General features: G+C 36.3%; 1 pseudogene; it reads left to right on the top strand.

Moving 5' to 3' along the window:
• The first annotated feature begins 34,204 nt into the window (after nt 1-34,204).
• Nucleotides 34,205-52,237, top strand: LOC105035713 (zinc finger CCCH domain-containing protein 18-like; annotated as a pseudogene).
• The last annotated feature ends 19,852 nt before the right edge of the window (nt 52,238-72,089 follow it).

The raw sequence follows: 72,089 nt of genomic DNA, 5'->3' as shown, positions 1-72,089 counted from the left end.
CAATTCACCCCCCCCTCTTGGGTTGCATAGCTGGGCAACAAGTGGTATCAGAGCAGGTGCTCTAGCCCTTCTTTGATCTAACAATCAAAGAGTCAAAGATCTATGGCAACCCATGTTGGAACTTCTCTAGCCGAGGGGTAATCAACAAACCGACCTCCACTTTTCAATGGGTCTAATTACACCTATTGGAAAGCTCGGATGAAGATTTTCATACAAGCACTCGACTATGATATGTGGAGTATCATAGTGAATGGTCCTCACACACCCACCAAGATTATAGATGGTGAGGAGTCAACCAAACCCGAGAAAGAATGGGATGAGGTTGACAAGAAATTGGCACAATTAAATGCCAAAGCCATGAATGTTCTTCATTGTGCACTAGATGCTAGTGAATTTAATCGCATTTCTACTTGTGCATCTGCTAAAGAAATATGGAATAGGTTAGAAGTAACCCATGAGGGAACAAATCAAGTAAAAGAGTCTAAAATAAACATGCTTGTACATAAATATGAATTGTTCAAAATAGAGCATGATGAATCCATAACTGTTATGTTTACTCATTTTACTGATATAATCAATGGTTTAAAGAGTCTTGGCAAATCTTATACTAACAGTGAACTTGTAAGGAAGATTCTCAGGTCACTGCCAAGAACTTGGGAAGCCAAGGTGACTGCCATCCAAGAAGCAAAGGACTTGAACACTCTACCTCTAGAAGAGCTTCTTGGATCCTTGATGACTCATGAACTTAGCATGAAGCAACATCAAGAGGATGAAGTCAAAAAGAAAAGAACCATTGCCCTCAAATCCACAACTTCACCTGATTATGAAACGGATGACTCTGAAGATGAAGATCAGGATGAGGAGATGGCTCTCATCACCCGAAAATTTAAGAAGTTTCTAAGAAAAAGGAAACAGGGGATGAGAAAGAAATTCACAAAAGGGGATCAAAGCAAAGAAAAGGAGAAAGATCAATCCCCTATATGCTACGAGTGCAAGAAGCCAGGACATTTCAGATCCGAATGTCCACAATTGAAGAAAGGTCCAAAGAAGTTCAAAAAGAAGGCAATGATGGCGACCTGGAGTGCGAGTGATGACTCAAGCTCCGACGAGGAAACCTCAACAGAACAAGCCAACCTGTGCCTGATGGCACACGAAAATGAGGTAACTTCTGAATCCACTAGTGAATTTACTTTTGAAGAATTGCATGAAGCTCTCTATGATTCAATTGATGAATTAAAGAAACTAGGGAAGAAAAACAAAGAGCTGAAATTGGAAAATCAGTCCTTAGTGAAACAAGCTGAAAATCTTTCAATTGAAAAATTCACCTTGATTCAAGAAAATCAAAACTTAAAGGATGAAATGAACAAGCTGAAATCTATAGTAGATAAGTTCACCTTAAGTTCAAACAAACTAAATATGATCCTTGAAAATCAGAAAGCTATATATGATAAGGCTGGACTTGGTTATAAACCCTTGAAGAAACAAAAATTTCTGAAGGATATTTATGTAAGTTATTCAAGTAACAAGTCTACAAATATTACTTGTTTTAAATGTGGAAGAATAGGACATAAATCATACACATGTCTTATTAACAAATATGCAAACACAAAGAAAATATGGGTTCCAAAAGGAACCATTCTGACTAACCTGAAAGGACCCAAGAAAGCTTGGGTACCTAAGACAGAAACGTGACCTTTGCTTGCAGGTGTGTCTAGCATCCCAAGAAGGAAACAGGAAATGGTATCTTGACAGCGGATGCTCGAGACACATGACTGGTGATGAATCACAATTCATCACGCTTGATGCTAAGGATAGAGGGATGGTCACCTTTGGAGATAATGGCAAAGGAAAGATCATCGGGATAGGTAACATTGGTATCACTCCCTCCAAATACATTGAGAATGTTTTATTAGTTAAAGGTTTAAAGCATAACTTACTTAGCATTAGTCAATTCTGTGATAAAGGGTATAAAGTAAGTTTTGAATCATCTGTTTGCATTGTGACAAGTCCTATTAACGATGGCATTAAATTTATAGGACATAGGCATGGCAATGTTTATATGGTAGACTTGAATGATTTAACTAAATTAGACATGCAATGCCTAGTTTCTTTAAATGCTAAAATAAATGAGACTAGTTGGCTGTGGCATCGTAGACTTGCACATATTAGCATGCATTCTCTTTCAAAATTAATTAAAAAGGATTTAGTTCTCAGTTTGCCAAAACTGAATTTTGAAAAAGATAGAATTTGTGATGCATGCCAATTAGGTAAACAAACTAGAGTATCATTTAAATCCAAAAACACTGTTTCAACTTCTAGACCTTTAGAGCTCTTACATATGGATTTATTTGGACCAACTAGAACCACTAGTCTAGGAGGAAAACGATATGGATTTGTAATAATTGATGATTACTCTCGTTTTACTTGAGTTTTCTTTTTAGCTCACAAAAATGAAACTTTTCAAATTTTCACGAAATTTCATCGAAAAGTCACAAATGAAAAAGGGTTTTCAATTCAAAATATTAGAAGTGATCATGGAACAGAATTTGAAAATCATGACTTTGAAAATTTTTGTGATGAAAATGGAATTGGCCATAACTTCTCTGCTCCTAGGACACCCCAACAGAATGGGGTAGTAGAAAGGAAAAATAGAACCTTAGAAGAAATGGCCCGTACCATGCTTTGTGAAAGCAACCTTCCAAGATATTTTTGGGCGGAAGCTATTAACACAGCATATTACATTTTAAATCATGCTTTAATTAGATAATTTTTAAAGAAAACCCCCTATGAACTTTGGAAAGGAAGAAAACCAAATATTGCATATTTTCATATTTTTGGTTGCCGATATTTTGTATTAAATAATGGCAAAGAAAAACTTGATAAATTTGATGCAAAATCAGATGAAGCAATCTTTCTAGGTTACTCCTCCACTAGTAAAGCATTTAGAGTTTTCAACAAAAGAACTTTAGTAGTTGAGGAGTCCATACATGTTGTCTTTGATGAATCTAACGATCTTCCTTCAAGGAAGAATGAGGGTGTTGATGATGCAGATCCACTAATAGAAGGTATGAAGGAGATCACTCTGAAAAATTCAGCAACTCCAGAAGACAAGGATCAAGAAGACAAACAAAATGAGAAAAGTGAAGAAATTCAAGAACAACCTCAAGGTACAAATGACTTACCCAAGGAATGGAGGTATGTTCACAACCACCCTAAGGAGTTAATAATTGGTGATCCTATGCATGGGGTAAAAACACGTTCTTCACTTAGAGATGTACTTAATCATTGTGCATTTGTATCTCAACTTGAACCTAAAACTTTTGAAGAAGCTGAGAATGATCATAACTGGATTAATGCTATGCAAGAAGAACTTAATCAATTTGAAAGAAATAATGTTTGGACCTTAGTATCAAGACATAAAGATTATTCAATAATTGGCACAAAATGGGTCTTTAGAAACAAATTAGATGAGCATGGAAATGTAATTAGAAATAAAGCAAGACTGGTTGCTAAGGGATATAATCAAGAAGAAGGAATTGATTTTGATGAAACCTTTGCACCTGTTGCTAGATTAGAAGCCATTAGACTTCTACTTGCTTATGCTTGCTTTATGAAATTCAAACTATTTCAAATGGATGTTAAAAGTGCATTTTTAAATGGATATATTTCTGAAGAAGTATATGTAGAACAACCCCCTGAATTTGAAAATCATGCTTTTCCCAATCATGTCTTTAGATTAAATAAAGCTTTATATGGTCTAAAACAAGCACCTAGAGCATGGTATGAAAGGCTAAGCAAATTTCTACTAAATAATGGTTTCTCAAGAGGCAATGTAGACACAACCCTATTTATTAAAAGAAACCAAAATGATATGCTAATTATACAAATTTATGTTGATGACATAATTTTTGGGTCTACTAATGAATCCCTTTGTCAAGACTTTGCTAAGCTTATGCAGGGAGAGTTCGAGATGAGCATGATGGGAGAACTCACCTTCTTCCTCGGACTCCAAATCAAACAATCAAAAGAGGGAATCTCCATCACCCAAAGCAAGTACACCAAGGAACTACTCAAAAGATTTGGAATGGAGAACTGCAAACCAATTGGCACACCAATGAGTCCCTCATGTAAGCTTGACAAGGATGAAGAAGGTAAAAGCGTAGACTTAAAATACTACAGAGGTATAATTGGTTCATTATTGTATTTAACAGCAAGTAGGCCTGATATCATGTTTAGTGTTTGCTTATGTGCAAGATATCAATCTAATCCTAAGGAATCTCATTTGAATGCTGTTAAAAGAATCCTTAGATACTTAAATGGTACACAAACTATAGGGTTATGGTACTCTAAGGACTCACAAATTAATTTGTTAGGATATTCTGATGCTGATTTTGCTGGATGTAAATTAGATAGAAAAAGCACAAGTGGAACTTGCCAATTTCTTGGAGTTAACCTAATCTCATGGTTTAGCAAGAAACAAAATTCGGTGGCACTGTCTACGGTTGAGGCCGAATACATTGCAGCCGAAAATTGTTGTGCTCAAATCTTGTAGATTAAGCAACAACTCGAAGATTTTGGAATCAAACTTAATGAAACACCAATAAAATGTGATAATACAAGTGCCATAAATCTATCTAAAAATCCAATTCAACACTCAAGATCTAAACATATTGAAATAAGATATCATTTTATAAGAGAACATGTTCAAAACAAAAATGTAATTCTTGAATATGTTTACACTGAAAATCAATTAGCTGATATCTTTACAAAGGCCCTTAGTGAGGATAGATTCTGTGAAATTAGGAGAAATCTAGGAATTCTAGATCCATTTGCCTAAAATTTCTCAATTTCCAAAGAATTGATTAGAGAGCTCAATTTTCAACATCTATCCTGATCCCAAAAGCTCAGATTTATCACTCTAAAAACTTATCATTGAGCAAAATTCTTTCTCCCAAAATTTTAAATTTTTCTGGAATTTATTTGTATTTTTTTCTGAATTTCTGAACTTCATGAGTCGACCCTCATGAGTCGACTCAATGGCAAACTTGTAAATCCCACAAACTTCCCACGGGCTCATTGTTTTTAAACGGGAACCCTGTTTGTGAGACGACTCATCTTCCCATCGTTCTTCTTCCAAAAGCCGTCTTCTCCAACTCTTCTTGCTCCAAATCCAAGGATCAATTCTGAGGCAATTCTCCCTCCTACTCTCCACCAAAAATCGCCTCCTTCAAAAAGGATTTTCTGTGCCTTCTCGCAGTGATTGGCTCGGGTGGAACGTGCCCTAGAACTTCACCGATCATCCAAAATACACTTCCTTTCTCCACTAAAATTCCTCTTTACTCTCTTGTGATCCCTCCTCCTCTCAATTCAAGTCTTCTTGTCTGCTATTTTATTGGATATGGCTCCAAAGATGAAACTTCCCCAAAGAAGGAAATCAATCCGTGAGCCTGAGGAAATTGTCCGAAAGAAAAGGCATGCTCAGTCTTCCAATGTTCCCGATCCAGTTTCAGTACCTGCTCAAGGTCTCTCTCAATCCTCCATAAGCCCCAGTGTAAATCCTCTTTCTGATAGAAAAGTAGAAACCGGGAAAAATATAGATTTTCGGTTCTTTGAGAAAGAAGGCTTTACTTTTGCTACCAAGATCAAAAATCAAGGATGGGAACTTTATTGCTCTCTTAAGGAAGTCACCTATGTTGATCTAGTTAGAGAATTCTACCAGAACCTAAATTATGGAAATGGGTCAGTGACTTCAACTGTAAAGGGAATTGATATCTGCCTGGATTCTAGGATATTGGGAGAAATACTTCAGTTGCCTAGTGAAGGATACTCATATATGGAACTCCCAATTAAAGAAGAAGGGATCAGAATTATCTTAGGAGAAGCTTTTTTAGGAAATTTAAACAAATTGGAAGCAAAGCTATTATCCATTGAGATGAGGGTCCTGCATCAGATTGTAACAAAACTCTTCTTTCCTAGGAGTGGTAGACATGACTTACTTTCCGGCAGAGATGTATGTGTCATGTTTCATATCATCACTCAGACCCCCCTGAACCTCCCTGCACTTATGATAGAGGCCATGAGAGAAACTTTGAATAGATCCAAGGCACACTTGCCTTATGGTATGGCCCTTACTAGAGTATTTAGGAGGTTTGGAGTTAGCTGTGAGGGGGAGACACCTACCAAGCTCTCACATGTGGACACTTTCAACCAACACAGCCTGCACCGAATGAGAATTACAAAGACTGTTGGTGGTTGGATCAAGGGCTCTGAAGAAAGAACTGAGGAGAGAGCTGAGGAAAGAGCTGAAGATAGAACTGAAGGCAGAATAGAAGAAGAAGGTCCATCTTCTCCTGTACATGACTTCAGGGCAGCTTCACCAGATACCCAGTTCATTCCTGATACTGAGGCTGGCCCTTCTGAGTTTACTAGGATACCCACACCAGTGTATCAGCCAGAGAGCAGAGCACATCCATCAGAGTTCAGACTGGCTGACGATCAGATCGAGCATATATCTCAGCGTGTGGCTTCTTTGCTGTCTAGCCAGTGGAGTAGTACTTCTTTTGCACCTGGTGCCACTTCTTCTGATCAGACCATTACTCCCCACATCTCCACTGTATTTCAGATGATTTCGGATCAGTCCGTCAGGATACAGCAGCTTGAGGACACAGTCTGGAGACTGACTGGCAGAGTTCTTGACTTGCAGGGGCAAGTCCTTGCATTGGCCCATCCCCAGCCACAGGAGTCTACCATTGAGGTCACAGACCTCACTGCAGAGGCTGGCAGGCTCAGAGGAGCATTAGAAGGTGGATATGAATTACTGAGGAAAGAGATCCGAGGATCGAGTGAGCATGCTACCACCCAGTTCACTGCTCTACTTCAATCTGTTTCCAGAGCACTGAACGTACTTGATTCTATCAGACTCATGGTATCAGCCCTAGCATCTCAGCGTTCTCAGCCACCCAGTTCTTCTCGTTCTCCTACTCGTGGCAGAGGCAGACGGGGTAGAGGACGCACTTCTGATCCATCATCTCCTCACCCTATATCGATGACTCCGATCATTGACTTATCTTGATCTTTACTAGGTTCTAGGAGTTAGTATCTTGTTCTAGGATCTGTACCTTGGGGCCATGTATTGACATTTAGCTGGTTGAATTTTATGTATTGAAATAATTATGATATTAATGGAATCATCTTTTACCTATATTTCTACCTCTTTGTAATGATCATATTTTGGTTATATATTTTCTTCTTGTTGAAATATTATCTTCTCCTTGTTGTTGTTTGCTGTTGATAATTGCTATATTAAGGGGGAGCAAACATCTGTGAAAAACTCTAAAAAAAAAGAAGAAATTAAAGAATATTTCAGAAAAAGAAAGAATTAACTATATTTGATGATGTCAAAAAGGGGGAGAAATTAAACAAAAACAAAAATTGAAATTAGACAAAAAGCAAAACCCTAAATTATGAGAAAAAGGGGGAGAAATTAAACAAAAACAAAGATTGGAAGATTAAAACAAATATTGAAGATATTAAACAAATATTGGAGAAATTAAACAAATATTGGAGAAATTAAAGAAAAAAAACAAGGATTGAAAGATTAAAACTTTGTGAAATTTGGTATCAAAATTTGGTATCAAACAGAACTTAAACAAAAAGTCATCCATCAAAAGCAAAATCATAAGTACAATGCAAATAAGTATTTTTTTATATGCTCTGATATATTTCAAAATTCAAACTTGCTTTTAAAATTTTACTCACCTTGATACATCTTAAGAAATTTGTTTTACTCTGATACATCCTACAATTTCTTTTAACTTGCTCTAATACATGATAAAATTTAATCCGATACAGTGTGAAGGTTTCTCTGATAAATTATAACATTTGATCCGATACAGTGTGAAGGTTTCTCTGATAAATTATAACATTTGATCTGATACTGTGAGAAAGTTTCTCTGATATATTATAACATTTGCTCTGATATAGTGTGAAATTTTCTCTGACATTTGCTCTAATACAATGTGAAATTTTCTCTGATACATTATAAAATTTTCTTGCTCTGATACATTGTAAAATCTTTTCTGATATAATTGTAAAAATTATTTTTTCTTGCTCTGATACATTGCAAAATTTATTTATCTTCTCTTGCTCTGATATATCTTGAATTCAAAATGATCTAATACCCTTTTCAAATCTTTAAGAAAATGGATAAACTATTTTTGCATTTATATTACATGCCAAAAGAATCATACTCTTTTCAAGCATATACACCTATAATGGATTCTTTTGAAATTAATGCATTAACATAAATATTTTTGTTCAAATGTTTTGTCATCATCAAAAAGGGGGAGATTATTGCTCCTAGATTGATTTTGATGATTACAAAGCAGATTGAAGGGATACAAATAATTTTAAAATGAAAAAGTCCTTATGCTCTTCAAGGGAAAAATCGTAATTTCATTAAAATCCTGATTTGATAGTACCATTTGGTAGAACAAATGAATTGAAATCTATTGGTAAAAATTTCATTGTGTTTGGACTTATATTTTTGAAGTTATGAAGGTTTGAAGTGCATGAGTCGACTCATGAGTCAACTCATGGCACTGTGAGCTGATTGGCACGCAAAAATTCTCTTTGGCACGCTAGTTTTCTGGCTTGGCACGACCTGTGAGTCGACTCATGAGTCGATCCACAAGGCATGAGTCGACTCATGAGTCGACCCTTGCTAATTTGAGCCAAGAATTTCCAGAAACGCATTCTCTGGTTTTTGCAACAGAGGTCGACTCATGAGTCGACCCCTGAAGCATGAGTCGACTCATGAGTCGACCCCTGCGACGGAAAATGTCAGCAACGGCTATTTTTTTGACCATTTTAATTACCATTTATGCTTCCTAAAAATCCTCTAACGGCTCTTTATTTACCTAAATTGTTTTCTCTTGCTTCTAATGCTACAAAATGCTTTAAATGATGAAAGAAATTACAGATTAAATAGTGGATCAAACGTGAAATCAAATGAGAGAGAAAACGAGAAGAATAGAAGAAAGGATCCGAAATTTGCAAGAAAAAGCCTGAGATCAACGAAAAATCCAAAAAGAAAAAGAGAGAGGATCCACAATATACCAGAGAGATTGTGAAAGAGAAAAGCAAGATCTTTCAAGGAGAGAATTCTTCACGCCTATTGTTTCAACCTTGATCTAGAGATTGTTCAAAGCTTTCAAGAGATCTTCAATCAACAATCAACCTCTTCTCAAGCATTCAAGCGTTCATCCACTTTGAGAAAATCTGAAAAAGGGGTTCTTCATTTGAGTAAAGCTTTTATTGTTATATTTGCTCATTTAAGGAGCTGTTATTGTATTAATCTGTGCTCTAAATACTCTTACTCTTTGTGAGTTTTTGTTCTTGTTTTTGGAGGATTTCCAAAACAAGGAAAGGTTGATCCGAACCTGAAATCGGAGTGTTTTGGGTTTACTTGTACCCGGAAAACAAGTGATCTAGCTTGGGATAGCTAGTGTCGGAGTTTCCGACGTTTTGTATTCGGGTTGAATACAAAGGATAGTGGATTGAAATTCCCAAGTGGGATCTTGGGGAGTGGATGTAGGTGCAAGGTTAGCACCGAACCACTATAAATCCTTGTGTTTGTGGTGTGCTTTATCTCTTCACTTTATTTCTTTATTATATTCTTGCATTCCTGCTTTAGGTAATTAATATTGAATTAAAGTCTTTGTTTTGATCTTCATAAGTAATCAGTTGGGCTTAAAATTTTTAGAAACCCAATTCACCCCCCCCTCTTGGGTTGCATAGCTGGGCAACAGAATTTTACCATTGCTTGGAACAGACCTTTGACCTTCAGAGCACTTCTCCAAAACTCTAATAACTTCTGACTGGTTGGTAAATTTAGTAAGATCAGTTGGTCACTGTAGTAACATATTTTGATCAATTCTCTCCAAGATTTTCCAATATCTGAAAATGCATTCCACCACCATTTACAGAAAATTACGTGGTTTAGGATTTTCAGATTGGTGATTCCCATTCCTCCAACTTCCTTTGGGTCACAAACCATATCCCAGTTCAATAGATTTTTCGGTCTTATTCTCTTCCTTTCCACTCCATAGAAAAGCTCTGCACAGTCTGTCAATTTTTTTGATGATGCCTGCTGGTAGAATGAGATTTGTCATCCAAAATAGTACCATTAGTGAGATGACAGCATTCAGTAGTTGTGCTCTTCCCGCTGTCGAGAGTAGGTTTGCTTTCCATCCCACGAGCTTCTTCACAATCTTCTCTATAAGTGGTGTCCAATCATTCGATCTAAGTTTCCCACAATGCAAAGGGATTCCCAAGTAAATGAGTGGGAAGTCTGCTGTCTTACTTCCTAAGATAATTGCTAATTGATCCCAAGAGATTGGGTAAAGCCGATGCTTAGGAACATGGATTTTTCAAAATTGATTTTGAGTCCTGACAACAACTCAAAGGAATAGAGGATAAATTTTAATGACGTAATGTTTTTTCCTTGACCACTGCAGAAGATGAGTGTGTTGTCTGCAAATTGAAGATTTTGAAAGTGGTTAATGGGTTTAACTGAGCCAATGCCTTCAATGATCTGGTGTTTTGATGCTATTTTGAGTATTCGGTCTAGAATATCTACCACCAGAATAAAGAGTTGGGGCGATAATGGATCCCCTTGCCTCAGCCCTCGATGGAGCTTGAATGGTTTTCCCATTGATCCATTAATTAAGATTGATGATTTTGCAGTAGATATAATGTTGTATACACACCTACTCCATCTACTTCCGAATCCTCTAGCACTGAGAAGGCCCAAGAGAAAAGGCCACTTCACATTGTCAAATGCCTTCTCGAAATCCAGTTTATACACAATCCCCTTTTGTTTGGTTGTGATTGCATGAGATATAATCTCCTTAGCAGCTGCAAAATTATCTGCAAGTGTTCTTCCACGGATGAATGCTGATTGAGTGGGCAAGATCAAACTGTCTAGCTTCTTTGCAAGCCTTGTTGATAACACCTTTGATATGATCTTCACTATACCATTCATAAGGCTGATCGGATGGTAATCTCTTACAGTGCAATTGGACTCCTCGAGAATAAAAGTTATGTAGGAGTAATTGATTCTGTCTAGTGTTACCTGGTGGCTGTAATAGTTGTGGATCACCCTTAGCAGATCAGATTTGAACGTGTTCCAATAGAGCTTATAGAAAACAAACAAGAATCTGCCAGGTCCAGGTGACTTTTCTGATGCTAGATGAAAGACTGCATCTTTGATTTCATCTTCTGTGAAAGGGATCTCCACTTCCTGCAGATCAAGTGGTCCTTCACGGAATAATATCCTCCAATCTGCTCGAATACAAGGTGCTTCGAACTTTCCAAGCAGACACATAAAGTGCTCTCGAAAATAGCTGTGTATCAAATGCTGGTCGGTTACGACCTTGTTCAAATGCTGAATTTCATTAATTGTGTTTTTCCTCCTTCTATTGCAGGCCTAAGCATGGAAAAATTTTGTGATTTAATCCTTATTTTTGAGCCATTGTACTCTTGCTCTTTGTCTCCACAGTGTTTCTTCCTGTTGCCGCACCTTGTCCAGTTCAATTTTCAGTTGGGTTCATTCTTCTATTTCAGTTGTGAATAGATTTCTTGCTTCTTCTTGGGTGTCTAGCTGATCTATCCTTCTGAGTAACGTTCCCTTTTGCTGAATGATATTTCCAACTTCCTTACGATTCCAGGTTTTTAGTTTTGAGCGCAATGAATGAAGTTTCAAAGTTATCTTTGTGACAGCATCATCTGAAGTCGGCCCTCTTTCCCATCATAATCTGATCTTATCCTTGCATCCTGAAATCGTGAATTAAAGATTTTTGAATCGGAAAGGTCTGTTTGCAGAGGTCGCTGCAGATCTGATTCAATGTGCAATAGGAGTGGAATATGATCAGATGTAGGTCTGACCATAGTCCAGAGATTCACCAGCGAGAATTGGTGTTGCCGATCAATGCTAACAAAGCAACAGTCTAATGTTGCTAGAGAGGGCTCTTCCCTAAAATTAGACCATGTGAACTTTTTATTAGAGAGTCCAATTTCAGTCAACGCTTGAGAATTGATAAAGTTGTTGAAAATAATGGATGGTTTGAGTGAGCTGACAGCACCCTTCCAGTCTGAAGAGAACCATGTGACATTGAAGTCCCCAATTAAGACCCATGGGAGAGTGTACTTACTTCTTAAAGTACTGAGCTCTGAAAAGAACAGCCGACAATCATGTTGGTTGTGAGGGCCATAAACATTTGAGAGCATCCATGTGAAGCCTGTTGACTTGGAGGCTAAGTTTTGATAGTTAGTGAGTAATTTCCTTTGTTGAGTAAACAGCTATCATGTGTCGCGAGATCCCAACAGGAAAGCAGGCCTCCTGCTGTGCCCGATGCATCTTTGGACACCCAACTTTCTAGACCTATACCACAAATTGACTTCTATAATCTCGCTTCCATTTGGTCTTGTTTGGTTTCTTGAAGATGCACTATTGAGCAGTTCAAACATTTGATAGTATCCCTGATAGCTCATTTCTCTTTTGGCCTACCAGTTCCCCTTGTGTTCCAACTTTGAATCATTTATATACAATGTTAAGAACAGCAGTGTGGATGTACATAGTTGGAATAGCAGAGACATTGGAATTCAACATTATTACCATTACACCAAAACAACTTAGTGCATCCCAGAGGCTCCAAGAAAGATAGATGCAAAAAACCCACTCAATCCCTGAAGTGGGAATATGATCAGGTTACACACCGATCTTCTGAACAACTAGATGATAATGCAGCCTGCCAAAACATATCAGGCTGCGCAACCGAGTTACAACTTAAACCTCATCTTAATCTAGAGAGTTAGGAACTTGTTGAGCCATATTGCCACAATGCTTATGTTCCAATGCCTTCAGTTTCTCTGTTGAGGCAATTAGTCCACCTGCATCAAATAGAAGGCCACAGTTCTTTCCCAGCTCAGCAATCTGAGATGCAGTTAGAGTATTTATGAAGAGTATATCTGCCACAGTGAGAGAATTTTCCACTAATCCGAGTGATTTAATCTATTTTGTTTGCAACCGGGCACTGCGCTTGCGAGGAGAAATCTCTGAGTTTTTGCTTTTCTTGCTAACTTCAGGGGTTTGATGAAGCTGTGTTTTGTTTTGTGATTCCAGGTCAGAATGTTGTGCCTCCTTACATGCAGTCAGAATCCTTTCAAAAACCTTGTGTACAGAGATCACCTGATCTGTTGTCTTCTTGTTGCAACTTTTTCTCCCAGTATTTGGGGTTGTAGGTTGTGTGTTCTGGAAGCCACCCTTGTTGCTATCTATTGTTGCTAGGTTCTGAACTTGAAAGTTGCTTCAGTGCAATATGATAGGGTGATAGAATTCGAATTTAAATTTGCCCTGCCTAACGTCCAGCAACTAGGGATGAGAAATAGAAGCATACCAGGATTGGCCCACGGATCTGGCCACCTGAACTAGCCCCACAAGATGCCTTCTACCCAACGGTCATTTTTGATGTAGCATCTAGAATCAGATGTCTGGATAGGTTGTGGTGACCTTTGAATAGGCTCCAAACTGGGTTTTGGACTATGCTCCGTTCGTGGTCCGGAAACCTGCCTTCTGGAGGATGAACCTTTTGGCTGGTTTGCTGGCCTCTTCCTGTTTTCTGGCCAGAGGGAAATCGGTCACCAGAACCAAACCAGTAATCCCAGTCCTCCACCTCTCCATCCAAGCTCTCCTCTGTTGACTGTGTCTGAAGGAGTCCGCTCTGAGATGAAATTAACTAATTCTTACCTGAATATTAAAGACATGAGGCGTCATGGTTTCATTAACTGATTCGGGAATTTCATCTATGTCATCATAGAAGAAATCGAGATCGAAGGACGTTAGATCTTCCCATTTGAGGCAGCTTTTGCTTGCTCTATGTTGACAGGATGAAGCCTATGTTCAGCCGGCCCAAACCCAAGAGAGAGCGGCCCAAACCCAAGAGAGAGCGGCCCAGGGCCCACACGTGCGGGCGTGCGCATGCGAAAGCACTGGCCCAAGCCCAAATGGTGTGAGGGCGGATCGGTGCACATGATTTTCTATGGACCAGGCATGGTCCACCAGCGGTTCACCAGATCCGAGTGCCATCCAACAGTCGAGAACTCGCTTTACACACGATCGGACGGTTGATATCCTTCCTTACCATGTAAAGCCATGGTGGCCCACTCCATTGGTGCAATCGGATGGCTCTGCTTCTTTCTGATTTTGATCGAATGGCTGATGGCATTTTGTGTTTGATTTTGGGCTGATTTTGGGACCGTTGCAGTTATTTTTTGGACCATGCGATGCAGTTCCGATAGCAGACTTCGGAGTTTCAATTTAATAGTGAATCGGAGTCCTTTTTTGATGCAGTTTGGACCAATTTACTCTAGGTTACGAGCTCTATTTAAAGGGGGGCCTCAAGAAAGGTTGGAAGAAGCCTGAGAGCAGTGAGCATAGAGAAATCCGAGAGCAAAGAAAAAATAAGAGAGACCTTTCTAGAGAGGTGTGAAACTCCTTTGAGAGAACAAAAGGATATTTTTCTTTTGTAAAGAGAGTCTGTGTGAGCTTTTTATTCTCTTATCCAATTTTGTACTTCTGTATGCTGTGGATTATTTATAGAAGAATGTTGAAGAGGTCTTGCCTGTGGATCTAAGCTAACAATCAGGCCAAACCATATAAATCTGGTGTGCTTTCTTTTCTCTTATTTTTTTATTGCTTGATTATCTTTTTTATTTTATATTCTACGTTTGTTCTAGTTATCTTTCCTCTATAAAACGATCTTATTTCCACCGTGCTTGTATGCTGTGTGGATCAAGATATGCTCAATTATCCCACAGTCGGTACTTTTAATTTGGTATCAAAGCAAGGAGATACTTTTAGTAGCTGGTTTGATTTGAAACAATGGCAGACAAGGTGATGATAATAAAATATGAGATATCGAAGTTTGATGGATCAAACTTTGCACTTTGGAAGATGAAAATGCAGGCGGTATTGATCAAGGATGGTTATAAAATTATTTTACAAGAAAAAGAATACAAACCACAAGAGATGACGGATAGGCAATATGAGGAAAAAGACAAGCTGACAATGGTGAACCTCTATTTGGCATTGGATGATTCGGTATTGTTCAATATCGAGGCTAAGATTACTGCAAAAGAGGTTTAGAAAAAATTAAAGAATCTCTATGAAAGGAAGTCTTTAGTAAATAAAATCTATTTAAGATGGTAATTATATAATCTAAAGATAAAAGATGGGGGATCAGTTTAAGAGCACTTGGGTGTATTCAATTCTATTATAAGCAAGCTTGCGGCCCTAGATGTCAGAATTGATGATGAAGAGAAGGCTAGCATTCTACTTTGTTCTATGTCGGAGTCTTGGGATAACCTTATCATGAACTTGAGTCATGTTGAAATCCTTAAGATAGAGTCAGTTGTTACATCATTGCTTACAGAAGAGATGAGGTGAAAATCTAGTCAAGAAAGCTCTTCAGAGGAGGCCATGCTAGCATGGGACAGACCTTTCGAAAGGGAACATGGTGATTGAGAAAAGACAAGATCTAAATCTAAGGGCAAGAAGAAGGTGAAATGCTGGAATTGTAGAAAAATAGGGCATATAAAGAAAGATTGTTGAGCTAAAGGAGTTGATACAAAATCTAAATCGAAAAACTTCCAACGCAATGTAGTAGAAAGTGAAACTAGTTCAGCTACTTTAGATGATGGGGATGCATTAACGGCATTGGAGAGATCCAAGCTCGCACATCATTAGATTTTGGATTCGAAGACATCCTTTCACATGACTCTTTTTAGGGAGTGGTTTCATACATACAAATCATGGGATGAAGGAGTTATCTATTTGGAAAACAATACAACTTATCTTATGATTGGAGTGGAAGATGTTTAGATCAAGATGTTTGATGGTATAGTTCAGATAGTTTTCAATATATGGCATGTTCCTGCACTGCACAAGAGTCTACTGTCATTTAGAAAACTTTGTAAGCAAGGCTTAAAATTTATCGGAGAGAAAGATCAATTGAAGGTGTCCAAAGGGTGTTTGGTGGTGATAAAAAGAGTACAAATAGGTGGTCTTTATAAACTGATGGGTGAGACTCAGGTGGGAGAGGCAGCAGTAGCAAGTTCAAAGATAGTGTCTCTGATGGTTTGGCATCGATGTTTGGGATATATGAGTGAATGTGGGCTATAATTATTATCAAATAAGGAGCTTCTTCTAAGGTGCAAGTCAGCACCATTGGAATTTTGTACAGCACACCAGATTTATGTGGTTCGACCTAATTGCTGGCCTATGTCCACAGACAAAACCTCCTCAATATTCTTCTATTAATAATCCATGGTATAAAGAAGTATAAAATTGGAGAAGAAAATAAAATGCTCACATAGACTTTCTTTACAAAAAAAAATACCCTTTTGTTTTCTCAAAGGAGTCTCACGCTTCTTTAGAAAAATCTCTCTTATTTATTCTCTGCTCTCGGATTTCTCTGTGCTCACTGCTCTCAGGCTTCTTCCAACCTTTTTTGAGGCCTCCCCTTTAAATAGAGCTCGTAACTTGGAGTAAATTGGTCTAAACCACATCAAAAAAGGACTCTGATTCGCTATTGAATTGAAACTCCGAAGTCTATCATTGGATCTACATCACACAATCCAAAAAATGCCTAAAATGATCCTGAAATCAGCCCAAAATCAAATGCAAAATGTCATCAACCTTTTGATCAAAATTGGGAAGAAGCGAAGCCATCCGATCGTGCCAATGGAGTGGGCCACCACCACTTTACATGGTAAAGAAGGATATCAACCATCCAATCGTGTGTAAGGCGAGTTCTCGACCGTTGGATGGCGCTCGGATCTGGTGAACTGCCAGTGGACCATGCCTGATCCACAAAAAATCACGTGCATCGATCAGCCCTCGCACCGCTTGGGCTTGGGCCGGTGCTTTCGCGCACGCGCCTGTGCACACGGTTCTGGGCTGCTCTTTCTTGGGTCTGGGTCGACTGAACATGGGCTTCATCTTACCAATTCTTCTTCTTGAAGACATGTGCCAAACTCACAAGAATATCATCCTTGGAGGCCTTGCCAACCTCCTCACGTAGCTCCAAGACTGAGAGAAGCTTTACTCCAATTGAACTTCTCCCTAGTCACCAGCTTTGTCAACACATTTGCTGGATTTACATTAGTATGAATTTTCAATAATGAGACTAGACCATCATTAACCACATCTCTCACAAAGTGATAGCGAATATCAATATGCTTTGTTCGAGAGTGAAATGCTAGATTTTTCATCAAGTGCAACGTGCTTGACTATCACAATTTATCCTCATCACATCCTGCTTCACCTTGAAGTCTCTAAGAAGTCTCTTAAGCTAGACAACTTCTTTACATGCATGTGTCACTGTAATATATTCTACCTCTGTTGTTGATAATGCCACCACTGACTGAAGCTTAGACTCCCAGCTAATAGCACCGCTGTCCATGGAGAATATATAGCCTGTGGTAGATCTCCTTTTGTCCCGATCATCTGCAAAATCAGAATCAGCATATCCAATGCACTCCAAACCTGCTGAACCATAATAGAGTGAATGATCAGTCATCCCTCTAAAATATCGAAGAATCTACTTTACTGCTGTTCAATGGTCGCTACTTGGATTCACCATATACCTGCTCACAACTCCCACTGCTTGTGCTATGTTTGGTCTTGTGTATACTATGGCAAACGTAAAGCTTTCTATTGCTGATGAATATAGTACCCGAGCCATGTCAGTCTTTTCTACTTTCATGTTGGGTGATTGCTCTACTGACAGTTTCAACTGAATAGAAAATGGGATAGACACTGGCTTTGCATTCTGCATATTGAAGCACCGTAGAACTTTCTCCACAAATCTTTTTTGTGAAAGCCAGACCTTCCTATCCTTCCTCTTCCGTAGTACCTTTATCTCGAGTATTTGGTTCATAGCTCCTAAGTCCTTCATCTCAAACTCTCCAGTCAATTGAGTTTTTAGATATGATATTTGACTGCTGCTATTCCCTGCGATTATCATATTGTTGACATATAACAATAAGATACAGAAGCTCCCATTATCATAACCACAAAAATATGCATAATGATCTACCTCAAGTCGATCAAATCCCAAACTCACAATAAAGGAATTAAATCACTTGTACTAATACCTTGACATCTATTTGAGACCATACAATGATTTGTTCAGCCGACAAACCAACTCCTCCTTATCTTTGTAAATAAAACCTTCATGTTGTACTATATAAATCTTCTCATCTAAGTCATCATGCAAGAAAACCGTCTTTACATTCATCTGCTCGAGCTCTAAATTCATGACTGTCGTGATTATCAAAACAACCTGAATAGTAGTAAGACGAACCACCGATGAGAAGATCTAATCAAAATTAATTTCTGACTTCTGAGCATAACCCTTCACCATCAAACATGCTTTGAACCTCTTCACATTTTTATCTGTATCCTTCTTCACTTTATAAACCCACTGATATCTGATCGGACTCCTCTCGTCTGGCAGAACTACAAGCTCCCATGTCTTGCTCTTCCGAAGTAACTTCATCTCCTCCATAATACAATGCCACTTTTTAGCATTGGTAGACTCACATGTCTCCCTGTATGAAGTTGGCTCGTCTTCCTCTGCCAAAGCAACATAAGCACAAACATGATTAGCAGAAAGAATGAGAGAAGTGACATAGTCATCATACCTGGTAGGAGATCTAATGACCCTCCTAGGCCGCTTAGGCTCCATTGGTGGCTCTTCCAGTGAGATAGCATCATCCAGAGATTGCAGAGACTCTGCATCTGGTCCATCATGTTCTTTTCTCTTGTTTTTTTATTACTTGATTATCTCTCCTATTTTGCATTCTACGCTTGTTTTAGTTATTTTTCCTCTACAAAATGATCTTGTTTCCACTGTGCTTGTATGCTTTGTAGATCAAAGTGTGCTTGATTACCCATGGCTGACACTTTCATATGTGGTTGTCAAAAGCTTGACACAACCGTCACCACTGAATATGAGTTCCAACAGGCAAGTGGAAGATTAAGCAGACTTGCACTTATTGTGTACCTCAGATGATTTGGTACTCCTCCCTTCAATAGATCCCAGTGGTTAACTCGAAGCAAAAATTCATTGCCTCTGATTCTGCTCCCAATCATGAGCTCATGAACAACATCTCTCGAGGGACAGACCACAAAAAAAGAGCTAGGTTCTACAAGTTTTCTTGTGATCCAGGAGCTGGTAATATTAGCTTTCCATGCTAGGGCAGCTTGGACGTCATCTTCTTTTACTGTCCTTCCAAAAGCCTCAACATGTGCCACTCGCTACAAGTAGAACTCAGTTTCCTCCATCTTAGGGGAAATAGAGACAAAAGCTTTGCACACTCCAGATCTGTAGGATGGTGAAGTTGGTGGATCTGGGTGACGATAGACAGATGCCTTAGTGGAGGTTTGTTGCCTTCTCTATAGTGAATGCCTGGCCAGCATCGAGTTTGATATCAGTCTCCACTTCCCATTAGTTGGCCGTGGGGCTTTGCAGGAACTAGCTCGATGACCAAACTTTCTGCAACTAAAACATTTTATAGGGTTGTGACATGTTCTCTAGAATGGTCTTTGTCCCCATATCTGGAAACATGATCCAATGGGGAACGGCTCTGGATGGCGGTTGGTGATCGGTGAGCCACGTGTGGCCTACTTTGACTGATGAGGGGCTGTTGGCTGTGTTGGGAAAAGACAAAAGACAAGGAAGAGGAGGGTAGAACTAGTTCTCTACAATGAGAACTTTACAAAAAATAAAAGTTAACACGGCTTTTTGTTGAAAGGAAACTTTATTAAAAAAAATGCCCAGTCAAACTTGAATACAGTACCTCTTTTATAAGCATTCAGGTACCGACTTTCCCATCCATTACTGACTAACATTCCACTACAAGTCATGGCCTTCACACTCGGCAACATGACAGCCACTAACTCCACTAAATAACTAAATAACTAAATATATCATGAGAGATATGTACAAAGGCCACGTTCCTATTTTCTAATGCACTTTGAATCATCAGTGACCAATGTTCAACACTCCCCCTCGATTCAAAGTTGCATACACCAAGGAGTGATCTGAAGTAGAAATGCTTGTTATAAGGAAGTGACTTAGTAAAAATATCTGCAACCTATTCGTGTGTATTGCAGTACTTTAGCTCCACCAGTCCTTTAGCTACCAAATCACAAATAAAATGATGTCGAATGTCGATGTGCTTTGTTCTTCCATAAAAAGTTGGGTTCTTTGTCATTGCTATTGCTGCTTGATTGTCACACATTATATTAGTAGCTTCTTTTTGAGGTTGACAAAGATCTTCAAGTAGCCTTCTCAGCCATAAAGCTTGACAAGTTGAAGATGCTGCAGCCACGTATTCTACTTCAGAAGATGATAGAACTCCACGAAATAGCTTCCGATCTAAGAGTGAACACATTGCCAGAAGTGCTCCTTCTATCATCTACAAAACCTGCCCAATCACTTTCTGAAAATCCAAACAAGTTAAAATTAGTTATATGTGAATACCAAATTCCATAATTCATTGTCCCGGCGATGTAGCGTAATATTCGCTTAGCGGCTCCCAAATGATGCTTGGTTGGATTATGCATATATCTGGAAACAACACCAACAGAAAAGATGATATCTGGTCTAGTATGTGTCAAATAAATCAGGCCACCAATGAAACTTCTAAACAATTTTGCATGCCATTTTTGTACCATCTTCAAACCTCAACTTCTCATTTATGTTCATAGGAGTGGCTCCTTTTTGCAATCTAACATTTCAAACCTTTTCAGCAAATCTTTAGCATATTTCTCTTGTGATGCAAAAATTCTTTCTTCACTTTGCTTAATCTCAAAACCAAGAAAATAATGCAATAAGTCCAAATCTATCATCTCAAATTATCTCATCATGCTTCTTTTAAATTCTTGCACAAGAAAATTTGAAGAACCCATGTAAATCATATCATCAACATAAAGTCAAATTAAAAAAAAATCATTACTTTTTTTAAATAAAGTGCGGGTTCATTCTTACTTCTTGTAAATTTATTTTGATAAAAATATGAGTCAATCTTGATGTACCATGCTCTCGATGCCTGCTTCAATTCATAAAGAGCTTTCTTTAACTTGTATACCTTATCCTCCTTGCCATTAACTATGAATCCATTAGGCTGACAAACATAGACTTCCTCTTTTAATTCACCATTTAGAAAAGCAGACTTGACATCAAATTGATAAAGAGATAATTTTAATTGAGTAGCTAATGCCAGAATAGTTCTTACAGTTTCAAAACGAGCAACTGGGGAGAAAGTTTCTTGAAAATCAATACTTTGCTGTTGTACATACCCTTTTACTACCAACCAGATTTTGTATTTTTGGATGCTTCCATCTACATGATATTTAGTCTTAAAAATCCATTTCAAACCAATTGCATTTTTACCTTGAGGCAAGTCCACTAACTCCCATGTTTCATTTTTTTCAATAGCTGCTATCTCCTCTTTCATAGCACTGCACCATTTCTCCTCCTTTATTGCTTCATCAAAGCTTATTGGATCTAAAAGAAACAAGGCAAAATTACTAGTTTCATAAATTTCTGCTAATGATCTGAATTTTCGAGGGAGACTTTCATTAGAAGATTCTGAAGAAGTCGAGCAACTGCTACTTGATGAGATTGAAGGAGATGAATTTGTCAAAGGAGTGCTTGTACTTGCTGTAGTCGAGGAAGAAGTTGGATCTCTTAGTTTTTCATTAAGAACTTGAATTTCTGACTCTTCTGACTTGTCATTCCATTTCCAACTTGCATTCTCATCAAATATCACATTTTTGCTAATAACAACTTTACCACTAATTGGGTTGTATAATCGATATGCTTTGGATTGTGAACAATAACCAATAAAAATGCACTTTTCAGACTTCTCATCAAGCTTATGATGATTTTTAGAATTAATCAAAGTATATGCAATCGATCCAAAAATTTTCAAGTGGCTTACCCTTGGCTTTTTACCTTTCCAAGCTTCATATGGAGTCATATTGAGGACAACCTTGGTAGGAGAGATGTTTAGCAAGTATACTGCTGTTGCAACAGCTTCTGCCCAAAAAATATTTGGAAGATCCTTTCCTTTCAATAAACTTCTAGCCATTTCCATCACTGTGTGGTTCTTTCATTCTGCTACACCATTTTGCTCAGGTGTGTATGGTGTTGTAAGTTCCCTATAGATGCCATTTTCATCACAAAAATGATTAAATTCATTAGATAAAAACTCACCACCTCGGTCTGTACGAAGGGCCTTTAAAGAATAACCACTTTGCTTTTCAACCAATGCTTTAAACTTTCTAAAAGTTTCAAATGTTTCTGACTTGCATTTTAGAAAATAAACCCAACTCATGCGGCTATAGTCATCTGTGAACAATAAAAAATATCAACTCCCACTCAAGGTCTGAGTCCTCATAGGCCCACAAAGATTAGCATGTATAAGCTCAAGAGAACATCTTGCTCTCCATGCCTTTCCAATAGGAAATGGCTTTTTACATTGCTTTCCATATATGCACCCTGCACATACATTATCAAAAGAGTCAATCTTAGGCAATCTATTCACCATATCTTTTTGATTCAACAATTTCAAACCATTTATATTGAGATGTCCATATCTTAAATGCCACAAAAGTGATTCACTCTTCACATAAGCAGTCAATGCATGCCTATCAATACTTGAAATTTCAAGTGGGAACATTTTATTTTGTGTCATTTGAATATTAGCTATAATTTGATCTGAACTTTTCTATTTAATAACACATGAGGCATTATCAAATAAAATAGAGTACCCATTGGTAATTAACTGCCCAACACTTAGCAAGTTGTGTGCCAAACTAGGAACATAGAAAATATTATGAAGATACTTTACTTTACTATGGCTTGTTTTAACTGTAATTGTACCTTTTCTTTTGACTTGAACTTCCTTATCATCTCCAAGTCTAACCTGTATCTTCTATGATTCATCGAGATCTTGAAACATAAATCTTGCTCCAGACATATGGTTAGAACATCCGCTATCCAAAAACCAAATCTCATTTAATTCATCTTTAATATGATAACAAGCCATGAATAACTTTCTTCTTCTTTTTCTTCTGCATAACTGATATGCTTTTTTTTGTTCCAACAATTTGCCTCTATGTGCCCAAATTTCTTGCAATGATGGCATTGGATTCCATTCCGGTTGCCTTGATACTCATTGGATGATTGTCGGTGATCATCAAATCGCCCACGGCCTCGACCTCGACCTCGGCCACGAAATCCACCTTGGCCATGACCTCTTCCTGTGGCTCTATCGGACTTATCTTTGAGTGTAGAAGTCTCCCCCTTCACCTAAAATGCCTTCTCTTCGACTTTCTCAGTCGATCTATTCATTCTAGCATCATGAGCTTGCAAAGAACCCACTAATTCATCAAATGAAAAAACAGATAAGTCCTTAGATTCCTCAGTAGCAGCAGCAATATGATCATATTTTGGAGTTAAGCTTCTTGAAACTTTTGCAACTATTAATTCTTCATAAATCTTTTCACCATATGATTTTATTTGGCTAACAATAGATGTAACTCTGGATGAAAATTCTTGCAGCGATTCATTATTTCTCATGAATAAAGTTTCAAAATCCCGACGAAGAGACTGAAGTTTCATAGTAATTACCTTCGACGACCCCTGAAACTCTTTTTGCAATATTGTCCAAGCTTCTTTTGCAGTAGTTGCAGCAGCAATTCTTGAGAAGATGGACTTGTGAACTGCTTGTTGAATGAAAAACAGTGCCTTGGAATCCTTCTTTCTATTTTCTCTCAACTTTACTTCTTCATCTGTATCTGCATATCCATTCTCAACCAAATCCCAAAGGTCTTGTGACATAAATAAAGTCTTCATTTTAATGCTCCAAAATTCATAACATTCACCTTTAAAGATAGGAATTGAAGGTTGAGAAATGCTTACGGAGCTTCCAAAGGTTGCCATATTTCTACCCACCAACTTACCTCTTTACAACAATATTAGCCACAAATTTGACTTACAAGTCTTCAAGCTGCAACAGCACCAATCACTTGTCTTTTGTTTGCCCACAAGTAATTGCAACCTGGCTGCTTTGATACCAAAAATATTGGGAAAAGACAGAAGACAAGGAAGAGGAGGGTAGAATTAGTTCTCTACAATGAGAACTTTACAAAAAATAAAAGTTAACACGACTTTTTATTGAAAGGAGACTTCATTAAAAAAATGCCCAGTCAAACTTGAATACAGTACCTCTTTTATAGGCATTCATGGTACCAGACTTTCCCATCCATTACTAACTAACATTCCACTACAAGTCATGGCCTTCACACTCGGCAACATGACAGCCACTAACTCCACTAAATAACTAAATATATCATGAGAGATATGTACGAAGGCCACGTTCCAATTTTCTAGTGCACTTTGAATCACCAGTTACCCACGTTCAACAGGCTGTACTTTGGCTCCATATCGAAGTGCGTCTGCATAGGTTTGAAATTTATCCTCACTCCCTCCTCCTTGTGTTGCTTCTTTCAGTCGGCATTGTTGGTCTGCGCCATGCAGCGAGCCACTGTTGCCGACGGCGTTAATGTCAGGGAAGTTCCAGCCCGGTTGTGAAAAGGCTTGATGTACCCAGCGGCGCCCCTCGGCACTATTAATCACTTCAGTAGTCCTTTGATACTGTGCGGTGGTCGTTGGAAATAGTATAGATGGAACAGGTTTTCTAATCTGTGGGGATGGAGGAGCCGAGAGAGCGGGAAAACCTACTGGATTCGAAGGTTGGTTGGTCCTTTGGGTCGATGCACGAAGGAGTACCTCTTTGGCGGGTGCAAGTTCTGTGGTATTATTATCTGGAGAGATCCACCTTGGTGGTCCCGCGCTCTTTGCGACACTACGAACCGCTTGCTTTTGGTAAGAGGAATCTCTATTTTTCAGTAGGATTTCATTAGCTCCTGTGGCGATGGAGCATCCCCGCTGCCTCAAGAGGGTGGCCTGCAGTCTTGCTGATATGTGGGGAACCCCGTGTTTGGAAGCGCCCCTTTGCAGGTCTCCATGAACTCTTTGTAGTCGGAAGTGCTTCTATTCTTGTGCTAGATGCCTCGGGGGTAAGTCCCATCCTGTCAGTTAAGAAAGGACCGCCGAGGTTGCGAGTGATAGGAATATGGCGAGTGTGCAAATGGATTTTGGAACAGAAGTCTCCTATTCCTCCCATCGGAATCGCCAATGTTTCTCACTCTAGAAAACATCACTCTAGCCCTCTTCGAATCGCAAAACCCAACTCGAGAGCCTCTTATAAAGTTATGCAAGTTTGGACCTGACATCTTTCTTAGAAAGTTATATAAAGGCGAATATCTATTGTAAGAAAAAAAATTATCTTTATTTACTGGGAGGGAAATTAATGTCTAAATATAAGAATGGTTGGGTATTGAATCTTTCGTAATGATTTTGAATATAAAATAAGCACGAGAACAACCTCTTACGCTAGGGTTGCATTTGGTGCATCGCCAGGTAATTTTGGAAGGTAATCTGGATTACCTTCAAGATAAATTGCCACCATTAAATTATTGAAAAATATGTCCTAAAGTCAATCATCTAGGTTGTAGATGATTGTACTCTATACAAGTATATGAATTATAAAATGATAAATATTATCTGACAGATTCATCATAAGAAATATATCTTCCAAAATAGAACTCATCCTACAAAAATGATAAAGGAGGATTTATCATATGGTTCTTAAATTCTGCTCGTGACCAAATGATATAATTATTACAAAGATAATAATTGTATCAAGTGTAGGTCGTTGTATGTCATGCTGGTTGGTTGTCCCCTTAAGCAAGGTGTGTGGTGACACAGGTATGGCATATGGATGCTTTGTAGGAGTACATTTCACTGAGCGTGACCACTTTCGAAGCACTCTACTATTAAGGGTTGCTCTGATGGGATATGAGTATATATGTCCCTAGGATCTGAGGCTACCTCGGTGACTTGCAAGTAACTTACTGTGCTTTGGTGCCAGACTATCCAAATTTTTAATTCAGTGACAGAAGATTTCTGAATACAGTCAAGTACTTGTAAAGTCTGAGTATAAATCAAGATGGGATTGACCGCTCCAAGTAAAATTGGAGATGATGTATCATTGTATTTCAATTTAGCAAAATTTTAGCCAAAATAATCCTAGTGAGGAGTCACAAAATTTTTAAAGTTGAGACACAATGTGGACCACTCTTCCTGGGTTAACAGTTTAACCCTTAGTCGTCCTTGAGCAACAAGTGTCAAAGGGATGAATTATACGGTAACTATATCCACATGGGTTCTAGAGTATTGCTGGGCATATATTCGGCCTATCTGGACATCGGATCATTGCTAGATGGTTACATCGATTAGTACAATAATTATTTTTGTGCTACCGGCTTAGGATCGAACCTATGGGGTCACACACATAGAAGTACCTGTCTGGCTGATCGATGATTATGAATCATTGAATGATTTAATTATTAATTTGATTGATGATTAGTCCTATGTAAAGGTTGCAATAAATTATTTACTAATGATTGATAAATTAAAAAAATAATTAATTAACAATATGATTGTTAATTGGCTCAATTTGATTGAGTAATGGGGATTGAATTAGATTTAATTGAATTGAATTTAATTAGATTAGTTTTGGATTGATTGGATGCATCCCTATTGAATAATAGGATTTGTTTCAATTGATCTCAAGGATACAAATCAAATTCTAAGTTGAATAAGATTTAATTATTTTATATATATTTTGATTGGATCAAACTCTATTGGATAATAAGCTTGATTGGATCAAGCTAATTGCTTCAAAAATTGATTTTGATGATCATAAACTATTTGAGAGGACTACTAATGAGTTCTTATCCTTGAAGAATGTTTTAGTGATATTTTAGGTAATCCAAAATATTGAATTTGAAAAGCTCTATCAAGTGTGCCAAAATTGATGTTTCTGCAAGTTGAAGCTTTTTTTGAAGTCTTTTGGAAGTATCAAATTGATTTAAATTCATTTAAGAGCATTTGACAGTGTTCTGGTAAGTTTCAAACCTTAGATGTATGAAAAATCGGGTTAGAACAAAATGGGGTGACCCAACTGAGTCATCCTCTTCCATTAGGTAGCCGGCACGCTATGTTTTTGACTTGTGGCACGTAGTGGGATGACCCATGGGATAACCCCTGAGACTCTGAGAATAAAACAGAGAATCTATTTTTCAGACTGATCAAATGAGACGATCCATGGAACTTCCCAGTCACAGTGGGACGACCCATGGGATGTTCCATTCTGGGCGAACCTTGTAACAACTAGTTTTCAGCTCATTTTTGGTGCATTTAATGCATATTAAACACACTCCAATGGCTCTTAACCGACACTAAGACAATCTCAAGTCTAAATGAAAGCTATAAATACTCTCTAGAGGTGGAAAATCAATCAAGATTTATGCATTCAAGCTCACATTCGTGAAAGTGATAGAAATCCCTAAAAAGAGAGGAAAAAAGCAATCAATCAGCTCACCAACCACTCTCTAGCTACATTTAAGTGTGCCAATCATTTGAGAGCAAAAGTTTTTTTTCTTAAGTATTATATTTTTATTGCATTTATTGTACTCATTTAAGGGACTATTGTGCTGAAATTTCGGTACACTATTTACTTGCTATTGTATTTTGGGTTTTGAGTTTTGGAGGTTCTAAAACTCAGATAGGTTGATCTGAATCTGAAATCAGAGTGTGTGTGGGTTGGCTTATACCCAAAAAATAAGTATTCTAGCTTGGATAGTAAGGGTCAGTGTTATCTGACATTTTGTGTCTTGTAATCTTTTTAGTTGATTGAATTCTCAAATAGGAACTTAGGGAGTGGATATAGGTGCAAAGTTAGCACCGAACCACTATAAATCTCTTGTGTTTGTTATGCTTGTATCTCTTTATTCATTCATTATACTTTATACTTGCTTGCTTATCATTTGTGGTTGATTTCATTTTCTTAACTAATCAATTCACTCCACTCAGCAAATATAGCACATTACTTGAGTGTACTAATTACAAAATTTTAAAAAAGATCCAATTCACCCTCCCTCTTGGGCTCCATATTTAGAAAACAAGTGGTATCAGAGTCCGATGCTCTAGCTCTTGTTTGATTTAACCATCAAGAGTCAAAGATCTATGACAGCCTAATTTAGCACATCTTTAGCCGAGGAGCAATCCACAAATCGATCTTCACTTTTCAATGGGTCCAACTACACCTATTGAAAAGCTTGGATAAGAATTTTTATCTAAGCATTTGACTATGATATCTAGAATATCATAGTAAATGAACCGCACACACCCACTAAATTGATTGATGATGTGTCTCTCCCTAAGTCGGAAGGTGAATGGGATGAATTTGATAAGAAAATGGCTCAGCTCAATGCTAAAGCCATGAATGTCATATATTGCACCTTAGATGCAAATGAATTTAACCATATTTCTACTTGCAATTCAGCTTAAGAAATTTGGGATAGATTAGAAGTTACATATGAAGGCACAAACCAAGTAAAAGAGTCTAAAATTAATATGCTTGTGCATAACTATGAATTATTTAAAATGAAACCTGAAGAGTCTATAACACAAATGTTTACTCATTTTACTGACATCATAAACGGTCTAAAAAGTCTTGATAAGTGTTATTCTAATAGTAATCTTGTGAAAAAAGTGCTTAGGTCTCTATCAAGATCGTGGGAGGCAAAGGTCACTACAATTCAAGAAACCAAAAACTTAAACACTCTATCTTTGGAGGAGCTACTTGGATCCCTCATGACCCACGAGCTGACCATGAAGCAACATTCTGAAGAAGAAACTAGAAGAAAGAAGATAATTGCCCTCAAAATAATAGTGCAAGAAGAAGAAGATTCAGAAAAATTAAAAAACAGTGAAGAAGACGAGGACCTAGCATTAATCATCAGAAAATTCAGACATTTCATAAAGAAAAAAAGATAAGGGATCAAGAGAAAACCACCAGCTAAGGGGGAGCCAAGTAAAGAAAAAGAGTAGCTCATCATTAGCATTAATCACCAGAAAATTCAGACATTTCATAAAGAAAAGAAGATAAGGGATCAAGAGAAGACCACCAGCTAAGGGGGAGCCAAGTAAAGAAAAAAAGTAGCCCGTCATCTGTTATGAATGCAAGAAATCGGGCTACTTTAGATCGGACTATCCTTAGCTCAAGAAAGATCAGAAGAAGTTTAAAAAGAAAAAGACAATGATGGCTACAGGGAGTGATAGTAATGACTCCACCATAGATGAAGAATCCCATGAAGGAGCCAACCTATGCCTTATAGCACATGAAAATGCGATAACCCCTGAAACTCAAAATGAATTTTCTTATGATGAACTGCAAAAAGCTTTTCATGAACTTTTAAATGATCTAAAAAAATTAGGATTGAAAAATAAAAATCTGAATTTGAAAAACCAAAATATTAGCTAAAGAAAAAAAAGAAATAGACAGCAAAAACAAAGAATTAGAAATAAAGTATCAAACTCTATTGAAAGAAAAAGATGAAATTTCAAACTTAAACAAAACTCTTGTAAAGGAAAATTAGGATCTAAAGAAAGAAGTAATCAAATTAAAACCAATAGTTGATAGATTTACTCTAAGTTTAAATAAACTTTAAATAATTATTGATAGTCAAAGAGCTGTGTATGATAAAGCCGGACTTGACTATAATACTCTTAGAAAATAAAAATTTTTAAAAAATATTTTTGTTAATGCATCCATGAGCAAATTACCAAATATTACTTGTTTTAAATGTAGCAAAGTAGGACATAAAGCTTATACATGCTCATCAAATAATTTGCTGATACAAATGTTAAGAAAATATAGGTTCCAAAAGGAACCATTATAAATAACCCCAAAGGAACCAAGTTAGCTTGGGTACCTAAAGTTAAAACTTGACTTTATGTGTGCAGGTTGTCTTGCATCCCAAGCAACAAAATGAAAGTGGTATCTTGATAGTGGATGCCAAGACACATGATCGGTGATGAATTTTAATTCATCACATTGGAAGCTAAAAATAGAGGGATGGTCATCTTTGGAGATAATGGCAAAGAAAAAATCATCGACATTGGTAACATTAGTATCACTCCCTCTATTTGTATTGAAAATATGTTACTTATAGATGGTCTCAAGCATAACCTTTTAAGCATTAGTCAATTATGTGATAAAGGTTACAAAGTAGTTTTTGAATCATCTATGTGCATTATAACTAGTCCTTTTGATGATAGCACTAGATTCATTGGGTATAGGCATGGCAATATTTATATGGTTGATTTGGATAATCTTTTCATGCAAAACATGTAATGTCTTGTGGCCATGAATGCTAAAATCAATGAGACTAGTTGGCTTTGGCACTATAGGCTTGCACATATTAGTATGCACACACTATTTAAAATTATTAAAAAAGATTTGATTTTTGGTTTGCCAAAAATAAGTTTTGACAAAGATAAAATTTATGATGTATATCAATTAGGTAAACAAACAAGAGTTTTTTTTAAATCTAAGAATATTGTTTCAACTTCTAAATCTTTAAAATTTTTACATATGGATTTGTTTGGTCCTACAAGGATAACTAGTCTAGGAGGTAAAAGATATGATTTTATAATTATTGATGACTTTTTGCATTTTATTTGGGTCTTATTTTTAGCATCTAAAGATGAAGTATTTTTAATATTTTTTAAGTTTGTCGAAAAGTTTCAAATGAAAAAAGTTTACCAATTATTTCAATTCATAATGATCATGGCACTGAATTTGAAAACAAAGATCTTGAAAAATTTTATGATGAAAAAGGTATAGATCATAATTTTTTAGCACCTAGAATACCACAATAAAATAGAGTCGTAGAGAAAAAAAATAGAATCCTTAAAGAAATGGTCCGTACCATACTATGTGAGAGCAAGCTTCTAAAATATTTTTGGACAGAAGCAATCAACACAACATATTACATCTTAAACCATACTTTAATAAGACCAATTTTAAAGAAAACACCATATGAATTATAGAAAGGTAGAAAACCTAACATAGGATATTTTCATATTTTTGGTTGTCGTTGTTTTGTTTTAAATAAAGGCAAAGATAGCTTAGGTAAATTTGATGCTAAATCTGATGAAGGTATCTTTCTTGACTATTCCAGTTATAGCAAAGCTTTTAGAATTTTTAATAAAAGGACACTAGTAGTGGAAGAGTCAATTTATGTAGTTTTTGATGAAACTAGTGATCTTTCATTAAGAAAGAGAGAGGGTGTTGATGATACAGGTATCATAGAAGAAGGAATGAAAGAGCTCACCATCAATAACTCAAACGAGTGAAACAAAGAATAGTTGGAAGAAAAATATGAGGATGAGAGCATCAATGATCAAAACATTCAAGAACAACCTCAAGATACAAGTAATCTTTCAAGAGAATGGAGGTATTTCTATAATCACCTCAAAGAATTAATCATTGGTGATCCGACACAAGGGATAAGAACTAGATCCTCTCTTAGAGATATATATAATTATATAGCTTTAATTTCACACCTAGAATCTAAAATAATAGAAGAAGCTGAACAGGACCATAACTGGATAATTACTATGCAAGAAAAGCTAAATTAGTTTGAAAGAAACAATGTATGGACTCTTGTTGCTAGATCTAAAAATCATCCAATAATCAGAACAAAATGGGTATATAGGAATAAATTAGATAAAGATGATAATGTAATCAGAAATAAAGCAAGATTAGTTGCTAAAGGATATAATCAACAAGAAAGAATTGATTTTGATGAAATATTTGCACCTGTTGCTAGATTAGAAGCCATAAGAATGCTGCTTGCTTATGTATGTTTCATGAACTTTAAATTATTTCAAATGGATGTTAAAAGTACTTTTCTAAATAATTATATTGATGAAGAAGTATATGTAAAGCAACCTCTAGGTTTTGAAAATCATAAATATCCAGATCATGTATTTAAGTTAAACAAAGTATTGTATGGTTTAAAACAAACCTCTAGGGCTTGGTATGAAAGATTAAGTAAGTTCTCATTAGAAAATAGTTTTTCAAGAAGAAAAATAGATACAACTCTTTTTATAAAAAAGAAGATGAAGAAATTCTAGTTATACAAATATATGTTGATGATATTATATTTGGGTCTACTAATGAAGCTTTGTGCCAAGAATTTGCTAAGCTCATGTAGAGGAAGTTTGATATGAACATGATGGGAGAACTCACCTTCTTCCTCGGACTCCAGATCAAGCAAATGAAAGAAGAGATTTTCATTATCCAAAGTAAGTACATAAGAGAACTATTAAAAAAATTTAGAGTGGAGAGCTCCAAAAGTGTAAGTACTCCTATGACCTCTTCCTGTAAATTAGATAAAGATGAACATGATAAGAATGTTGATTCAAAGCTTTATAGAGGCATGATAGGCTCTTTGATATATCTTACTACCAGTAGACCTGATATAATGTTCAGTGTATGTATGTATGCTAGATTTCAATCAAATCCTATGGAATCTCACTTAAATGCTGTTAAAAGAAGTTTCAAATACTTAAAAGAAATATAAAATCTAAGACATTGGTTCTCTAAGCAATCTTCTATGGATTTAATAGGTTACTCAGATGCAGATTTTGCTGGATATATGTTAGATAGAAAAAGTACTAGTGAAACTTATCAATTTCTAGGAGTGAACTTAATCTCTTGATTTAGCAAAAAGTAAAATTCGGTGGCATTGTCTACGGTCGAGACCGAGTATATTACAGTTGGAAGTTACTATGCTCAAATCTTGTGGATTAAGAAATAGCTCATAGATTTTGAAATTGAACTTAAAAATATTTTCATAAGATGTGATAATACTAGTGCCATTAATTTAATCAAAAATCTAATCCAACACTCTAGGTCAAAACATACTAAAATTATACATCATTTTATAAGAGAACATGTTCAAAATAATGATGTAGCACTTGAATACATAAATACTAAAAAGCAATTAGCTAATATTTTCATTGAAGCATTAAATAAAAATAAATTTTATAAAATTAAAAGGAAATTGGGCATCTTAGATCCTTCTGCTTGATCTCCAATCATATTTTTACTCTCAAAATATATTCAAAATCTCTTGACTTCATCATCTTAATTTTGAAAGGCATCTATCTTTTTTTTTGAGATTATTTCAAGTCAATTAAAAAATCATCAGTGTTATTCATATATGATCTCAGATTTTTTTTTATTGAAATTTTCTATCAAAAATTATACCAAAATTTATTTGAACTCTACATGATCATCTCAAGTCGATACAAATATTTTCAATTTTTTTCTTTTGATTTTTTTCTCATTTTTGAATTATTCTTTCATCGCTTGATTTTTATCTTAGATGGGATGACCCATGGGGTGTCCCAATTGTTCAGGCAAATGGATTTTGTGTGAGCCGACCCCTTTAAATTTCTTTCTTAAAACCTAAGTGGGGCGACTCATTTGCTATGTTGCTTCCTCCTCTTCTCATCCCAAATCGAAACCCTTCTTCAAACTCTCCACCGGCCACAATCTCCTAAATCCATCCCCTTATCCACCCAAAAATCTTTGATTTCTACCTCAAAATCTAGAGTAAACACATCCTCTTGGCATATCTTTGATCAAAACCCTTTCCTTCTTGCTCTCCATCAAAATCTTAAGCCCTAATCTCCAAAATTCGAGACAATCACCTCAAAATCCCTTACTCCTCTTTTTTTTCTTCTATCCTTCACCCTCCACTATTCTCTTGATCGGTTCTCTAGCTCTCTTTGGAAGCTGAAGAAAGAAGAAAGAAGATGGGCTCAGGATCATTTTAGGGAGAGATGATGTTAAGGGATTCATGAAAATTGAGGCTAAAGATTTGAGTGTAGAGATGAGATTGCTCCACCACATGATTTTCAAGATTTGCTTTCCCAAAAGGGGTAGATATGATTTGATGACTGGTTGAGACATCTGTTTGATGCATCATGTAGTCTCTGAGTCTCCACTAAATTTGTTATTCCTGATGATTGATGCCATGAGGGAGGCTTTGAATAGATCCAAGGCTCCCTTGCCCTATAGAATGGCTTTGACAGTGATATTTAGGGAGTTTGGTGTGAGCTTTGAGGGGGAGGTTGTTTGTAGATTATTGAACACTGATACCTACAATGACCACTCCCTTCGACGTATGGGTTTTATTAGAGTGGATGGTCATTGGACCAAGGGCCGAGGAGCTGCAGTCAAGGAGGAGGAGGAGGAGCATGCTAAGGGGGAGGGTCCCTCATCACCACCTGAGCCCAGGTAGAGCCCTGATGTTCACTTTGTATCAGAGCCTGAGGCAGGATCCTCAGTCAGTGCACGCCCATCTACGAGCCGTGCCATGCCATCATCACTTAGATTGGGGAAGGATGAGATGGGACTATTAGCTGAGCGAGTAGCAGGTATTCTCTCCATCCAGCAGTAGCAGTTTCAGAAGCAGGTCCTTCAGCAGCTTCAGCAGTTTCAGCAACATCAGCAGCAGATTCTCCAGCAAATGCAGTAGCAGCAGTATCACCCACCTAAGCCGAGTTTTTTTTCTACCTCTTCTTCAGATCTCTTAGTCGTGCCACACATTTCTTCTTTGGTACAGCTATTGTCTGATCTGAGCTCCAGATTAGAGAGTATAGAGAGCTCTATACTCAAATTTAGTGACAGGATCTTTGATATTGAGAGAGAGATCAGACTGATACTAGATTCACTATTAGTAGGAGTGAACACATCGAGCAGCTCTTCACATTAGTTAGCTGATCTAGCTCGAGAGGTTAAGAAACTCCATAACTTGCTTCGATCGACACTTGAGCTAATCCAGATTGATATTAGAGACTTGAGGGACTTTGTTTCCTCTGATCTTGATGGGCTCAGAGTTTTAGTGAGAGGAGTCCTGTCCTAGTTAGATGCCATTAGGATTCAGCTTCAGTCCAGACCCTCCATATCCAGTGAGCCCACTTTTGTTCAGCCTATTGCCTTTCATCCTCTGACATCTTCTACTCGAACCAAACCATCCAGTTGAGGCCGAGGCTAATTCTATTTCGGTTGTTTTGATCTTGAGCTCGATGCCCATGCTCCCTGATCTGATCATTTTGTATTAGTAGTTTTAAGTTACATACTACTTAGTTGTTGTATTTTGTTTTAGTAGTTGAATGTATGAGAGGATTATGCTTATAGATATATATTATGACTTGATCATTGTAATGAATGAATGTATTTGACTCTTGTAACCTCTTATTTTGTTGTAATTAGTGTATGAGGTTATCTATTATCATTACTTTATATGGCCAACCTCTGTTTATATGTGAATGAATGAATGTCTATTATATTTAAAATTACTCTGATACCTGATGTACCACCATAGCTCATTAAAAATTTTACTCTCTCTAATCCATTTTTGATGATGTCAAAAAGGGAGAGAAGGTAGTCCATCTTGAATTTTTATGAATTTTTTTGAATTTTGCTCTGATACATCCATCTTTTGCTCTGATACATATCTCTTTACCTCTATTTTGATATTTTTACAAAATACTCTGATACATCTATTTTTAATTCCTGCTCTGATACCTTCATTTTTGTCTTAATACCAAAATGCTCTGATATATCTATTTTTGATTTTGCAAAATATTCTGATACATCTATTTTTGATTCTTACTCCGATTCCTTCATTTTTGACTTGATACTAAAATACTTTGATACATCTATTTTGATTTTGCAAAATGCTCTAATACATCTATTTTTGATTCTTGCTCTGATACTTTTATCTTTACTTTGATACCAAAATAAGAAAGAGAGAAAGAAAGATTCTTTTTATATACATATTGCTTTGATACTAAAAATAAGAAAGAGAAAAAAAAAATTTATGAACCATTTTTGTTTTGATAACAAATATAAATAAATTTTTTACAACTTGATCACTTTTTATATAAGAAAGAGAGAGAATTTTTTTTAAAATGGTCAAAATGGTTACTTTCATCTCTTTCATATAAGAAAGGGGAGAATTTTGCTGATTAGAAATAATTTTTAGAAAACCCTAATACCTTCACAAATAATTTTCAGCAAAATGATTTAAAACATTACAACTTGTTAAAAATATGTGTCTCATGATATTCTATACTTAATCTTTGGTATGTTCCTATAAGTACTTCACAAACTCAATCCCTTGAGCTTTATGGATCTTTTTTATGAAAACTCAAATATTTTATCATCATCAAAAAGAGGAAGATTGTTGCTTCAAAAATTAATTTTGATGATCACAAACTATTTGAAAAAATTACTAATGAGTTTTTTTATCCTTGAAGAATATTTTAGTGATGTTTTAGGTAGTCCAAAATATTGAGTTTGAAAAGCTCCATCAAGTATGCCAAAGTTGATGTTTCTGTAAGTTAAAGCCTTTTAGAAGTATCAAATTGATTTAAATTTATTTAAGAGTATTTAACAGTATTCTGATAAGTTTTGAATCTTAAATATATGAAAAATTAGGTTGGAATAAAATGGGATGACCCAACTGGGTCATCTCCTTCCATTGGGTAGCCTGCATGCTCTATTTTTGGCTTGTGGTATACAGTGGGATGATCCATGGGATGACCCTTGAGACCTTGAGACCAAAATAGAGAGTCTGTTTTTCAGACTGGTCAAATAAGGTGACCCATGGGACTCTCCAGTCGCAGTGCGACGACCCATGGAACATTCCATTCTGAGCGAACTTCGTAATGGCTAGTTTTCAGCCCATTTTGGTGTATTTAATCCACATTAAACATACTCCAACGGCTCTTAATTGACACTAAGACACTCTCAAGTCCAAATGGAGATTATAAATGCTCTCTAGAGATAAAAAATCAATCAAAATTTATGTATTCAAGCTCACATTCATGAAAGTGATAGAAATCTCTAACAAGAGAGAAAAAAAATAATCAATCAGCTCACCAACCACTCTCTACCTACATTCAAGTGTGCCAATCATTTGAGGGTGTTCAGTAAAAGCTTTTTTTCCTTAAGTATTATATTTTTTTTGCATTTATTATGCTTATTTAAGGGGCTATTGTGCTGAAATTTCTGTATACTATTCACTTGCTATTGTATTTTGGGTTTTGAGTTTTGGAAAGTTTTAAAACTCAGATAGGTTGATCAAAACTTAAAATCGAAGTGTGTGTGGGTTGGTTTGTATCCAAAAAATAAGTGTTCTTGTTTAGATAGCAAGGGTCGGTGTTATCTAACATTTTGTATTTTGTAATCCTTTTAGTGGATTGAATTCTCAAGTAGGGACTTGAGGAGTGGATGTAGATGCAAGTTTGGCACCGAACCACTATAAATCTCTTATGTTTGTTGTATTTATATCTTTTTATTCATTCATTATACTTTATACTTGCTTACTTATCATTTGTAGTTGATTTCATTTTTTTAGCTAATCAATTCACTATACTCAACAAGTATAGCACATTACTTGAGTGTCCTAATCATAAAATTTTAAAAAAGACTCAATTCACCCCTCCTCTTGGGCTCCATATTAGGCAACATAAATTTTATTATCAAATAGCTTCCCTGATATCCATCAAGAATCAATCTCTGGATCAATAGGATTTTAATCTAACTAATTCTAAAATTGATTGGAGCCTAATTTGTTTCATAATTGGGCTAGGACTCAATTAGTTAGTTTGTTATAACTAATTCCTAAGTTAGTTAAGATTGGGTTCAAGAATTAGTTAGAATTTGATCAAGATCTTGAATTTTTTTTGGAATAGGACTAAACCCAAACCAACCCATGTGATATTAATTCTCCATGCCCCACACCTCTTCACGTAGAATTCCTAATACCCAAAAACTAGATGTGCGCCCCCTTCTCCTCTCTTCCATGTGTGAGGCATCCCTTCTCCTCTTTCTTGTCGCCCAAAAGAAATAAAGAAAGAAGGGTGCATCCAAGAGTTGGACGCCCCATATCTCATGCACCTTGTCTCTCCTCTTCTCCTCCCTTCTTGAAAAGATTTTTGTGAGAGTTTACTATTGGTTTTTGGGCATCAAAGAGGGCTTCTTCTACTAATTTTATAGCAAAAAATTAGAAAAAAAAGTTTTTTTCAAAGAGAGAAAAAGAAGGAAGAAGAAGGATCCTCTTTCTTGTGCGCAGCCTTGAAGAAGGAGTTTTTCTTTCAATTTTTTTTTATTTTTTTAAAATAAAAATTAAATTATATTTAATTTTTAATATAAAAATTTAGAAAAAAAATATTAAAAAAATTTGGTTGGATGTTTGGGACTTTCTAGAGTTCTAGAGTAAGGAAGAAGAAAGGTCTTCTTTCTTATGTGCAGCTTTGAAGGAGTTCTTCTTCTAGATTTTTTTTTTACTTTTTTTTAAGATAAAAATCAGATTAGATTTAATTTTTAAAATAAAAATTTAGATGAGAAATATTAAAAAAATTTGGTTGAGCGTTTGGGGTTTTCTGGAGTTCTAGATCAAGGAAAAAAAGGAAAAAGAAGAGAGAAGACCTGTTCTTCTCTTGGGTCTCTCTTTTAGATTCTTCTAGAACTCAAGATCTTATATAATTCTCAGTATGAAAAATTAGATTAGATCTAATTTTTATCATAAAAATCAGAGAAAAAATTTTTCTCAAAGGCATGAAAGAAAGAGAGAAAAGTTCTCTCTTATGCATGAAAAAATTGAGGAGAAAGGATTCTTCTCTTGATTTTTATTATAGAGATCATTTGTATGGATCCAGAAAGAAAAGAAGAGGATCTCCTTATTCTTCATCTTCATCATGTTCCTCTTAGATCAGCCAAAGGATGGTGTCTTTGTGAGCTAGCACTCTCGAGGAGATCGATTAGCATAAGGGCTTCGTGTGGATACACATAGAGGCCGGATACATGTACGGCTGCCTGGCATCATGAAGAACCAACTATCATAGATTTTGGATGTGGTGATCTACTACCCATGCTTAGGTATAAAGTTTTGAATTCAATTAATATTTAGATATGATCTAAATATAAAATAAATATGATCTATACTTACTAAATTTTAGATTTCAGATGTGCATACACGCATATTAGTTCATGTCATAGATCTTGTATAATGATTTTAGATTTGATCTATGCATGTATTATAAATTAAATTACTTAATTTATGTATATTCTACTATAAATTTTTAAAAATACATACACATCACCCACCACGCTTTCCTTCAAATAGTATCAGAGCGAAGGTTCGTTATGACATGAACATATATGCATGTAGAGTTAAAATCTAGATTTAGCAATGCATGAGATGTATTATGATCTGATTTTAGATATGATCTAATATAAAAATCAGATCTGATATAATTTAAATTTGATCTAAATTTTTGCATATATGATATGTGAATTAGATTAGATATTTTAAGTAGCAAAGTACTCGGATTGGATAATCACCAAGCCGTCCAGTCATAGGAGCAAGTAGGGTTACATGACCCTCTCTTCCCATTCAATGGGATGCTCTTCATGATGTGCAGGGGTGCCATTGTGAGATCCCATAAGGAAGAAAGCGAAAGGAAGAACTTACTTTTCTACAAAGCCATAAATGTTGAAATCCTAGGATTTGTTGTATGTGATACAAAGCATGAATTGTATGAAAAATAAAATATCTAATCTACATGATTAAAATTATTTTAATCATAAAAATAAAATTTAAAATAATAAAATATTTAGATATGATCTAAAGATTATTATTTTTTAAATTATTAGATCCATAAAATGAGTTAGTTATAGGGATAACTAGATCATAGCCTCCCATCGAGGTGAATGATAATGGGTCCATTACTTCAGATTGACATTGCAGGCGCCATTTGTCTAATATTTTCTCTGAATGATGGAATTATCATTCATCATATGATGACTCTGTTGAACTATCTGATGGTGGTTAGGTTGATCGAGCCATCCTCGAGCCTGATCATTCTTTGGCTAGTATCACTGAGTAGGTTCATGTTAATGGTTGGACCTAATCAGAACTTTCAGTGGAGGTCCATCGTCTACTGAAATAAAATCTGGGATGAAATTAAATACTAAAAATTATTTGAAAAATAATTGGTTGAGAACCTACCCATAAATGCATATGGGTTGACCGAGCCATCCTCGGGCTTATATGCAATCTGTATGGATTCTAGTACCCACTAAGAAATTAAGATAATTTTTTAAATTGAAGGTAGAGGCTACCAATTTATATAAAATAGTAAGAGAATCTTTAGACTAAAATTCAAGTCTTTAGGCTTAAAATATTTCATATACTTATAGGTTAATTGTTCTTTTTTCAGAAATGACTAGAATATTGTCACTTTGTTCATTGTTAAACAGGGACAACATTATCAAATCTAACTTTGATAGCTAGTATTAGAAGTTGAATATAGTTTTTTAGCGAATTGATCAAAAAGTCTCAAGCTAATCCAAATAGGCTTAAAAGAGAAATCAGTAAATCGTTGCTGGTCAAGATGTTATGTGATAACTCCTTGAAGTTTCTCTATTGGTAATACTACTACCTGGGTATGGGATACTGACAGTGCAAGTTATATTTGTAAATAGTTGCAAAAGACTTCAAGATAGCAGAAGGTTTGAAAATAACAAGAGTCTCCTGAATGTAAGACATGGAAGTCTGTTCCAGTCTTAGCATCAGAAATCGTTGAGCTTGTTTTCAATTCTGAAGATGTCATTTTAAGTGATTGTCACTATTGTCCAATCTTATTGATGGTGTCAATAAGAATGATTATTGTGATATCATTGTGAATGATACTGCAATAATGAGTGGACAATTGAAAATGACATAAACTCATTACCATAGCCTATTAGTGTAAAGTACATATTTAACTAGCATCCTAGATTAGACAATATCGTTGAAGCCTACTTTGGGTATAGTTGACTTATTCATCTTTTATTGAAAATGGTGAACGAGCCAATAATATTTTGAGTTTCATACATATTGATGTATTTGCACTCATGAACATAAGTGCTACAAGAGAGCTTTACTACTTCATTAAAATCTCTGACGACCTATCTTGACATGGATGCATTTTGCTTATGAAGCATAAATCTGAGTCAATTGAAATGTTCAAACAATTCTATAATGAGGTAGAAAAATAAACTACAAAGAGTATTATAACTCATCAGTTAGACTGATGAAGTGAATACTCTTACAGTAAGTTTTTGACATGTCTTGGAGAAAATTAGATTCTCTTTTAATGGACCTCTCTTGGAACATCACTATTTAAAAGGGTGTCTGAAAAGAAAAATTGAACTTTGTTAGACATAGTTTGGTCCACTGTGGGGTTTGCTGGTCTACCTGAGGTTATGCTTTAGAGACTACTTGATATGTGCTCAAGAACATTCAGAGCAAATCGATCACCAAAACTCTATATGGGATATGGACTTGGGTAATTCGATAATCTCTTACTTTAATGTTTGGAGTATCGAACTTATGTGCAATTTACTAACCGACTAGCTTAGATCTTGATTTGATAAATATTATATTAAGGATATTTTTTCTACCTTCTTATTGGACATGAGATGTTCATGAATCTTAAGGTATTCTTTTTGAAAAAGAAGTTTCTTGATGAAGGAACTGATGCCATTAAGAGCAAGCTTGGTGAAGCTTGATAGGTAGAGGAACCAACTCTAACACAAACCAATAGAACTAAAGTTGATTAGATCAAATTTGGAGCCCGATGTAAAGGCATCTCTGAGTAGATACGATAGAGTACCATGTTAGCTGAACAGATAGTTCGATTTCTAAGTTCGGAAAGAAGATTTGATCTCCCATACAGATGCTGTATAGGGATCTAACTTTGAGAAGTAGCTTGGAGCCATTAAATCTGAAATAAAATCTATCAAGATTGATGATGTATGGACATTCATTGATTTACCTGAAGGGATAAGACCCATAGGGTGTGAGTGGATTTCAGATGGATAAGAGGTGCAGACGAAAAGGTAGAGACCTATTAATTCTATCCGATTGTCAAAGGATTTTATCAAAGTTATAGTGTTGACTATGATGAGATATTTTTCTTATAGCAATCCTCAAGTCCATTCGGATTAAATTAAACTTCTCAAAATTAGAATATACATTTTGAACGTATGGCTTCATTGAGAACGAAGAAGAATCCTTTATATACAAAGGGGCTAATAGTTCTGTAGAAATATTCTTTATGTTGTTTAGATGAAATTCTCTTAATTGAAAATGACATCTCTACATTGCAGAGAATAAAAGTTTGGTTGTCATCTCTGTTCTCCATAAAGGTTTGGAAGGTTATGAGAACCATCCTTAAATATTTATGAAACACTAAGGACTAATGGCTCATTTATGGAGAATCTGACTTAAAATCTGTGGAATACTGTTTTCAGTTTCTAGTTGGATGGGAATGATAAAGTTGTATCGGATTGTATTTTTATCCTAAAAAGATGAGTGACATATTGGAAAGGTTCCATATAGTATTTAGTAGTCAGTTTTATTTGCAATACGGAGTTCTTTACGATATTTGATATTGGTAAAGAAGTTGTTTGGTTATGAAAGTTCATCAACGAGCATGGAGTGGCACCCTTCATTGATGGTCCAGTCTTTCTATATCGACAGCAATACTGGAGCCATAGCTTAAGCTGAAGAATTGATATTTCATCTAAGAACCAAACACTTCTGCATTACAATTAACTTGTTCGATAAGATCAAAATAAAGTCGACTTTAGGAAGATTGACTGAAAGGAGAACTTGACCAGCCCATTGACTACAACAATCGGATCTAATGAGTTCGATGATCTAAAATGAAAGATGGGTATTTGATACCAATATGATTGGCTTTAGTCCAAGTGGAAGTTGTTGAAAAATATATCCTAAAGTCAATCATCTATGTTGTAGATGATTGTGCTTCATACAAGTATATAAATTATAAAATAATAAATATTATTTGGCAGATTCATCATAAGAAATATATTTTTCAAAATTGAACTCATATGTTATGATAAAGTCCTTAGAATTACTACCAAAATGATAAAAAAAGATTTATTATGTGGTTCTTAAATCCTGCTCATGACCAAATGATACAATTATTACAAGGATGATAATTGTATCAAGTGTAGGTCATTGTATGCCATATTGGTTGGTTGTCCTCTTAACCAGGACTTGTAGTGACACGGGTATGACATATGGGTGCTTTGTAGGAGTACATTTCACTGAGCGTGACCACTTCTAGAGCACTCTGCTATCAAGGATTACTCTGATAGGATATGGGTATATATGTCCCTTGGACCTGAGGCTACCTCGATGACTTGTAAGCAATTCACTGTGCTTTGGTGTCAGACTATCTGAATTTTTAATTCGATGATGAAAGATTTATGGGTAAAGTCAAGTACTTGTGAAGTCTGAGTGTGAGTCAACATGAAATTGACCGCTCTAAGTAAAATTGTAGATGATGCATCACTGTGTTTCAATTTAGCAAAATTTTGACCCAAGTAATCCTAGTGAGGAGTCACAGAATTTTTAAGGTTGAGACACAATATGGACCATTCTTCCTGGATTGACAGTTTAACCCTTAGTCATTCTTGAGCATCAAGTATCAAAAAGATGAATTATATGGTAACTATATTCATATGGGTTATAGAGTGTTGCTGGGCATACATTCGGCCTATCCGGACGTCGGATCCCATTGCTAGATGGTTACATCAATTAGTATAGGAATTGTTCTTATGCTACCGACTTAGGTTCGAATCTATAGGGTCACACATATAGAAGTACTTATCTGATCAAATGGCTGATCGACGATTATGAATCATTGAAGGATTTAATTATCAATTTGATTGATGATTAGTCCTATGCAAAGGTTACAATAAATTATTTACTAATGGTTAATAAATTAGAAGAATAATTAATTAATAATATGATTGTTAATTGGCTCAATTTGATTGAGCAATGGAGATTGAATTAGATCTAATTGAATTAGATTTAATTAGATTGATTTTGGATTGATTGGATGCATCCCTATTGAATAATAGGGCTTGTTCCAATCAATCTTAGGAATGCAAATCAAATTCTAAATTGAATAGGATTTAATTATTTTATATATGTTTTGAATATTGGATCAAATCTTATTGGATAATAGGCTTGATTGGATCAAGTTCTATTATCAAATAGCTTCCCTGATATCCATCAAGATCAATCCCTGGATCAATGAGGTTTTAATCTAACTAATTTCAAAATCGATTGGAGCCTAATTTATTTCATAATTGGGCTAGGATCTAATTAGTTAGTTTATTATAACTAATTCCTAAGTTAGTTAAGATTGAGTCCAAGAATTAGTTAGAATTTGATCAAGATCTTGAATCTTATTTGGAATAGGACTAAATTCAAACCAACCTATGTGATATTAATTCTCCATGCCCCACACCTCTTCACATGGAATTCCTAATGCCCAAAAACTAGATGTGTGCCCCCTTCTCCTCTGTTCCATGCATGAGGCATCCCTTCTCCTCTTTCTTGTTGCCCAAAAGAAATAAAGGAAGAAGGGGGCATCCAAGAGTTGGACGCCCCATATCTCATGCACCTTGTCTCTCCTCTTCTCCTCCCTTCTTGAAAGAATTTTTGTGAGAGTTTGCTGCTGATTTTTAGATATTAAAGAGGGCTTCTTCTGCTGATTTTACAGTAAAAAATTAGAAAAAAAAATTCTTTCCAAAGAGAGAAAGAGAAGGAAGAAGAAGGATCCTCTTTCTTGTGCACAGCCTTGAAGAAGAAGGAGTTCTTCTTTCAATTTTTTTTTAAATTTTTTTTAAGATAAAAAATTAGATTAAATCTGATTTTAACATGAATATTTAGGAAAAAAATATCAAAAAAATCTGGTTGGACGTTTGGAGCTTTCTAGAGTTTTAGATCAAGGAAGAAGAAGGGTCTTCTTTCTTGTGTGCAGCCTTGAAGAAGGAGTTCTTCATTCAGATTTTTTTTTACTTTTCTCCAAGATAAAAAAAGATTAGATCTAATTTTCAATATGAGAATTTAAAGGAGAAATATCAAAAAAAATTAGTTGAGCATTTGGGGTATCCTAGAGTTCTAGATCAAGGAGAAAAAGAGAGAAGAAGAGAGAAGAATGATTCTTCTCTTGGATCTCTCCTTTGGATTCTTCTAGAGCTCAAGATCTCATATGATTCTCAGTATAAAAAAATAAATTAGATTTGATTTTTATCATGAAAATCAGAGAAAAAAATTTTTCTCAAAGGTGTGAAAGGAAGAGAGAAAGGTTCTCTCTTATGCATGAAAAAATTGAGAAGAAAGGATTCTTCTCTTGATCTCTATTATAAAGATCAGATGCATGGATCCAGAAAGAAAAGGAGAGGGTCTCCTTATTCTTTATCTTCATCATGTTCCTCTTAGATCAGTCAAAGGATGGTGTCTTCGCGAGCTAGCACTCTCGAGGAGATTGATCAGTACAAGGATTTCATGTGGATATCCGTAGAGACCGGACGTATGTGCGGCTGTCAGGCATCATGAAGAATCAACTATCACGGATTTTGGATGCAGTGATCTACTACCCATGCTCAGATATGAAGTTTTAAATTTAATTAATATTTAGATATGATCTAAATATAAAATAGATATAATCTATACTTGTTGAATTTTAGATTTCAGATGTGTATACACGCATATTAATTTATATCATAGATCCTGTATGGTGATTTTAGATTTGATCTATGCATGCATTATAGATTAAATTATTTAATCTATGTATATTTCGCTGTAAATTTTTAAAAATGCATGCACATCACCCACCATGCTTCCTTTTATAAATTGCCAGTAATATTGATTACTGTGTTTGGTACATGTAGGTAATGTTACAGTAAAATTACTAAAAATCTTAATTGACATGTTTGGTATAACAATCAGATTATTGGTAATATGAAATCAAATTTTTAAAATACCCCCTTAACCTTATAATAATAATAATAAAATAAAATAAAATATTATATTATATTATTATATATAATGATATTTATATAATAATTATAATATAATATAATATATTTTAATATAATATATTTTAATAATTATAATTTAATATAGTATATTATAATATAATATATTTTAATATAGTATATTATAATATATAAATCTTTTCCTTTGGAAGAGCACACCTTTACATGCTTATTTTTTCACAGTGGGTATCCTTAATTTGTATGTTTTTGCAAAACATCTAACCAAACCAAACTATACAGCCAGAATTATGAGAAACAGGCAATATTTAGTATAAAGATAAGGTTGCATTTTATATTATACTATATTAAAATATCTTATATTATAATAATTATATAAATATCATTATATATAATAATATAATATAATATATTATATTATTATTATTATTATAAGATTAAGAGAGTATTTTAGAAATTTGATTTTATATTGCCAATAATCTGATTGTCATACCAAATATGTCAATCAAGATTTTTAGTAATTTTATTGTAACATAACCTACATGTATCAAATATAGTAATCAACATTATTGGCAATTTAATGATGGCAATCTATCTTGAAGGTAATCCAGATTACCTTTCAAGATTGCCTGGTGATGCACCAAACGCAACCTTATCTCTTCTCTATGTCATCAACGACAATGGCAGAATGTAGGAGGGGCCAGAAAATAGAACATCTTTTCCTCCAAAATCATTTAAGCGAAGAAGCATCAAATTGAGACTTTTGCCACCAATCTGCCCAGAAACCTCATATATCCACTCGTTCCACCTTAAAAATCTCCTCTTCGAAGTACATGCAGAGAGGGAGAAAAAAAAAAAAAAAAGCCTAGTATATTGTATATATGGAGATGCTCACTCTGCTATTGGATGCTCAGTGATCCAATCCTTCAACTCTCTGCAACACCGCACCACCTTGAGAAAGCGCTACAGGAGGGAGAACCAACAACCCTGTGCTCTTAAATACGTGAAGACGCACACACACTCGCATATATATATATATATATATATATATATATATATATATATATATATATATATATATATATGGCAATTTGTTTATTTACGGTAATTTGTGATAGATTTATTTAAGACTCCAATTAGAATTATAATAACCAAACATGGAAGGACAGACTGTATTTCGTTAACTATGGAAATGAGTTTAATGAACTTTTCTATGTTTAAACTTCTCATGATGCCCGAAAACCAACATACCATATTCAATTATTATAATTCTACTAGGAGTCTTCAATAAAACTATCATATAGTACCATAAATAAGTAAATTGCCCGTTATATATATATATATATATATATATATATATATATATATATATATATATATATATGTCTTCAACTCTTTTAAGAGCACGGGTTTATTTGTTCTCCCTCTGTATTGTTTTCTCAAGGTAGTGTTGCAAAGGGTTGAAGAATTGGATTGCTGAGTATCCAACAACAGAGTAAGCGTCTTCATACACATAATAGAATAGGCCTAGAGAGATTTTTAAGATGGAACGAGTGGATTCATGTAGTTTTTGGGCAGACTGGGGGCAGAAATCTCAATTTGAGGCTTTCTTCCCACTATTTCATATAAAAGAAATGATTTTGAGGGAAAAGATGGTTCTGTTTTCTGCCTCCTCCTGTATTCTGCTATTGCCATCTATGACAGAGAAAAAAAATCCTATCTTTATGCTAAACATTGCCTATTTCTCATAATTCTGGCTAAATATAGTTCGCTTTGGTTGTGGTTGTGCTAAAAGGATATAAAGGATGCCCACTATGAACATATAGGGTCTGTAATGGTGGGCTTTTCCAAAGGAAAAGACTTATTATTGGGTTCTTGTTTGATATATCTACATGTTTTTTCGTGCATATATGATATTCTGTCACTTCTTTTAGGTGCGTTTATTCCCTTTCTCCTTCTAGCACAGGAGGTTGTTCTCATACTTTTTTATCTGGATGGAAAGCTGATCCTTCAAATCTTAAGGTTACATCACAGTTATTTATAACATAGCTTTGGAAAAGAACAGGATAAGCCATGTAATTATGTAAAGCGGAATAACTTGTAAAGTTTTTATTCTTCTTCCTCGTTTTTATTGTCTCTATTTCCCACTTCTTGTTCTTCTTCTTCTTGCATTGGTGGTGGTGATCGTGGTGTTATGTTTCTATATTTTAGATAAAAGCCTCATTGCTCTGCCAGATCTGTTATCACTACTGCTTTCATTGAACATTTGCTTGGCTTATTTTTTGTCACACAAGCTTGTTAAGCTCTGCTCAGAAAACATATTTATAATTTCAGCAATCCATGCAGTGCTGTTGTTTTATGTAACAACTGTTGTTGCTTTCATATTTGTCTAGAAAGAATGTTCACTTTCTTTTTAATCTTCTCTTCCTTTTGTTTGGTATTTGAAGAGACAAGCAATCAACAATGGACGTGTTATAGCCCAAACCAAGCCCAATCCAGCCAGACCCAAGCCCATTCAAAAAAAAAAAAAAAAAAAAAAAAGAGGAAAAACCGGGAAGAAGACTCCCGATAGGAGTCTTCTTCTCCGGCGAGATCCGAGCAAATTAGGAGTCCTAGGACCTCTCGAAGTCCTAGGACCCTCTATAAGAAGACCTCCTCTTTTCATAGAAACCCAACATCGGCCCCCTTCCTCTCTCTTTCTCCTTGTTTTTCCGATCGGAGCCACGGACACCGTTTTGATTCTCGCCGTGATTGCCCGCCGGTGGGGTCACTGGAGGTCGAGGTGAGTTTTCGTCTTCTTCCCCTCTTCCTTCCCCTTCCTCCCGTGCCCTTGTGCGCGGCTGCCGGCGACGGGAGTCATCGATTTTCGGTCGAGAAAATGGACCTCTATTTTGATCTCTTTTTCCCGTGGATTTTTCGGCGCCGGCGATCGCAATCGACCGCCGGCCATACCTCTCTGTGACCGGGGGAATGGCCCCCCTCTGCCGCCGGCCTCCGCCGCGGCGGCCGTGGCCTGAACGACCCGGCACAAGGAGGGGACCGCCGGTCCCCTGTTCGGCCTGGAAGAAGCCCAAGAAGAAAAAAAAAAAAAGAAAAGAGAAAGAAGAAGAAAAAGAGAAAAAGAAAAGAAAAGAAAAAGAAGAAAAAGAGAAAAAGAAAAGGAAAGAAAAAAAAGAAGAAAAAAAGAAAAAGAAAATAAAATAAAATAAAATAAAAATAAAAAAAAATATATATATATATTTATATATATATATATAAATAAATAAATAAGAAAATAATAATAATAAAAAAAATGATGAGAGAGAGAGTTTCTCTCTCTTCTCTCAGTCTGAACCCTGACTTTCTCTCTCTGAAATTGGACTTTCTCTCTCTACTTTCTCTCTCTAGAATTTTTTCTCTCTAGATTGTTTCTCTCTCTTGATGGATTTCTCTCTCTCTAAAGTTATTCCTCTAGGATTAGCGTAGTGGAAGGCTTCATCTGATGATTTTGATCGAGTTTAAGGAAGAGTCTGATTTTAAGTGAGATTTTGATTTGGGATCTGTTTAGATTGAATTTTGAATTAAAATTAATGTAAAAATATAATTTTGGATAATAGGCACGGAAGAATCTCCTAGAAGTTAGTCGATCTGTTCATTTAGTGCTCTGTGAAAGGTAAGTAATGAATCATCTTCTCGAGATATTCTATATTTATTCTGAAAATAAATAATTATTCTCTGAAATTATGCATGATTTATGAAATTATGTTTTGAAAGAAAAGTGCTTTTGAAATGTTATGGTATGTCGATTTATGCGCATGTTCAGTGAAAAATTATGATATATTATGATACAAAGTGTTTGATACAGATTGGATTTATGCTCTCAGCCTAACTATGTTTCAGTGGGCTCCGCCAATGAGGATTATACGTTGGTACTCAGTGGACCCTGCCAGTGGGGGTTGTGCGCTGGTGTTTGTGGACCTTGCCAGTGGGGGTTGTGCGCTGGTATTTGTGGACCCTGCCAGTGGGGGTTGTGCGCTGGTATTCTATGGACTCCGCCAATGGGGGTTAAACGTTGGTCATAGTCAAGACTGTTGAGTTACGAGTGTTTTGAATCGAATCGAATTTATGATTATATTATATGTGAATATTTGAAAATATTTGATTTGTATTAAATCAGCATGAAATATACTCTTATGTTTATTTGCAGCATTATTCTTGAAAATTATATAATATCTGAAATATCTAGTTGAGATATTTGTTACTTACTGGGCTGTCTAGCTCATTACCTTTCTTTCTATTTTTCAGATTCAGATAATTAATTTTGAGCATGGGACGAAATATTGGGACAGAGCTTTTAGAAGCGAGATTAGCATTGTCAATTTCATTGAATTTAGATCTATTGTTTTTATTTTTTTAGCAAAAAAAAATTTATTGGATGTAAGACATTTGATTTAATTACTTGAATTACAGTTGAATAATAATTATTTGAATTTATTCCGCTGTGATGCATTGATATCGTGATGAGATGCCTTGCATGCTTATGGAGAGAGTTCTTCATAAGTATGTGGCAGTTGCCACGACCCTCGATTCACAATCTCGGGTCGGGGGCGTGACAGGACGTCACCGAAAATACAAAAATTTTGCTCGGCCGAATCCAAGATCTCGAGCTGGGGAATGCCACCAAGATCATCGGCTACCTTCTTTTGAAGCATAGCCATCAAGAAATCATGGAGTATGCCTGTGGAACTAATATGTAGATTCTTGATCTGATCAATGAAGCCAAAGCTTATCTCTTATCATCTTCGAAGCCCCACACTTTGAATCCTATGCATGCTCTTCCTGATTAGCCAATCGAACCACCCGTCAACAATTTTGACCTTCTGCCTCCATATGCTGACTTTATTGGAGACTTCCATCGCCATGGAGAGTTTATCAGCTTCAGTGAACAGTTAAATGCTGCAAACCTCTTGGGGCTCAATTCATCCGGCAGTGATCACTACCCGGAGGCAGCACCAGGTGGAGGTGTGCAAGAATTCTCTATCAAGCCTTGTCATTTTTTAAATATGGGTTACTGTGAGAATGGAATGAGCTGTAGGTTCTCTCTTGGTCAGATCATGTCTAATGGATTATCCTGTAACCATATTGCAGATATTAATGAGTTAAGTAATCAAGACCAGGCCATTCAGCCTGGGCCACTGGAGGAGATAGAAATGGAGATCATGGAGCTCTTAAAATCAAGGAGGGGGTTGCCTGTTTCTTTAGCCGCATTACCCATATTGTATCTTGAAAAGTATGGGAAGTTGCTTCAGCCTGAGAGGTACCTTAGTGACAGCCAGCGGCATGTGAATGCTACTTTCAGCTTGATACGGTTGCTTGCTCAACTGAAAAGTATTCGGCTTACAGATAGGTACTTCTTTGCTCTCTCATGGTTGTTTCTTAGTACTTCTGCATGTGTGAGGTATTATTTGCTTCTTAGTACTTCTGCATTTGTGAGATATTATTTGCTTGGGCTTTGGCTGTCTTTGCACTTCAGTGGATCTTGGCTATTTTGAGCCTCACAGTTTTAACCTTTAAAAGATGTCTCAAGAGAGAGAAAAAGTTCCATTCCATATAAATCAGAGTCTTTCTTGACTATTCCTTGACTAACAACCGATGTGAGATTAAAGGTGCCCTCCTCCCGCAATAAATCCTGCCTAGATAATTAATGGTGTTCCACTTCAATTCTTGTGGATAAAAAACCTATATCCTAGTAAAACACAGTATAACTTTTTCACCTTTTTTTTTTGCCTTTTTAAATCTCCATTAATTGTGGTCATAATTTAGTTGCAGACCATATGGAGAGCTTGCAATAGCACTAGCAGAAGAGGCTCTGCATTACTTGGAGTACAGGAATGAGGGAAGTGATCTAGGAGAATCACTCGACATGATTTATATTACTTTCCGAGCTGAAAGCAAATTCACTAACGAAGATGTTGTAAACTACTTCAGTTATTCTCCTCCTCTTCTTCTTGAAAAGGTTTAAATAATGAAACAAGTTTGCCGAGTTTTAGTGTACTACCTTTTCTCTGTGATCAGCAAGTATGGTCCGGTTCGTGGTGTGCAAATACCACGACGAGAGAAACGAATGTTTGGTTTTGTGAGCTTCTACCACCCGGAAACCGCACAACTTATTTTAGCGATGGACAACCTCATTTGATAATGCTCCAGTCTCATTGGCGAGCTCCATTTCTTCTCTTAAAAAAAATGAATTATTTGTTGCGTGGACCGCCATGTCCATTGCTTTTTGTAACCTAAACTTGGCCATCTAAATGCAATAATCGAAAGTAGCACTAACTCATAGAGATAGAAGTTGGACAGCTGGAATCAAACAGTAGAATTGATTGGGAATTGGATAGCCACTCGTGTTACTAATTACATCAAGATAGTTCTCTTGGACTCTTTTCTTGTTATTCCTTCTCTATCTCTGCTCTAAAATCTATCATCCTCACTCTCGTGGATGTATTTATATTAGAGTTGTATAATATATTTATCTCGTTAAAGAAAATAAAAGAAAAAAAAGAGTTGGAGTACCCATCTCGAGTAATATTCAACTTCTTTCTTCGCATGTTGCACATCCTTCTTCATATAGTTCACGATACTCATGTGGTTGATGTGTGATGCTGATTCATTGATAGAGCTATAGTGGGATGATAATTTGGTGAGCATGGATAGCATGGGCAATAACAATGGATGCTAAAAATAGGACCATGATTTTTCCATCTACTATCGGCATGATGCAATGATAATGATACTGTACAAGTTTGTGAGGATATTTACATGCAAATAATCTAGGAGATTATGCTAGGCGAGAAGGATTCTTTAACTAATTTGAGTGCATTATGTACGTGCATGTGCAAGTGAGAATCAAGGCCTAACTGATTGATGATAACACCTCCTCCTTGGCAATAGCGATTCTTGGTTTAAAAAAATTTAGATGATACATCTCTAAGTATTTTGCCTTTGTAAGTAATTTCAAGCGTGTCTCCATTTTATTTCTCTGAAAAAATACATGCATGTGTAAATGGAGAAATTTTAGATAATACCATTCTTTAATGGAAGAACAACCCACTTTTGTTAGATTAGCATTGTATCAAGGTTAGTCTATCTTCTATTCCTTATTCTGGATTTTATTGGTCAGCTTTTTTTTTTCCTTCAATCTTCCATTACTATTTAAAGGAAATAGGTCTTCAATGTCATCTTTGTCCACTATGCTGTCCGAGCTCCCAACTATAAGATGTCTACAGAAGCATATGTAGACCTAGTTAACCCGGAATAACAAGGCAAACTCAAAATATATTCAAGTGAACCCACAGCCACGACGAGCGCAGAAATGTAGGCAAGCCCACTGATCTATTAGTATGGCCATTAGTTGTTTGAAGTGATTCTCTTGGGAAAGTTTCATGAGATTCACATGGTGAAAAGCCATGCATGGTGACTAAACATCCTGGGATTTGCTACAGTTGAGTGACAACTTGAAACCCAGTCACTGTAAAGTGCCCATGGTAATTGTTGAACTTTCAATCCAATATCAAGGCCAGCATCACATAAATTTTTAATTTTTCATATCAAACTTGTAAATAAGCCCCTGAGATGCATAAGTAGTAGTATGTCTTCACCATGTCCATAAATCATCACGTGTCTTCTGCATTACAAGGACGACATCTGAGTACTGCCTGCAGCCTCACCATCTTGCATTCCTGGAATCCTCTAGAATCTTCTTAGCATCATATGTTGCTAGTGTATGTTTGTGTTAGAAAATCTAATTGAGCCATAGGCTTTCATGTGATACGTATTATGTACAGCCATTGTAATTGGTGATTCTGAGACTTCAAATTCTAGGTCATCTATAATTTGGCAGAACAATGCATTTATAATAGGTTACATACAATAGTTATGTAACCTAAGTTATCCAACCCTCTCTACAAAATTACAGTGTTGGTACTTTTCTAGAATCTATCTGATACTGAAATAGGAGATAGGAAACCAACATCTGAACTTTGTCAATATCTCAACAGAGCTGATTCCATTCCTGTTTTCTTATACGAGTTGTGACCAGCTATGCGGTAGAAACAATACTCCTAATGACGAAGTGCAGTCCAAAAGATCACTAATGAATCCCTCAACCTGACATGAAATATCCTGAGAGGGAAATTAGGGTGCTATTTTCCTGAAATCAATCATATATTTCGTCCTTTCATCCAACTCTTGTTGTCCACACATCCAAGAATTTTTTGTTCTGTTAACCAGCTTTGAGTTCATATGCATCTGACACTCTCAACTAATTTTCAGATTTTCCTATAATCTGTTTGCTGCTTAAATTTGTGCTGAATTGCCAGCAACTGAAGTGTGATGATACCATCAATTGAACAGAGCTGCTGCCATTTCTGATGTGTCCTGTTAAGATACCCCCACTGGTTTAATCTGAATGTTCTTCAAGAAGCTCCTGATTTTCTGAATCGGTTCTGGAATCTCTGCACTGATATGCTCTGTCCATGATCAGAATATTTTGGCTGTTTGCAGGGCTACCATTTGCGGAAGATATGCATGATAGTTAAAGCACCTTTTGTTTCATTCTTTCCATAGACACGATAGTCCCATTGCTAAAAGTGTCGCAAGGCCGTTGTCTAGAAGGTCCTCTGATCGTCCATTGTTCCATAACAAATATTGGGTCTGTGGAAGATCTCTGAAATGAAGGTTATCCTGAAGGAACGCCCGGACCTTTCTTGAGAATGGACATTGGAGAAACAAGTGATCAGCTATCTTTATACTAGAGTCATATAAGGAGCAGCTATTTTTGCCTTGCCACCCTCGCTTGACTTGGTTAGTTTTTGTAAGAATTTTATCTAGAAGACTGAGATGACAAAGGAAATACTTAACCTTCGGTGGGAATTTGTTTTTCCATATTATTTTACTGAATGGGGGTCGCACCCCTCCATCTAACAAAAATCAACAACAGTATTTTGTTGAGAATGTCTTCACTGAAAACCATTTCCAGTTTATGCTATCTGATCTGTTTGAGAATCTAACCTCTTTCAGCATGTCTCTCAGTGTTTGCTGGTCAGGAATCAGCCAGGGTGCAAGGATCCTGCTCCCGTTGCTAGTGAAGATTCAAAAAGCTTCTGCCACTGTGATCTCTTTGAATGGTGATGCTATGAAAAGCAAAGGAAATAACTCCTTAATTGGTTGGTCTAGCAGCCATGAGTCTCCCCAAAAGGAGATTTGCTTCCCATTTCCTGCTGTGAATTTTACCATTGCTTGGAACAGACCTTTGACCTTCAGAGCGCTCCTCCAAAACTCTAATAACTTCTGACTAGTTGGTAAATTTAGTGAGATCATTTGGTCACTGTAGTAACCTATTTTGATCAATTCTCTCCAAGATTTTCCAATATCTGAAAATGCATTCCACCACCATTTACAGAAAATTACGTGGTTTAGGATTTTCAGATTGGTGATTCCCATTCCTCCAACTTTCTTTGGGTGACAAACCATAGCCCAGTTCAATAGATTTTTCCATCTTATTCTCTTCCTTTCCATTCCATAGAAAAGCTCTGCACAGTCTGTCAATTTTTTTGATGATTCCTGCTGGTAGAATGAGATTTGTCATCCAAAATAGTACCCGTTGCGGCCAATCCCCTGTAGCACCTGTCACCGATGAAGAGCACCTACAAAATGAAGTCCACACTGATCGGAATTGTATCCTGCAGGATCCTTCGATACTTAAGTCAGTGGGGGATTGGTGAATAGTAAATAAAGAGTATTTTAAGTGGCAAAATGTTAGCGCAGAATTATCTCACCAATGCTGTTCGTTTACCTCTCTTTTGTAGATGATTTCGATGTAACCATCGAGCACGTTGGTCCCACTTTTTATTACGCCATGATCATGGAGTTAATGGACTATTTATGCCCATTGATGGTCGTGACACATAGTCGGTAACCGTTCATAACAGTTAGACACTGTGGGTTTCGCACATTCTGGCATTATGTGATCATGGGGTGGGCGGTAATCTTGCCATTGATCACATTCTGGCCTTCTGTGCTGGCAGTTTTAGATAAGCCGACTATATATTGGTAATAGTAGTCGATCGATCATGTGTCGGTAGATCATATGTCGATAGTCATAGAGATCTGAATGATCATAAATCAATAACTCTGATATGCTGATGATTATCGGTCGGAGATTAACAGTTGTCGTAGTTGTCTATTGATAGCTGAGAATAGCTGATTGTCAGTCAGCCGACTGATTATTAGTCAGCACTTTGTACTTGTGAGGCTGATTTTGAGTCAGAATCGGGGGTCAGTTGAATTGTCCTAATATTTGCCCCCCACTCTTGAGTCCAAAATAGTCTGACATGCATGTTGGCATGTGGTCTGTCACGTTGGATGAAGGGAGTTGTCACATATCGTCTCGAGCCCTAATTTTGGTTGGTGGCATTAAAGATTTTTTGGAATACGAGAGATCTCCAACTATTTTGTTATTTTGATAGCTGTGAAATCATCATTAGGCTATCATTTCGGAAAGATAATTGGTGCCGAAAAAATTTGGACGATTTGATTCTGAGTACCAGATCAAGGCCACGTGTTCGAATGTCATTAGCTCTGTGTCATTCATGCGGATAATAATGAAGTGGCATGATTTGAGAGCAGATGCATCGATTCGTCCAACCAATGGTCGGTTTAGATATTGCCACGTGTCATCATTTGATGAGATCCAGATTTGATCGATTTTATCTGGACTGTTGAGGGGTCCTATATATGAAGTCACTTTTAGCTAGATTTTTACTTTGCATTTGTCACCATCCTCTGCAACGAAAGATGCTGCTAGTTGTTCCAGTACTAGGAGCTCTCGGGCTTTGTTTCTTGTGCTATCTCTGATTTCAGGTTGAGTTCCCTTGTCTTCTTCCTTGGCTTTTCTTCCCCTTAGGGTTTTTCTTCTCTCTTTTTAGTTCTCAGTTTTTCATGGCTAGTAATAAAACTTCTTCTCGGGATAGTCAGTCGGAGAATCTGATCGACGATTCTCTTTCGGATCTAGAAACGGAAGCTTCTTCCTTATCCGGACCTAATGTTGAATGGTTGTGGAAACAATATCGTATCCCAGAGCAGTATCAGCTTTTTGCTCCTGGCTCTGATGATCGAGTGAACTCCCCTCCTCCAACCTAGGTAGCATTTTATATCAAGGACCTTTAGGTTGGACTTCGATTTTTGATTTCGAAGTTCATCCAAAATCTTCTCGACTACTATGGTCTTTGTCCTGCTCAGCTGGCTCCGAACTCCGTCTGGCTGAACATTAATTTTGCCTTGTTATGTTGGCTTATCCCAACTGAACCTCATCCTTCCCTTTTCTGTTCTTTCTTCATCCTTCATCCTCATCCGAAGGTCAAGGGTTGGTGGTTCTTCAACCCGAGGAAAGATCTTTCTTTTATCACTGATCTTCCATCGTCCATTCATGGATGGAAGAATCAATTTTTCTGTCTCTTCTTCTTTTCTTTGGGGTTTTCTTTTGTGCTGGGGTAATCCAAGAACTGACCCCAACGAGAACAGTTAGGTGGAGGCTGATAATTGGGAAGACTTTCTCCGACTAAAAGACATAGTAGTTCCACCGCAATGAGAGCTGATGACTGACAAGCTCTCTACGATGCCGGACTTAGTTCGATCATTTTTTTAGATATAACATAATCTATCACTTTATTTTCTTTATCTATTTTTGAACTTTATACTGATCTCTTTATTTTGATTGCAGCTATGCAGCTGAGGGCACGAGTGTTGGCTACTGATATTCACCTTCATGCTACCAAGAAAAAGGCAGCGGCTGAAGCTGGGCCTTCTCGACTGTCGAAGAAGAGTCGGGTCACCACTCCATCAGTACCAACGAGGAAATCCAACATCCCATCAGAGTCAATTCCCAAGCTAGTTTTGGCGTTGTCGGCGCCGACAATGCTTCCTCCGACTAAGGCAACGTTCGTTGAAGATAGGATGGCGAGGGATGATGGAGCTGTAGTAGAACCATCGGTGACTCCATCAGCAGAGGTTCGGATTGAGGTGGGAGTCACGGCCAAACCCGAGTAGTCTACGACTGTGCTAGCCGTTCCTCTAGCGGAACATTCTCGAGCACGTCAAGCACCGACTCCCTACGGTCTCAAGCGCTCAACTGTCGATCGGGCATCGGGGGAAGGCACCAGTGACCTCAACTGATGATGGGTCGTCTGCAAGCCTTCCAACTCTTTTCGACATCTGAATCTTCGAGGGTGAGTCGGCCTTGGCCAATCCAGCATTGGCCAAGTGGCTCATCGAGCTGTCCTTCTTCTGACTGATTGAAAGAATAAGAAGAACTGGATTGTTGCTGAGATATTTTCTTCCTTTTACCCAATGATACTCGGGGTAAGTTTTTTGACATCTCTTCTTTTTCTTTTTTTTTTTTTTTGATCTGACATGATTTGATTTATCTTCTGCTTTCAATGGGTGAATGATATGCACGATCTAAAGGTCGACTATCAGAAGATTGCCAACTTTCGTCAGTCCTGGATGGACAAGGTGGCGGCCATCTCCATCGAAAAGAATGCTGTCGTCGAACAACTTCAGGCGACAATAGAATGGAAGGAAAAGCTTCAAGAAGTAGTCTCTCGCATGGCAACCAAACTTCAATCCTCCAGAGCCAAACTTGAGTTGGCTCGCTGAAACATTACCTCTCTCGAAGCCTGGATCAAAAGTAAGAAACATACCATCGGTCGGCTTTGGAAAGAGAGGGATATATGTTTTGCAGAGCTGGAAGCAGGGTGCGAAAGGCATCGGGCTACCCTAGAAAGGTTGGCACTGACCGATACTGAGTCAGCCTCCACAAAAGCTGAAATAGAGTTGGCAAGAGCCAAAGCAGAGTCAGTGAGAGATGCCTTGAATTGGGCTATTAAGAATTTCAAGAATTTTGAAGAATTCAAGGAGGAGATTCTTGAAGGTGGATTTGCTTCCTATTACGTCGGATACGAGGATGATCGAGATGCAATCGAAAAAATATATTCGAACTGGGACTTAAGCAGCATTGTTCCTTCTAGCTCGGAAGAAGAAGCTGCTGAAGAAGGCATTGCGCCGACAGAAGCTACGTCAAAACCTGCTCCAACTATCGAAGCTATATCGGAGCAGGATGGTGAAGAAGTCGACTGATAATCGATGTAACATTTTCTTTCTTTTTGTAATCAAAAAAATTTTGTAATCAGACTTTGGTCCAATTTTATAATTTTCTCTTCAATGAATGAAAAGCAAAATTTTCTAAGTACAAACTTCTTCCTTTTGTGTTCTTTCGATGTCATAGAATTATAGTCGAACAACCGAATATCGATCAGCGAATTGAAGTAATAATTATAGAATTTGTTCGCTAGTCGAATGTTGATCGACATACCTTTATCTTTTAGGTATTTAGATGGACGATGATAAGCCAAACATCTTTCAACTAATCGTAGTCAAGTTGGTATGTTTAATTATTTGATAAATGATGGTAAGCTGAATATCCTTCGACTGATCATAGTCAAGTCGGTATATTTCCAATTCGATCTGGATCATATTGGCATAATATTCTACTTAGTTAAAACTAAGTCGGTATAAATAATCATTCGACTAGAGTCAATTTTTACAGTGAAAAGTCGAGATATAGTTGGTACCAAAATACGGTCGGCATATCAGCTTTTACAGTGAAAATCAAAATATAGTTGATGTGTCAGTTTTTATATTGGAAAATCAAGATGTAGTCAGTAGAAATTGACCAACTTTGAATATTTTAATTGATTGAAGCTTTCATAACTCTGAATATTGTATATGGGAATAATTTTATTGATAATACATCTTCAAATTATCAGCATTTCAAGTACGAGGAATGGTTGTTCCCTCAAGAGTTTCCAACCGATATGTGCCTAATCGAAGTGTTTCGATTATTCTATAGGGTCCTTCCTAATTTGGAGATAATTCTTTCTAGTCTAGAGGTCTTGAGACTTCTGTTTTCTTTAGGACCAAGTCTCCTAGATGGAAGACTTTCGGCTTAACTTTTGCATTATAATATTGGCTACTCTTTATGGATATACTGCCATTCGAATTTGAGCTTGCTGTCAAACTTCTGGAAGTAAATCTAGATTGGCTCTCTGACATTCTGAATTGCTCGACTCACTATATTATTCCACCCTTGCTGATGGTAGTTTGATCTTAAATGGGATCATCACTTCTACTCCATAAGCCAGATTAAATGGCAATTCTCCTATTGGTATGCGAGGAGTTGTTCGATATGCCCACAGGACCGGATATAACTCTTCCACCCAGAGGTCTTTATATTGAGAATTGTGTCCTAAAATCAATCGTGTGATGATTGAGTTCATCCTTATATATGAATTATTGATTATTGAATAAAAGTTATTCTGATATTTTTTATCACAAAGTAATATCTTTCTTGAACTCTTGTGTTGTGATGAAATCCTTAGAACTATGCTAGTATGCGATAAAGAGAGGATTTATCGTATAGTTCTTAAACATATTCGTGACCAAATGATACATCATTACAAGATGATGATGTTTATTGAGTGGAGATCGTTGTGTGTCATATGGGTTGGTTATCATTTTAATCAAGGAGTGTTATAACACTGATATGATATACAGGTGAGATGTAGGGGTACATCGTCACTGAACAAGTGACTCACCTACTGAGTATTCTACTATCAAGAGCTGCTCACGAAACATATGGATATAAGTATCTTTCAGACCTGAGATCACTATAGTGACTTGCAAGCAACTCACTGTGCTTTGGTGCTGGACTATCTAGATTTCTAATGCAGTGACGGAAGACTACTAGGTACAGTCAAGTACTTGCGAAGTCTGTGTGTGGATCAAGATGGGATTGACCCCTTTAGATTATTAGAGTTGATATATCACTGTATTTTAATTTAGCAAAGCCTTAGCCAGGGTAATCTATGAGATAGATTTGAAAGGTTGAAATACAATACGGATGAAGCAATCTCGGTTGACAGTTAACCTGAGACCATCCTAGAGCATTCAGAGTCAAAAGGATGAATTATATGGTAACCATGTGTATGGATTCTAGAATATTCTTTTATGATAATTCAACCTATCTGGATGTCAAAAACTATTGCTAGATGGTATCTCGATTAGTGCAAGAATTGATTCTTATGCTATCGGTTTAGTATTTGAACCTATGGAGTCACACACACAAGTCAGACAAAATAGGAAGAAATTAACCTATTTATATGTCCAATTTAGAAGTACTTGACTTGATTGAGCATATAAGCTAACTCGATTGAGAATTAAGTTATAGGTCAAATGAGATTGAAGAGTTGACTATATCTAGCTAGCACTACACATGAGGTTCAGGTTCAATCTTGAGGATGAACAGTTTCTGATATATAATCCTTGGAGCATATGAAAGATTGAATTTAAGTGTTGATTAATTTTAGATTAGATCTGAATTAATTAATCTTAAATTAGGTCCAAAATTTAAGTTAGACTTGATACACAAATCTTAAAGAGTTTGAGATTGACAGTCTTTCAAAATTATTTCGAACCAGCTTCGAATTGGATTCAAATTAGACCTATTTTGGATGTGATATGAGTATTCCTATTTGCACTGAGAATACCCTCCCATGTGGGCTAACCAACACATGATATGGATCTGATTTGGGGCATCCTATGTGGGTGAGGGAGTGGGTGCAAGTTGAATGTCATTTGTGATGGCAATTCTATCTTATGTAGGAATCCTTCTTTCATGAGTATTGGATCAATTTAAATCAGATTTGAGTTAAGAGTCCTATTCTTATTAGGTCATGAGAATTATCTATAAATAAAAAGGATCTCTACCTATAGATGCATAGCAAACAAATCAAATTGTGAGAAGAGAGAAAGAGAGAGAGAGGCGTGTGAAGAGAGAGATCCTTATTCTTCTCCTACATCTCTCCCTTTGTTGCTGCCTCCTCTTCGTAGGTGTGAATCTTTCTTGGGCATCCCATCTATTGGTGTGAGATGTTACACTAGCACATCTCCTCCCTTATTTGGTTGGCTTGAGAAGGTAATTGGATTGGAGTTCATCCTGCCTTCCTGCGGTGTCTGGCGTGCATGCGAAATAGAGGGTCTGCATATCCAGGCTTCTATGAAGGTTTAGTCTAGATAAATTAAGATTTGATCTCTGGTTCTACTACTAATCAGATAATGATTTGATCCTTAATCATGTAGATGAATAAAAAAATTTTTAGATGCAACCTGGGCAATCAGAGGAGAAATAGTTTCTTTCCCTTCAGTTGGTATCAGAGTAGGCTTGAAATATATACATACATAATAAAATTTTTGAAAAATAATTACATAAGATATGATTGAGATTTTTTTGTGAGACATTAAATCTAATTTAAATTTATTTATATAAAATTTTTGATCTGATTTTGATCAGATTAGAGGTGCCTAATCAATAGTTGATTAAAATTATTATAAGTTTGTTATAACAGAATTCTGTTGTTACTAAATTTTTGATAAAATAACAATATGAATTAAAATCTATTTTAAATTTATTTTAACAAAATTTTAATATTATTATTTTTCTTATAAAGTAAGGTCTATTTTAAATCTAAATAGGATCTATTTTGATGGATATTTAGATCTGAATTCTATCAAAATTCAACACTGTGCAAAAATATATTTTATTAGAAATTTATTCCTTATGCATTCATATTTACATCTAATTAATTTTCTATATGATATCAAATTTAAAATTGATATTTTATAATCAGTATAAGATATGTTTTAGATTTGATATGATGTATATGATACATTAAATCTAATTAGATTAGATGAAGAATATAATTGATAAGATCAAGGATATGTTCATGATATAAAATAATTTTATCAATAATTATTTATTAATATAATTATATATGAAATTAAATTTTAGATCTTAGTAGCCTAGTACTCAGATTAGTGAGATCACTAGATCATCCGATCATAGGAGATTGAAGAGATTAATATATTTTTTGTCTATTCGATGGGTTCTCTTATGACGTGTAGGGGTGTCATTATGATCTGATTTTATGAAGAAAAAGAGTGAACAGATTTTTATATATTATTTTGATTATAAATATATTTAGATTAGTTCTAAAGAAATTTATAATTCATTACAATAGGATAAAATTTAGATATGAAATTATTTTAGATCTGAATTGCATGTTACATATGATGTAAACGGTATAGATCTAAAGATTGTCATGATACATGAGATGTATGTATAAAGTTTAATTTATACCTATATATATTTAATTATTAAATATATTATAAAAATTTATTTTCATGTATTAAAACATATGATATGCTTCACCTGAAATCCTTATAGAATACTTCTACAAACTGAAACACATGTTTCACACATTTAATTATGAATTAAGTTTTGAATGATCTAGATTTAAGAATTGAAGATCATTAAGACACCATATAAAATGATGGGCAAAAGGTTAGCATGAATCAGATCCTTCTAATGGGTTAGACCTAGTGTTAAAAATATATATGGACCATATAGAGAAATTGATTAAATTTAATCAAATGTTGAATTAGATCAGATCAGTATTTTTCTAGATCAATCTCAATAGTTATAGTTTGATCAAGTCCATGTGTTTGACGCTAATAAATAGACCATGATCATGAAGGAGGAGAAATATTTTCTCCGCGTAGGATCTTCCAGATTTCATCAAATCTGGGGTAGAATAATTTAAAAAAAAAAATTATCCTACATATTTCAGATCTAATTCTCTAGATCTAATTTTATTATCTGATATTTAAAATCTAAAATTAAATCTAAATCTATGATGAAAGAAGAAGTATCTCAAGAGTAATCTGATTATCCTATAGATGATCTCTGCACAGCCCGAGGTTCTGATGTAGCCACGCAAGCGTCTGACCTCTATCGATATCCACTCGGGTAGGATCTGGAACATCTTCTCCTCATGAATATACTCTCCAAAAATTAGATCTTTATCTAATTTGAAATAACTTCAGAACTCCTTCTGAAGTTGGAGTAGCAGCCTGTCGAAGATGTCCTGCAGCCTTCTATTCCAGATGTCACTACGCCTTGGATCTTTGCCAGATGGACGTCGAACTCTTTGGATGTGAAGAGGGGAGGAAGGAGAGCAGGGAGGATGTAGAGAAGAGGGGAGGGGGTGGCAGCTATTAGGTTTTGTGTATAAAATAATTTCTTCCATGAAATCCTAGGCGCAGCAGGGTTTATATAGACCCTGTATACTGCGTAGTGCCACATCATTCAACCAATCAAAAAATTCTAATAAATTTTGAAAAAATTTTGATTGGTGGAGTGATATCATCTGATCACATCAGATAAGAACCCCACCCTCTCTCCTAAGTTGGCACCAACATTGGATAAGCACAATCAAGGTGGCGCTAAAGAGTCCATGTTTATCAGGACTCTTTGGTTCTTATCCATTTGGGGTGCCCACTTTAATCCAATTAGGCTCATGCCATAATCTGATTATGGCACCCAATTCAATTGGATTTTGGCATGTGGACACTCCACAAAAATTCTCTAATGAGCCCTCTTCAGTTTAAGACCCATATGTCAACTTTTGACAGATGTCTTAAAATGAAATTGACAGGTGCTAGAAATTAGCAGGTGTTGTCTTAAATTTATCTCATGAATTAAGACAAGCCTTTTTTGAGCAGGACAAGCTTCATTTAGACTGAGAAAAATCTTTCCAAGGTTCTCTGGATGAGTCAAATCATATTTGGCTCAGTAGAGACAGAAAAGATTACACGAGGAGAAAGTTAGGCTCAATCGTGTGCTAGCACGATTTCCTTGAACCTAATTGGATCTAATCCAAATCAATTGGGTTAGCCCAATTGATGACATTCAGATCCTAACCCTTATTTGTGTGACCCAGTTAGGTTCAATTCTATATGATAATGAGACATGTCATGATCTCATCATCGACATCATCGAAACTCCTTTCGATGGATCAGAACTCTTCTGATTCAGATAATTAGAATGATCGATCATCAATATCATTCTAATTGCTCCCAAAATCTATCAGTGACACCTAGCAGTATGTGGTGGCAACCCATCAGAACTGAAGATAAGCCTCTCGGTGCAGTTACCTGTGTGATTGAGTTCCTCTATCATGAGTCCCGACTGAATTAGGGTTAAGGTGAACTCGTCAAACCCAACATCAGTCATATGAGTTAATCGATCGATCTGAGTCTGATGTGAAACCTTAATGAAAAACTCTTTTCCATTATTTCACTCTGTCATGGCCATAGGCTTAAAGACTCGATCTTTCAATTATCATTGGACTACTCCTCTCATCTACTGAGGTTGATAGATCCCATCATGGTGCGACCTAGTTCCTACAATGAATATGCCACAGCCAACATACACCTCAGGGTTTTGAATGGCTAGGAGACTGAGTTATGGTGTAGTCAAACTATAACATACTCAAGATAAACTGTCGTGCATCTCAGATCAAAGAACTAGACACACAACTGCAGCATCGAGCTAGTCATTGACAAGAAGGTAGACTTCCTTATGACTGCTCGAAGTGGTCACACTCAGTACTCTCATTCTCAACGAATATCTGTACTCTCACTTCGGTGTCTCTAAATTGTAGACTCAAAATACATCTACCCTAAGGAAGCGATCGTACACCAATCTTTCAGATCGATCACCATCCTCGTGATAATCCTATGGTCAGGTGCTGTTTATGAGTTAGTTATGTAAATTCATGCCTTAAATTTTTAACTCTTGAAAATATGAATTTATATTTCCACTAACTCAAAGGATGTATCACAGACACAATGTACACAATGTGATAGAAGAATAACCTTTTTATTCATTTATAGTCAAAATTATAAATTTGCCCTTAGATTTGTATAGGAATGTGTCAGTCGATCTGGCATCTAGGGCACACATCTAACAAACTCCCACTTGACCTAATGCCAATTGGCTGTATATCTAAGTCTCATCTTTTCAAGGTGGGCTTCAATCTTCTGTTGGTCCAATGGCTTAGTCAGTGGGTCTGTCACATTATCTGTGGAGTTGACTCTCTTGACCTCGACATAACCCTTTTCGAGATAATCATGGATCAAATAGAATCATCGCTCGATGTACTTGGACTTCTGGTAAGACCTTGGCTCCTTAGCTAGGGCTATGGCACCATTATTGTCGGAGTAAAGAGGTATGGTATCTGATGACATCACTCCAAGCTCTGCTGCAAACTTTTTGTACTAGAATGCCTCCTTCGCAGCTTCCGATGCAGCAATATACTCTGCCTCCATGGTGGAATCAGCAATCACCATCTGCTTGAAACTCTTCCAGCTAACTGTACCACTATTGCAAATGAACAGACTCTCAGATGTCGACTTTCGATCATCTATATCAGACATAAAGTCTGAGTCTGTATATCCCTGAATCTGGAGTTCTCCATTCTCAAAGACTAGAAACATATCCTTAGTCCTTCTCAAGTACTTAAGGATACATTTCACAAAAGTCCAGTGCTCTTCACCTGGATTCGACTGATATCTGCTTGTGACACTCATAGCATGGGCTATATCAGGTCGTGTACATAGCATGGCATACATGAGGCTCCCTATTGCCGAAGCATAAGGGATCTTGCTCATGCATTCAATCTCCTCAGGTGTGCTAGGGCACATCTTCTTGGAGAGATGAATGCCATATCTAAAAGGCAATAAACCTCTTTTGGTGTTTTCCATGCTAAACCTCTTTAGCACCTCCCTTATGTATATCTTTTGTGAAAGTCCGAGCATCCTATTTGGTCTATCTCTATAGACCTTAATACCCAGTATAAAGGATGCCTCTCCTAGATCTTTCATAGAGAACTCCTTAGATAATCATACTTTGACTGAGGTCAACATGGGAATGTCATTTCCAATTAGGAGGATGTCATCTACGTACAATACGAGGAAGACAATTGCGCTCTCACTGATCTTTTTGAACACACATGGTTCCTCCTCGTTCTTGATGAAGCCAAACATTTTGATGACATCATTAAAATGAGTATTCCAACTCCGAGATGCTTGCTTAAGTCCATAAATGGACTTTTGCAGCTTGCAGATCTTGTGATCATCATCACTGGATGTGAAACCAAGCGGCTGATCCATATAGATATTTTTCTCAAGATGTCCATTTAAGAATGCCGTTTTCACGTCCATCTGTCATATTTCATAATTGAAATAGGCTGCAACAGCAAGCAATGTGCGGATGGATTTTAGCATGGCTACGGACGAAAAGGTATCCTGATAGTCAATGCCTTCACGCTGACTATAACCTTTCGCTACGAGCCTAGCCTTGAATGTCTCCACATTCCCATCTGCACCTATCTTTCTCTTGAAGATCCATTTACACCCAATAGGTACAATACCTTCAGGTGGATCTACCAAGATCCAGACTTGGTTTGAGTGCATCGAGTTAATTTCTGATCTCATTGCCTCTAACCATTTCTTGAAGTCGATATCTGATATCGCCTCGTCATAGGTCTTGGGATCATCACCATGAGCCCCATTTTTTGTGAGGAATATTTTTTTTACTTCCTCTTGTATGGTACCTAAGTACCTTTCAGGAGGACGAAAAACCCTAGTCGATCTACGAGGTGGAAGAGGTTGTGTCAGGATTGGTTCTGATTAATTAGGTTCCTCAGGTTCTTAAGCTCGTTACTCTTGGGAGACATTCTCCTTGAGCTTAACTATTCTTCCAATGCCACCATCTTGAATAAATTATTTTTCAAGAAAAATAGTATTTTGACTCACAATCACATTGTAGTCTTCTGGAATATAGAAATACTATCCTAATGACTCTTTAGGATATCCTATGAATCGAGCTCTAAAAGATCTGAACTCTAACTTATCCATTTGTTGTCTCTTGACATGAGCTGGACAATCCCAAATTCTGAGATGATTTAGACTTGGCTTCTTACCATGCCATATCTCATATGGTGTGCTAGGAATAGTTTTAGAGGGAACCCTATTCAATACATAAATTACTGTCATGAGACAATGTCCCCAAAGAAACTCAAGGAGGTCTGTGAAGCTCATTATGGAACAGACCATATCTAATAGGGTCTGATTTCTCCGTTCTGAAATCCTGTTGAGTTGAGGCATTCCAGGTGGAGTCCATTGAGAGACTATGCCATTATCCTTAAGATAGTCTAGGAACTTCTGACTAAGGTATTCACCTCCTCGATCTGATTGAAGAACCTTAATGGGCTTTTCTGTTTATTTTTCTACCTCATGTTTGAATTCTTTGAACCTTTCAAAAGCTTCAGACTAGTGTTTCATTAGAAACACATATCTGTACCTAGATATATCATCGATAAAGGTAATGAAGTAGATGTAGTTGCCTCTAGCCGGTACATCAAATGGGCCGCATACATCTATATGTACTAGGGCAAGTAGGTCTGTGGCCCTTTTCCCATGTCTCACAAAAAGAAGCTTGGTCATTTTGTCTTGAAGGTATGATTCACAAACTGGATATGACTCGAAAGTCAATGGACTCAATAGCCCGAATTTCTCCAATTTGTTAACCCTGTCTTTCGCTATATAATCTAGCCTTAGGTGCCACAGATACTTATCAGTTAGACATCTCTAGGCCTTTTAATTCCTATGGCATTCACATTTTGCTCAATATTAAATACAGATACATCAATATGTAGCTGATAGAGACTGTTAATAAGAAAACCATCTGCAACTTTATTATTTTCATAAAAAATATTACAATGATCCTTATGAAAGCTAATCACATAGCCTTCTTGTGCTAAACATGAAACAGAAATCAAATTTCTGCTTGCTGCAGGCACATAATAACAGTCTCTTAAAACTAAATCTAATCTTAATGGTAATCACAGAGGGTAGGTTCCTACAGCCACGGCAGCAACTCTTGCTCTGTTTCCGATGCATAGGATCATCTCTCCATCCCTCAGCCTCCTGCTCTCCTCAAGACCCTGCATAGAAGTGCACAAATGAGCACTAGAACCAGAGTCAAGCACCCAACTGGATGCAGAAGAAACCATAAGATTAGATTCTAAAATGACCATACCTCCAGAAGGACCATCCTTCTTATTCTTTAGGTACTGAGGACAGTTCTGCTTCCTCTTCTTCCCATCCATCTTCTGCTTCTTCGCGGACCTCTTTTTCTTTCCAAAAAACTTTCTCTTGGAAGAAGTCCACTCCACAGTAAGAACTGAGCCTTTTGAACCCTTCACAGAAAGCTCAGCCGTAACCAGCATATTCATTAATTCGGCCAAGGTACACTACGTCTTATGCATATGGAAGTTCATGATGAACTGACCATATGCATCGGACAAGGACTGAAGGATCACATCAATCTGAAAATCCTTGTTTAAGATGATACCGAGCTTCTCAAGCTCCTCAAGATCCTTGATCATTGTCAAACAATGATCTTGGACTAACTGCCCATCACACATCTTGGCCTTAAAAAGTCTTTGACAGACTTGATGCTTGGCCATGGACTCTGTTCACCAAACAACTCTTGTAGGTGAGCCAACATTTAGTGGGTAGTCAAAATATTCTCATGTTGGTGCTGCAAGTCATCAGACATTGCACCCAACATGTAGTACCTTGCTTTGTTATCATCATCCGTTCACTTTTTTAGAGACGCTCTCTGTTCAGCAGTCGGACATGCTGGTATAGTAGGTGGGTCCTGGTCCAAGACATGAGTCAATTTTTTAGAACCCAGAATAATTCTATAGTTTCTCAACTAGTCCTTGAAATTGGGTCCAGTCAGTCTATGGTTGTCTAGAATTTTGGTCAGGGGGTTTGAGGTAGACATGTTTCCTGTAGAGAGTCAAAAGTTTCTAGTTAGATTTTATAATCAGACTCAACCAAGTTGTTTAGGGTTTTCATTTTTAAACAAATTAGGCTCCCACTATTTTCTTAGATCCCTACACTCCCTTTGTAAAGATGTGAAAATCTCTGTGATCAGTGATTTTTAGTGGGTGGTGCGGTCTCATCGACTGGCTCACCACCTCACCTAACAGTTATTGATGATGGATCAACCGATGAGTGGACAACTCTTGTCCAATGATTCTCTAATCATGGTGCACCCAAAATTTGGTCTCTAATTCATGAAGCTCACCGTGTCCGGGATATTGCTCCAATCCTTAGTTAAGTCAAACCCACAATTTGCATGAACTAGATTCCTGATTGGGTCCCTCACCATATCCAAAATATTGAGCCCAACCCATCCTCTAATCCATAGCATCCAATGCCTAATGGACATGGTTGCATCTTTCCGGTGCAACTGAGCCACTGTAACCAACCGAGAACAATCAACCCTGGGAAGGGCCCGCACATCCACAATGGTGGAAGATCTAGACTTAATATTTTCTTAGAGAGATTTATTTAGGTCTCATTAAACTTGACTTGACATAGTCATAACAATTATGACTAACCTAATGGCATGGGCTAGCTCGAATTGTTAGCCACCTCAAATCAGAACTGAGTCGACATATATGGCCAGGTAAGTGAGACCGGTGGGAGGGATATGCCATTAACTCGACAAGAACGCATTCGAGTCGAGTAGCTCCCAATTAAAAATCAGTCGGTCGCATCTGTCCAACTTACCTTAGACACCAAATTCTCGAACCAGAACTAATTGAGTTAGCCTACAATCCAGGCTCTAACCACTGAGCCAAATTAGGTCTTAACTTGATCGAGTCACATCTAAATGTGATTCGATCTTGACCCAAACTTAATCCTATTAGGCTGGTCAATTATTAGCTTTCATGATCCCACCTAACCAGCTCTTGATTCGATTTGATCAACTGCTAGACCTAATTGAGCTACCCAAGCCCGACCCCAATTTTATGAAAATGTCTTAGATCTGAAATTATCAATTTTAGATCTAACTTAATTTCATAATCTTAATTCATTAATTAAGTTTAGGTTCATAAACAAAGCATGTAAAATAAATCCTAGGGTTTTAGGATCTAGGATTTTGTAGAAAAGTAAGTTTTGATTTCTGATTAAGGATGAATGCGCAGCACCCCTACACGTCATATGAACACTCCATTGAATGAAAAGAGAGGGTCTTAAAACCATACTTTGTTCTTATGATCGGATGGCCATAAGGAACACCTTAATCAGAAATATAAATTTAACTACAAAACTAGTTAGATCTAAATTAACATATCACATATACAATTTAAGATCTAACTAATACATGCTTTGCATATATCTCATGTATCAAAAATCAATCTAATTAATATGATTTCAGATTTGATACATCACATGTAATAACTAAAAAAATAGAATTTAAATTGAACTATTTAAAATAAAAATTATTCTAGACAAGTTACTAGAATAATTCTACAACTAGTCTAGGCATTTAACAGATCAATTTTATGAAATAATTAAAATTTTATTTTCTATTTTTTGATTAGATTATAATACTTATAATATCAAAAATATAGAAAATAAATTAGATTTAATTCATATTTTAATCTCATTAAAATATAAAACTTAAGACCATTCATGGATTCAACTAATCCTAGTCTAGTCATGCATCTTATGCATGTTAGATCTTCTTAGATTTAATTTTAAATATTTTGATTTTAGATCCTATCATATCTGATGTAACATCTGAAATTTTTTAATATTAAATAAATAAAAATTAAAATTAGAGCTAAATTAGATCTAAAATAGAGCCAACAACCTGGCTCTGATACCACTTGAAGGAGGAGAAATATTTTCTCCGCGTAGGATCTTTCAGATTTATCAAATCTGGAGTAGAATAATTTTAAAAAAAATTTATCCTACATATTTTAGATCTAATTTTATTATCTGATATTTAAAATCTAAAATTAAATCTAAATCTATGATGAAAGAAGAAGTACCTCAAGGGTAATCTGATTACCCTGTAGATGATCTCTGCATAGCCCGAGGTTCTGATGTAGCCACGCATGTGCCTGGCCTCTACTGGTATTCACTCAGGTAGGATCTGAAACATCTTC

Source organism: Elaeis guineensis, chromosome 14, assembly GCF_000442705.2.
Source record: "Elaeis guineensis isolate ETL-2024a chromosome 14, EG11, whole genome shotgun sequence".
NCBI lineage: Eukaryota > Viridiplantae > Streptophyta > Magnoliopsida > Arecales > Arecaceae > Elaeis > Elaeis guineensis.
This window is presented reverse-complemented; position numbering and strand designations above follow the sequence as displayed.